This window comes from Maniola jurtina, chromosome 7 (genome assembly GCF_905333055.1).
Source record: "Maniola jurtina chromosome 7, ilManJurt1.1, whole genome shotgun sequence".
Taxonomy (NCBI): Eukaryota; Metazoa; Arthropoda; class Insecta; order Lepidoptera; family Nymphalidae; genus Maniola; species Maniola jurtina.
Window position 1 is genome coordinate 5,862,220 of NC_060035.1, and position 72,089 is coordinate 5,934,308.

Below are 72,089 nucleotides of genomic sequence, written 5' to 3' on the forward strand. Positions count from 1 at the left end.
TAAACTTTGAAATGAAATGAAATGAAACGAAATGAAAATTTATTTATCTTATTTATGTAGGCACATGCGTTTCGTGGAGTCCTTTTGATAGGTTAAAAAAAAACTAGTAAATAATTAAATTATTTGCCACTCAAGGACCCTGAAATACAGTATGATATCAGGGCGTTTGCTGAAAAAAATACGAGGGTGTATTTTTGTACAGTGAAACAGGCACGATTCGAGGCAAAAAGTTGTCTGTCTGTTTGTATGTATTGCTGCTACCATTTTATGACCGTTTTTATTACCACCCGTATCGACGCGCGACAAAAATATAAATCCGCTTAGTTCTCTGTTGCATAAGAATTTCTAAAATACCAGCCTTCTTGTCTATATTATAAAGGTAACCTTTTTGCAATATTTTAGCTTTCTAAATCAAACGTTTGGGGCAGCAGTGACGTTCATAGAGCTCCGTTTGTACGCTTTGGGTACGGATTACGGAACCCTAAAATTAGCCATGCCCCTTCCAAATAGGTTACGACATTTTTAAGTTTATCCTAGAAAAACGAAACATTCAGTAATGCTGGAAAGATAAAAGCACCGTCCGCATCGTCGCCTTGAAATGTTCACGTTTTTGCGAAGGGTCCCTCATAAAACTTTATTAGGCGCATTAAGGTCGTGGTTGAATCCTGTTTATGTAATCGCCCCCGGGGACCTTTAGCAGGAGAAATATTAGGTGAAAAAATAATATACCTCCCATGTCGGTACAAGTGAGGTTACGTGTCTTAACGTTAATATTGGACTAACCTCCTTTCGATACAGTTTATGATAGTGACGTCGGGATTTAGGCTAGTGCGTATAGTTTTTATAATAACAATAAATTATTTATGCGCACGGTTAATATGAATAAAAAGTTAATCAGTCTTCAGTTTGTTCATTATCTACTCAAAATTTATTAGATTAATCTCAACTTTTGCATAGTATAATAAAGTATGGATGCAGAGTGCTGATGCATGTACTGAATATTCGAATAGATAGATATAAAAGATGACTGTAAAAGTTTAGTCGATACGACCTCCTGAGGCGAGTTCAATTATTATGGTTTTGAAAGCATCACGTAGATAATAGATATAAGTAGTATCGGGTTAACTCTACTATTTTTTTTAAACCGCAGAATTTTATTTAGTTACTTATCTAATAGAAATTTTATCTGCCTTTTTTAGTACCGAGGTTGCGGGTCGGTCATACAAATATAGTTTAAAAGCACGTTATCTCTAGTAATCAAAGTAACGTTTACTTATCCTTAGTTTAATTTGCAATACAAATTCCATCTTGCGAACGTTTACGCGTGCTGATGTTTCACTAGAAATTACTGAGTAGGTAGTAAAACAAGCATAAACAACATGTGTAAATGCTATCTAATCATGAATTATACCCACAGCTCCAATTCCTCTAATTTTTAATTACAGGATAATTTCCGTTGTAATGGATAAGAAACAAGATCAAGTTATTCGCCTCTGATATATTTTCCGCGTGATAAAATTCATTAATTTTGCGGAAGACTCGTCTCATTTTACAGCCACGATAAACTCGGCTGCAAAGTTATGGTAGTTATTGCTGGCTCTGTCTGCTCGAGCTCGTGAATAATTCACTCATTGCGCTCCAAAATGTCATTGAAATAATCATAAGTTCGTGACTTCAATACTAGTAGATGCAAATTGGATGTCAACTGTTTGATTTGATAAGGCATGCACAATCTGCTTACGTATAGATACAAGCCAGGTCAGTAGATAAAATAGTCTCAGAAAACTAGCCGTATAATATTATATTGTACGTATCAAATGAAATATCTACGAATACGAAACGAATATAATATCTTAATCAGTGCCGGCCCAAAAAAAAAAACTCAGTCCCTTAGGCGAATTAAAAACTGGAGTCGCGCCTCTTGAAACAAGAATTCGTGACTAAATGAAATCAAATGGCCTATTGACATAATTTACCTTAATGACGAAATACTTTTATTTAGGTGACGTTAGATTTTCTTTTGTCCAGTTTTTTTTTAAATTAAATCATATTTAATTACTCACATAATATAACGTAAAAGTTTTCCAATTTTTATTAATGTTGAATGCGCCCATAAATATTTTCTTATTTTTATGTCAGTATCTCACGTGAAGATGTCTAAAATATCTATTTCCAAACTTTTATTGTATTTCTACGATACTTTGTTTCATTCAAAAAGTATTTCACTCTAGCTAGCTCTAACATTTCAGGAGCAATACACGAACATTTTTCCGATATCATCTACAGAATCGCTTTATTTTCCAGCTGAAAAATTTAAGTAATAAAGTGCCAGGTTCTTATCACAAAGAAAATAAATCCAAGTTGCAAAATCTATTTATTTAGAGAAATAAATGTCTTAAGTTAAAAAATAGTATTGTAAAAATAACTGTAGTTCTTCGTACAAAACATATTGTTATTGATATAATATTTTAATTAGTACCTTGGGAAAGATTTATTTTAGACAATTCAAAGATTTATTTAAGACGTTCGGGCTCGCGCCCGATTTAAGAAGAATCCACGTTTAAGTATATGTTAATTATCCTATAAGAACCGGTTATAAAAGTAAGAAAATTAATATTTCAGCTGAGTAATATTATAAAAGTACTCGTAAAATCATTCTTCAGAGAGTTCAACACTCAAAACATTAATTTTGTCTATAACTTAGACCATTAGCTGTTTTTAAAAATATGTATCTTATGATTACAATTTTTTTTTTGTAAGATAGGCTTCCGCTTGACGACAATCATGCCAAACAAAAACAATGGTGAAATCTAAGCTAGAGCACGCTTGCCTAGAAGATGCCTAATTACTAATTATACTTACTTGGCAGGAAATATGAACGCCGGCAAGCTATACACCTCAGCGGTTCGTATCAGAATTTTTTAAATAATTTTCCATAAAACAAAACGACCGCGTTCTATAGAAGCACTTTGCAACTGTGCATTGACTACATTTCCTTAGGATGCTCCGGTGTCAGAGCGAAATGTAAGTCAAGTGTCTTTTGGGTTTGTGCGATATTGCGTGGTTGTTGTGCGTATTGCTTGCTTTATGGCTGGCTTTTTCTAAAGTTAGAGGCTTAGATAGAGCCTCAATAGCTCAACCGGTAAAGGAGTGGACTGAAAACCGAAAGGTCGACGGTTCAAACCCCGCCCGTTGCACTATTGTCGTACCTACTCCTAGCACAAGCCTGACGCTTAGTTGGAGAGGAAAGGGGAATATTAGTCATTTAACATGGCTAATATTCTTTAAAAAAGAAAAAGTGGTCCATATCGCATGCTGTATATTGCATAATAGCGGATTTTAGCAAATAAGGCTTTTGATTCCTTGTATAAAACTATAACTGCGATCTAATACGTACGAACGTACTCGTACCTGGTTAAAAAACAAAATTTGATCAATATATTACCCACCTTCGTAACGACAACTTAGTTTAAATTGAATATTAATTGGACGGGTTAAGCCGGTAACGGACGGCGACGAGTGAGTTATGTCTGCAATAAGTAATAAACTAAATTTCCGGGGTACGTATTCGTTTTCCGTCGCAATTTATTGGTTCCAGCCCTTGACCGGAATGTTTCAATTATGGGAGCTAGTTCAAATTTCACTGGCAAATATTATTTCCTTTCAAAATTTTCTTTCAAATATTTTCACATTTTTGAAGATCTTCAGGTACAGTGGTTAGCACTGTTTTCTTTTAAGTGCGAGGTGCCGCGTGAGACGGCAGTCCGCAGTGGGGTTTACAAAAGGTAAAAATCTTCGTTTAAAAATATAGAGGTAGGTTTTTTTAAAATTTCAATCAAACAGATTTAGAACAACTGTTATTTTATTCCTAAAAAAAATCTGACAGGTTAATTACCGTGATTTACCTAATCGACCAACTTTGTCCAAACTTAGTGCAATAATATACATAATCTGCTAAATAATTTAGCATGCTTTCAAAACAAAAATATTTTCGTGATGGTGCACAAACAAACAGACCATTTTTAGTTTATCTTAGTAGAGATAAATAAACAGGCTAAGTTTCTCTCATGTGCAACGGTCCATCCCATTTGCAGAACGGACGTCATTATTTCCTGTACCTGCGAAGCCTGCGCCGGCACTCGGCTACGCTTTGCTGACCTCCGAAATTCAGCTGGAACCATTCCACGCTAGTGCTTATAAACTAGGTACTGAAACTATTTTAGAGATTTGCAAAAATTCTACCTCCTTTTTTATTATCTTGTTCAAATGTACCTACAGCTTGTTTATTTTGAGCGCAGTCTGTGAGATGAAAACTTCTACTAATTCTTTTACGGAAGTATGGTGTTGACATGGACTTATAATACTCTGTTGATTTCAGGTGTCGATTAAGGAAACGAAAACTGCATCCAATGGTAAGTAATAATCAAAAAATCTTACACGCATTTCTCATTAAAAAAAGTTATAAGTGATTTTACTAAGGTAATTGATATAAAAGTATAATCGCGGCCGTAAAACATTAATGTTTTAAAGAAATCTTGCATTAAAAAAAAAGATTCCGACGAATTGAGAACCTCCTCCTTTTTTTGAAGTCGGTTAAAAATAATAAGATAGAACAAGGAATATCAAACCTAGCAAGGCAGTCTGAGACCCCTGTTAATATTTTAACATACATTACATTAGTTGCATTTCAACTGGCCAATATTCAGATTTTCATTTTAACTGCAGTTTTATGTTAATAAAATCAATGAATAGACTGAAAAGTAAGTTTTAGATGATACGTCTTAAAAGTATATCACCAAAGTAGTTATAATAATACCGGTAGCTGCGCAGGTATCTTCGTTTTCTAACTTTAATACTAACTTTAGTACCTAGCCGACATGTTTCAATTACAAAGTTAGCTCGCCGGACCTCATTATTTCCTGTTCATTGTGACCTTATTGCAGTGCCCCGTCTTACTTCAAACGTTCCTCCATTTACTAAGTTTGTAAAAACGTTCTCTAAAGTAATGATCTCATTATTTTACTTCCTAAAAACTTTAAAAGAAAATATTCAAATTCTTTTTAAAAGAAAAGCTCCTTTGCTTTTCAGTTTCACATTTTAAGAGTAAGCAGTCGTTACAAAACACTGTTTACTTTAAAACCAAGAAACTGAAGGAGTCTTTTATCTGCACAGTTTTGAAAAATAAAGAAATCAACTGCGTATTTATGCAAACTATAAAAGATAATAAAAGTACACCTTTAAACCCATACTATAAATATTATAAATGCGCGTGTCTATTAATTGTCTGATACTTTTTCACGGCCCACGCATTTAACCGATTTTAATGAAATTTGGTTCAGAGATAGACTCTGGTAGATTCTACTGACTGACTTCAGAGATAGATTTGGTTCAGATTGCATCCTGGAGACGGAAAACGCTACTCTTATCACAGAAAATCAAACATTTCCTACGTAATTTTGAAAAACCCGACTTCCCGCGGACAGTTTCGGGTGTCATTTATTTTTTAATAAATAATACCCTTAAATATTTTTATTAGGTTTATTAGCTACTCTTATTTACATTAAGCATAGTGCCTTTAATTATCTAGTTTTTAAAGCAATTTATACTGGCTAGTATGCCTTTGAATTGCAGGACTTCGTAGCTTTTATGTCATATTATATGTTTTATGTACACTTTAATTAGAAACTTGGCCTAATTCTACGGTTGTGTTTTTGTGCATCTAATCTTAATATATATATATATGTATACGAAATACGAATAATATATATTTTGCTTTGGCCTTTCTAACTACAGAATTTACACAATTATAATTATTATCTCTGTTCTACTAGGTATAATTTTTAGCTTCAAAAGAACTTTAAGTTAGATATAGTTAAGTTAAAGAACTTTAAGATAGTTAATAATATCGATAGGTATTCGTATGTTAAAATCAAAAAGTTGACATATTTTATTTACATTTACTTAAATTAATATTAGTATGTGACTTAAATAGTTCTTGATAGGCAGCGAATTTCCCAGGCACATACCTACCTGTAGAATTAATAAAACGCTTGTATTTTTAAATTTTCTAAATTTTTTATCGATTTAAAAATAAAAAATAATGTAAAGAAAAGGTTTGTATTTGTTTGGTGGTTTTTGCTGACGGAGTCATGTTCGGAAGCGGTTTCGACGCGTCTTCGAAACAACCACTTTGGAGCTACCGGTCATAGCAAGTCTATTGTTTCAGTCAACTTGTGCCATCTACGTGATTATTTTCATAGTATCGATACCGATCCAGCAGATCTAGCATAAATAATTATCCACCCCATGGGAATACCAATTCCCACTGTCATAGTACGATTAATTCACTCTGGTACGGTGATACATAATATTGTGTCCAAATAAGTATGACAGCGCGCGGGAAGTATTGCCACAGGGCGGAGAATTGTAGCCTTGCCGTTGTACTAGAGGTGTAGAAAGAATGATCGGTGAAGCTAGTGAGTAGAGCTTTTATTTTTTTATAAAAAAATATCTACTCTTCTCTCATTTGTTATTAAAAAATCATAGTCATTAAAATGTGGATTTTTTGCAATTTACATCCTTTCAAAATAATTGTCATCACTCATTATCATTAAAACCGAACAATAGATCTATGTAATTGACGAGTGTGGAATATGCAGAGCTTTTACTCATTAGACTTTGTTGCTGTGAAAAATTTATAATGATGCGGCTCCATGAAAAACAATAGACGTACAATATACACTCACATACGTCATTCATTGTTTATGCCTTTTATTAATTCCAATGCTCATTAAAATGCGTATTATTTATATGTAAACTACGAAATGATATGAATTTTGGTATATTTTCTGTTATGAAATACATTGAACAATGTGAAATAGCTGTTTTCATTAATTTTTTGAATATTATTAATGCAAATATTATTAATTTATTATAACAAGACGTGTATTTTATTACCTATTTATAACAATTTTGTAATACTTATGCAAAACTGGAATATGAGTCATTCTGTATTAATTATTGTTTATGAAATAATTTTAAAAAATGCGCATACAACTTTTGACACATGAGGGCATATTATTACCTATCTCTTGTTTAGAAACTAAATTAATATTCAATATTTATTTATAGCCTAAAGTTGCCTTCAAACTACGGAAATATAGTATAATATATAAATATCGCTCACCCTAGTTTTGAATGTCACTGTTCACACTTAGATGCAATATTATATTACAATTTACATCTAGAAGTTAATAATTTAATAGTGTGAACTATTAAATTATTAACTTTGTGCATTTGAATAAATATAAAATTGCATATTACAAATTACAATAATTTAAATTACGTTTTAATGACCAGACTTACAAGTTGCAACAGCGAAAAACATGCAGTACCAAACCCGGCGTGCGCTTTGTTCTTTACAGAGTTCTCGTTAAATATTTAAACTAGAATGAATGACGTTTTTATAAAACTCCACCGTTTCTAAGGATAACTTCCATAAAAATCCTTTTTACAAGAAGCATAAGAATCTGCGGGGAGTAAAAAAAAACAATTTGAAAAAATAAAGGCATCTAAGAGATGTCTGTTTAAGATATAACTTTTGAAATATTATTTATCTTTTGAATAGAATGGAATTATAATTAAAAAAAATCAGGCTGTGAATTCTATTCGATTAATGGAAAGATAAAGATGATTGAGTCGAGATCTGTTTTAAGCCCCTGAAGCACGAAGTCAGTACCTACTCGTACCTACGATTTTAGTGTAGACAGACAGACATATAGACAGACAGACAGACGGACGGACGGACGGACGAACGGACGGACGGACAGACAGAAAGACAGACAGACAACAAAGTGATCCTATAAGGGTTCCGTTTTTCCTTTTGAGGTACGGAACCCCTTAAAAAACTGTAGGTGCCACTGCTAAGTCAGTCACTAAACAAAATTGCAATAGGTCGATGTCCGTAACCGAGTTCTGCAGATTATCTTTTTCGCCTTTGAGGCGTTTCGTTGCTTTAATGAAATCCAGTCAAAGGAAAGAAAGAATTTAATTTAAGACGAATCAGAAAATATTCAGCTGCCGCTCGCTAGTTATAAATCATTTGAATGCTAATAAATTCGACTAACCCCCAAAGGCCCCAGGTGGAAACAGGATTTCTTTCTCCATCTTTATTTTGGAAAGGAAAAATGGAAAAACAGTTCTTTATTATTAAATTCTTTCATAAAGCAAGCCGTGGCTTTGGGGTTTTGGTTTAATATCGTAATGGAATTTTGTTTATCTTATATTTAAATACAATACTAGGTAGTTACGGGCCGTAGTAGACAATTGATAGGATAATGTTTATGTTTGAACTTAGATTACACGAATCTTCTTTAATTGCCCGTTAACGCTTGGTAAGCTTTGTTTTGTGAGAAAATTCCTTTGAAATGGTCTTCCTTCTTGTGTTCTAACACCAATCTTTTAAAATGTCTTACAAATAAAAATAAGTCTGAAATTGTGTAATATTGAGAATTTAGTTAGTTAATCAGACCATAAAAACTAGCATTTGTACTAACTATAGTACTATAGTTAATAAAAATAATACTATTCTATAATATTAACTACATTTGGTATGTAGATAGCTATAATTATAATGTAGGCGTCCGCATCTAACCCCTCAGGGGGTAAAATAGGGGTTTGAAATTAATGCAGTCCACGCAGACGAAATCGCAGGCATAAGATAGTTTTTTTGGATAAAATTGCTATTGACTGTAATCACACCTAATAATAAGTGATGATGCAGCCAAGGTAGAACGGGCCTGTCTAGAAGATGCCTATTGACTCTTCTTTTTAAGGTAAAAAATAACAATATTATAGCCGGCGTGGCGGGGAAAACGAATCCCAGAAAGGCATTCCCCATCCTAGCAGTGCCTTAGATTAGGAACAAGGAAGTGAAAACTGTATAGGCCGTAATTGAGCTAGACTGAACCGAATGAACTAACCAAATGATATTATCATATTATATTTCGTCAGTTTATTCTGTTATATATATGGATCAAAAAGGATTAAAAAGGGTTTTTCGCATTCTGTCGTTGCGCTTTGATTGGCCTTTGCATGGGTCTGCGGTCCGCTCGGCTTAGTCGCCTACGAGGTCTGGCTACGTACGCCTGTGTCGCGTAGCTCGCTACGCCGTGCACCACTGAAATCTACGACGATTGTTGTATACTGTTTGCCGTTATCAGTGATTATTGACTGTTTTACTTGTGTGTTTAGTGAACTGTTTTATGGTATTGTTGAATCATACTTTTGGATGGGATAACTTTTTTTCGGGTGAGTTTAATTAATTAGTAACTATTCACTTTCTATTCTTAATCTACTCAAATTGTATATTTTTGTGTAATTTCCTTTCAAACTTTTTTTTAATTTCATTGTTTTCTAGTAGGTACTTCGAGTAACATAATTTGGTCGGTTACAATACAATTAGGCTTATGATAATGATGATTCTATTGGCGACTTCGGCAACAACGACTGGATCTCTGTTCCTGATTATTATGAATAAGGGTTCCGCTCATACTATGTACCCCAATGTTGCTAATGTACCCTATTTTGGTGCGGGAAGCGCGCATAGTGAGAACATGATAAAGTACCGTCTACTTACTAGAAAGCTTAGCGAGTTGCAGAAGTGACGTGGCAATAAACAGGGAACGTAGTTCGGAATACCAATAGACATTGAGGTCCCATGATACTGGACCAGAAAGTTCAGTGATGGAAGATCTCCCACTAGAAGTACAGCGACATCAAACGAGTCGATGATACGCAAGTAGCCGTTGGATTTAGGAGGCGAAGGATTGTATCATGTGGAAGTCCCCATAAGTGACTTAGACTGATGATAAGTCAAAATGTGGGAGTGGGCCGTTCTTATTCCTTCATCATTACTTTCCATTTGGGTCAACATTGTTTTACCAGCACAATCAACGATTTCTATGTACCTACTACACACAATCTAAGTTTAGCTGACTAATACGCTATCGCAACTGGGTCTACCCTCTAATTAACTTTGAGGTGGGGATATGAAAATAGTTTTGTAATAAGAAATTAATCTAATATGGAATAGTACCTTTGCAATTTGTTCTTTATAAACTTTTGTAATTAAAGATTCAAAAACAGCTGTGATATAGATTGAAGTTGGAGTCCGGAAATCTTACCTAAAGTAAAGAGAGCCTTAGGAAATACTGGGTGTATTTCGCAAGGCTGTCTTATTTAGTTTGAAATTAAATGTTTTGCACGTGGAAATTTCTCATTCAAATGAAAGTTCAAGTAGATATCACGAACGTGAATTACAAAGAAGAAAGTCAAAGTTTTATGTTTTTCTCTTCTTTTATTGTTTGCATTATGCTTGTTCAGGCTTATCATAACGAGATCAACGGTTCCTGGTGGAGACTTTTGAACTTTTAATAAAGTCTTTTGTTATTAATGTTTAACGTCCTTTTCATAAAGTTTCCTTTTACTTTGTTATTTTGTTTTAGTGGCCTCGTCTAGGGAATATAATATCATAATAGTTTTTGAGTTATCGTTCAAAATGTCGGAAAAATCACTTTTTACTAAATATCTAAATTACTTACTTACCTTAGTAAAGAATTTTTAAATATATTAATATGTAGTTTAAACATGGTTCAAATTTTAAATCGTCTGTTTACGCAAGAGGAACACAGGCTAGCATTAGTTACGTGACTCTAGGTTGTAACGTTGCTTGCAAATATTCGCGACGTCAGGAGCACTGCCAAATGCGCTGTCTTCCAAAGCGCTGAGATGTGATATGCCCTGTGCTGGAATTCGGACATATTATGTCGCATAACAATGAAGTAAAGGTGCATTATGTTAAGTTGGAAACTTATAATACGCACAGCCCAAACCATTGCGTCTAGGAAATTGTGATTTTTAATTAAGATCATAACTGTAAGGTTACTTTTAAAAATTGATTTGAATTGTCAACAATAATATAAAATTATTATTTTATCTAATGAAGATAATTTGATAAAATATATAGTTGGATCATTCGATGTCATAATCTGTTGCTAGGAGGCCAACAAGATTGAACTTGCATAAATACGGGTATGTTTTTTGCGTAGCTTTTGGGAGGACATTACAATAATTCGATAAAAATATTTAAATAATAGCTTTTCAGAAGTCAGCTTATACTACCCATATTATTATAAATGCAATAAGTGTGTTTGTTTCTTGATTTGTATCTCAATCACGCAACAATAGGCCACAGTCTCAGAATTGGGCGCGTTTGGATGCCTCGTAGCTATAGTTTTAAGTTTACGTAATTAATTTATCACCACTAAATATCATCTATCAAATCTAACGATTCTCACCATCAAAAGGTATACAATAGTACCTCTTTTTAATAAATGATTTTGAGTTTTTTGAGTTTTTTTTAAATGGAGCAAAGAATGGACGTGATTTTTGCATGGATGTAATGTGTTTATTAAAGACCTTGACCATATTATAGGCTACTTTTTATCCCGAAAAATAAAAGAGTTCTCGCGGGGTTTTTCAAAACATCAATCCACGCGGATGGAGAGCATCAGTTAGTTAGTTAGTTCCTTATTAACGTGGAACCCACTAAGAAATAATTTTTGATTTTTGAAGGGATTCTATGACAAAAAGTTTTGCGTTATTGCGAGAACCTACGTGCAAAATCTCAAGTTTCTAGACAAAGTAGTTTTAACTGTACCTACTAGGGTTATAAAATGTTTTACATATTTTACACGTCATATATGTTTATGTGGATGAAGAGTGTTATAGAACTTTATTTCTAAAAGAATCTTCCACATACTTACATAATATCATAAAGATGGCGATAAAAAATCGGATCTTCCCTTTTCTAATTTTATACTTATGCTGTATAAGTATCTGCACAGTTTCATCTCCATAGCATTATATGAATCCATATTTTAATGGGAAAAGGGAATAACATTAATGTGTTTGTAATTCGAATGACATATTCATGAAATTCAGAGCGAACGAAATTATCGTTGTTTCTTCATTTTATCTCTCGGTTTTGCGTTTATCAGCTCTACTTTATTTTTAATGTAATAACGTTGTTAATTTTAATTGTTAATGCAGATGGATAAACAAAATATTTCGTGAGATATCTACATGAAAATAGTATGAAGATACTAAGTAGCGGGAAACTTCGACAGGAAGTTGGTAGGAGAGCTTAAATCACACTGACTGACTGATAGATAACTGATAAGTCAAGAAGCATGAGCAAGCGGTAATTTTTGATTTATCCTCTAAGAGGGTAAAATACGGGAAATGAATCGGGCATCGGGCATAATATGGCATAAATTGTTATTCAATATTTAAGTATAAGTACTTCACAAAGATATAGGTTTACTAGATGATGCCCACGACTTCATCCGCGTGAATTTAGATCGTTTAAGTATCCCGTGGGAACAATATTTAATTATCCGGGATAAAAGTTGCCTACGTCAATTTCTGGAACGCATGCTACCCCTGTACTGTATAAATCGGTTAAACGTAAGGGCTTTGAAGGATCCCATGGGAACTCTATAATTTTCAGGGATAAAAAGTAGCCTATGTCTGTCCCCGGGATGTAAGCTTACTCTGTACCAAATTTCATAAAGATTGGTCAGTCTGTTGGGCCGTGAAAAGCTAGCAGACAGATAGACAGACACAATTTCGCATTTATAATATTAGTATGGATAAAGGAACATGTTTAACATGAAAGTGGGGATGCAAAAAACTTCTGCCTAAACTTTGTTCTGCAAAACAAGACGTCGAATTTGCTATCGGCAACGTGTCTGGCACGTCGGGAAGTTGTAGTGAAACGTGTCACGAGAGTCACGATGTAGGAAATTTGCATAGACTTGTAATAAAATAAAGTTACCCGTTTCCGGAAGGGAAAAGTGAAAATACTGATAGTCATCTTCGAAGTTAACCTCTAAGAACTTTCTAAACACGTTCAGTTTTTTCTTCCTTGTAAATATAAATGTATAACAACAGGTACATATTGTAAATATGTAAGGATGTACTCGTATTCTTGCAGGTATCTAAACTTTCCTTAAATTTTCATGAGTAGCCTTTTGAACTGAAACATTAATTTATTTATATAAATTAGCTTTGCATTTTCTAACTTGAGGCATTTTAGATTTAGTTTTTAATGTAATTTTTTACTGTTTTGGATTTTTTTCTGTTTTTTTTTTGTGCTGAAGTGAAATAAATCATTATTTATTTAATTTTAAACTTAATAATAATATATCTAACTAGTTTACAGCCCTGAATTAGTTGTTAGCCTACTAATTCCTTCTTTTTGGTTTTTAATATGGTTTTCACCATCATTTGAAAAACTGTATGAGGGAAGATTATTTGATATGCCAAGGATACTGCGACGAGTCAGTAAAATAATTATAATACTGTCGCTCATAATATTATAGCAAAGATACTGCGTGATAGTACCAAGCGTGTGCATTGAGCAGCCCTCTTCTCTCAAGTCTCATTATAGATATCTTGTGTTCTGAACTGAACATATTTTATAATGAGTATCGTTGTTTGTTTGAAATTTCTACTTCTATTTCTATTTTACTGTAGGGTAGATTTATGTTTTACTTACTACGTAGTATACTGACTTTGTAGTTCTCAAACAAAACTTAACCAATTACTTAAAATTAAGCTTTTACTAGCTGATCTGCCCCAACGGCGGGTGGAATTTCAGAAAATCCTTTCTTATTGGAGATCTAGTTCCAAAAAACCTACACGCATTTCAAGTTTGACTACCCAGCTTTTACGTTGATACGAATATGGACACATACAGTTTCTCCTTTTAACATATTAATTATTAACATATTATGCCTACGACTTTGTCCACGTGAACTACACATATTTTAAACCCCTATTTTAACCACTTAGAAGTTAAACTTTCATAAATGCTTTCTTAGCAGATGTCTTCCTCAAAATAGCTATCTGCATGCTCATCCCAAGCCGTCCTGTAGTTTGAACTATGCGTCGTATCATCATCATCATATTATGATGCACATCAGTCAGTCAGTCAACCTTTTCCTTTTATGTATTTAGATAATAATACATTTTTATCTCATTTAGATACTCTCCGATATTTTATCAAATAGGTAATCTATATAATTTACCGGTTCACTTTACTTTATCCTTTTCATTTTGAAGGAAACTTTTCACCGCTCGCCGTAATAGCAGCTCAACTTGGTATAATAATCAACGATTCAGACGTAAAACCTATCAGCTACAACATTGAAACTCCATTTAAGTTTCTTTTTAATACTCCTAACTCAAGTTGTACAAACTTACTTGTAAAAATTTTGTATTAGTTTACTTCCTATTTTCGATAAGATTTTTTTCTAATATAATCCTAATATAATCGTAAGGAAGTTTATGGATGCTCAAACAGGTAGGGAATTATAAAAGTAGGTAATATTTGCTTGGCCACCGATAAAGTTTGCTGACTTATTAATTTTAAACACACATTATGCAGTTAGTAGAAGACGTAAAAAAGAAAAGAAGAAAAACAGGCAAAATGAAAAAATAGATTCGCATTGTAGTAAGTACAAAGCCAACGTAGGTATAGTTAGTAGATATTTTCCGGTCAGCTCAGTACTTAAAGATTGAGCATTTATTATAGGTACCTACTAGAATTTTGAGAACTTGTGAAGCATTTTGTATTATATTTACTCAAAGACTTTTCTCTCTAACTTGTGCGCGTCTTATTATCACGAGTTCTTTTTTGTAAGGAAATGTTAAAATATTTTAGGGACGCAATTTGTATAAGCATAACAAGCTCTTGTTAGGCTTTTGTAAATAAATGGATCAAAATTAGACTCGTTAAAGCAGACGCGAACTTTTTAGAAATGTTTGTTTGTAGGCTTTTTCTTCTCTTTTTTTAAGCGGTGTTAGTAATTATTGTTTTACAAATTGCCAACGATCTAGCTGAGGAAGCGTGATATTATGGTTAAGGAAAGACCTTCTTAGCGCGGTAGTAAGCATTGTGGTACGGAGCTTGATTCTCGGCAGGGACAATTAGGAATATTCATCATCATCATCATCATCATCTGCCAGTGGACGTCCACTGTTGGACATAGGCCTTCTCTAAAGAGCGCCACCACACCCGGTCCTCAGCCTTCCTCATCCAGCCACTTCCCGCCAGCCGCTTTATATCGTCGGTCCATCGTGCTGGAGGGCGATTAGGAATATTATAACTTTTTTATCAATTTTTTATGATAGTGTCTTGGTACGACGGCACAAAGAAACCTATTAGAGGCATTGGATAAAAAAACTGCTATATCCCTTCAATTTCTTTAAAATGTTTTCTACTTTTACTTATTTCTCCTCCGACAAAAAACGTTGTCTCTATTGGGCGAGAATAAGTAGCTCTATTTTTTTGCTTGTCATAGCCTACTTAAAACATAGACTACATCATCAAGTTATTCTTGAGCAACGATTTATTATAATATTGTAGTAAGTAGGTAACCAACTACACATCAGCCGGGTCATTCGGAAACAAAAAATTTTGCCGGCTTTAACTTGTTTTTGCTTATAACTTGTCTCATAAAACTTGTTTAACGTAGCCCCTAGTAATTATTGTATTAATTTATTTCAATGTTCCAGACGTATAAAATTACGTCAGTATCAGAGATTTATGGTTAATTTTACCTTTCTACATAGAAAAGATACATACAAAAACAAAAGTCTATTCGGAGTTCACCTCAAAGTAATAGAGCAAAATTTTACGGTTTCATACACATACACGAAAACAAGTGGCTTAATGAACGTACGTTACAGCGCAACTTTTGAAGTAGAAACATAAAGCAGAATCTTAAACAACTTTCAGGATTATAAAAATGAAGCATTGATGTTTATTAAACCTCAAAGGGTTGCGCATTTTGTTGGATAATATTTTTAAAAGGACGCTATTTACTAGACGACGTTCGAGCCAGTTCGTTGACATTCGAATGGAGTGATAAAGAATGGGGCTTGGGTGTCGCTTTGATGTATCGCTGAACCGGAAGTTGTGGCAGTCAACAACTCGTCTAATATCGATAGCGAAACTATCGATAAACTCGAAGCTTATCGTGCGTCCAGACTATTTTTCCAGAACATTTTTCTGTAGCATTATATTCATTTTTTATCTGTGCCTATATGAGTTTTATTTAATTTTGTATATATTTTTATATTTTATGATTTTAAGTAGGTAACATAGAATCATTATAAAATATGGCTTCGTGATAACATTTTTCTGCATTCTTATATTAATTTTTTAAGATATTTAAGCCTGTACATAGTAAATTTCACATAATTTTGCTAACATTTATTTATATTTTAGGTAGATATATACTTAGTAGAATCCCACTGCTGGTTAAAGACCATCTTCTTCCAATCCTTTTTATTTTGGGCTGTATAGAACCATACATCAAATAGTCATAATATGCATATAATATTGTAAAAGCAAAAATGTGTCTGTCTGTCTGAAATAGAAACACCGAGACTTTTTTATTCAAATAAACTTTTACTCTCGAATTACTTGTTTGTCTTTTAGTGTGTTTGTCCCTTACATATTCACAGCCCATCTGTCTGCAAAACCGATTTTGATGAAAGGTACAGAGATGGTTGAACCTCAAAAACAGATATAGGCTACTTTTAATCCGGAAGATCAAAGAGTTTCTCAAAAGAATTTTTTTTTAAATGGCGTCCGATATATTTCCAATATACGTCAGGAAATTAATTACAAGTTGTCGTCCTCATTGACGGCTTCATTATATTTCCAATATACTTTCATATTTTCATGAAAGAAAAAGTTAATAATGCCACTTTATAAATAAAATACACCTATTAGCTTTTCCTTATTGGACATTACTTTTGATGCATCATTTATCCGAAAATATTCATGTCGCATTCGCATGTCGATTCGTTAACTTTTCCGAGACCTCATTAATATCAAGTGCGATGTTGGCTTGATATACCGACTGTTTGATAAAGGTTGAGGCAGTCGGCTATTTCTTTGGCATCAACCTAATAGTGAAGCCACACGATGCGTTGCGTTGGCGGTGCGGAGCAACCGGAGAAGCATCGTGTTAGCCTTAGATAAAGCAGCCCATAGAAATACGAAGTAGGTACTTCCTAATTTCACTAAGCAGTCATCTTTGGATACGTAATTACGTCCAAAATCCAATAGAAAAAGTGTCACTTCGACTTTATTTTGTTTACAGCAGATATACCTACGCCCAATTATAGTGATAGAGTTAAAGAATGGAACTGATATTTTCGTTGACACTCTTTGATTGTCTAATAATAATTTTTCATCAAACGCACAGACACACTTTAGCATTTATAATAATAAGTATAGATGAAAATAGAGTAAACTGCAGTCCCGTCCTGATTATGACTATTGACTAATGCAACTGAGTCGAAATATTCTCAGATAAAAATCACCAAATTAATCGTTAATTATTACAATATAATAAATACTAAAACGTTACCTCTATCATATTTTGTACCTGTAATAACTCAGTATATTTTTTTGTATCCTGTAAACTGCGTAGCTAAATTAATTCAGCGCGTCAGCCTCACTCCCTATCGCTGCAAAAGTGAATCTAACAACTGTTGTGTAACCGCATACAGTAAGTATATTCTGTAATAAATTCTCTTTAATTATGGTGCTTGCGTACCACAGATTACATTATATTAGGGTTGGGTAAATAAAGAGCAGGATTTCCGTTTGCACCCCGAGAATAACAGTGTCTATTCTGCACAAACTGGGTTAGTACGTAACTTAACTAGACTCTCAATTAAAAAGGATCACGGTTGCAATTTATTGCGAAGAGCGTCATAATTAGCTTGTGTATTTGTATTTTATTCTTTTTTCACAACCCTTGTTTTATTATTTACATTCTTTGTGGGATGTAATTTATTCTTTTGAGCACCGAGGGTTGGTTTGGAAATTATGAAGGCTGATAAAAATTTGCAATTATTGTTATTCTAAAATTGACAAGTACAACGTGTATTAAAAATATACCTTATGGAGTATTTCATAGAAATACCGTATACAAGAGTGTCTATTTGATAATATAATATGTTCGTGCACACATAGCAGCAACAGCCTACTGGTCAAGATGACCTCATAGTCGGGGAGTGCAGAGTTCGATTCCGCGCACGCACCCTTAACTTTTCGGTGTTATGTGCGTTGAAAGCAATTGAATGTCACTTGCCTTAACGGTGAAGGAAAATATGGTGAGGAAACCTGAACGCCTGAGAGTTTCGCATAATGTTTTCAAAGGAGTTTCAGAGGAGTCTGCCAATCCATACCTACTTATCTTACTTGACCAGCGTGGCAGACTATATCCCAATCCCTTTTGAAAGGAGATCTGAGCTCACTAGCCAGCCGAGCGATGGGTTGATGATGAATGATATAGGATGACTTTGACTAGCATAGTACACAAATTTCAAACCCTTGTTTTACCCTTTTAGAGATATAATTTTCAAAAATCCTTTCTTAGTGGGATATCATAATAGCTAACTGCATGCAAAATTTCAGCTCGATCAGTAAAGTAGTTTAAGCTGTGCGTTGATGGATCAAAGAGTCAGTCATTCAGCTACAGTCAACTTTTCTTTCTAATATACAAATCAACCAATCCTATATCTACCCAGCATCTATGTGTTAAAAACCATGTTTAAAACATATATGCTATTACTACAGTAGGTATATACGTACCTATAGTCTAAGGCTTCAACTACGATTAACTTCGTCTAAGACATAATTAATAACACACTCAATAAAACTTAACTCAGTTTAAGTATTAGCAATTTCCACTTTATTTGCAGAACATATGAGGCCGCAAAAGTTTATTGAACTTGTTCTTGTTAAAGAAACTTATTCAATTAGACCATTTTTGAAAACTCCACTTCTAGTACAATCGAGAAATGTTTTAAAGAAAATTCTGTCTAAGTTTCGCATACATTCTTTGAAGGAATATGTTGCCAGTACCTACATAAAGGCTGAAATAAACACGACGCACGACCGCAGCGCATGTATACCTAGGTAGTTACCTATATTCATGTGCCTATAGTCCGCGTCAGGTTGAGATGGCAATCGAGGTATGAGGCGGGAGGACACCCCACACACCCGCACGTCATCCGCGCTCGCCCGCATCACCGGGTTAGCGCGGGGGCGGTCCGGGTACCCGGGGCGTTCCCTCTCCGATTGCCATTTCAATGTGTACCTACATTACTAGTGTATGATTTACAAGTTACAACAATAAATACATCGCTCAAGTGGCCACATACTGACTACTAAGATTCTATATCGATAACGGTATGACAAAGTTCATAAAGCTGAATTAAGTCAAATTACTAGCTTTCAAAAAAAACGTCTCCTTCCAAATGTCCGCTTGCGCTGGTCATATTATTAGCCACTGAACTAAAATTCGGTAACATTACGGAACGGCACGGGATATTGCGCGATATGTTTCGCATTTCCTTGCAGAGTTCTTACATTCAGCATAGATACAGCTTCTAGAAGTCGCGTTGCACACGATACAGTCGCAACGCGCTACCTACGCGTTGTATGTGATTCAAGCTTTAACTTGGGCGTGGGTGTGCTCTAGTTTTCCAAAGTTTTGTTATTGCCGTTTCGAAGCGGTCTCATGAAACAATTGCGAGCGCTTTTAGAATTTTAACCAACCATTTTGCGGTTCAGAGCATTAAGTGCCCATATGGCGGTTCAACCCGCCTGGAGGTGTTAGCGCGCGCTTATAACATATTATAAAATATTGCGATCCCAGTGCTGATTCATATGCACACTGATAGAAAAATAATGTATCGCTACTATGCAACACTTTTCCGTGGGAGCTCTTTGATTTTCTGGGTAAAAGTAGCCTATGCCACTCTCCATGTCTTTAATGGTCTATATCCACGCAAGAAATCACGTCGAATCGTTGCTCTGTTGCAGTGTGATTGAAGGAGAAACCAAGAAACAAACTTTCTTATTTATAGTATGAGTACTGAGTAGTGATGGGTAGTGGTGGGTAGTTATAAAAATACATCTACAATTCACGCATAAATATCTCGATACATTTCGGCATAATAATAGAAATTGATCAGTTGAACAATTTGTCCAGCAGAATTGGATGTTGAGATAAAGCCATCCCATTTTACAAAACCCTACATCGGTCTGTGTTTCAGAGAATCGAGCTGTCTTCGTAACTGTATGCAATTAGAGACAAGTATGATAAGACTTACATGCAATCCTCAGGTGTGTCGTGTCTCATTGTTTTTCGTTAACATTCACGAGTCACGTACCTATGAGATGTTAGAAAATAATATAAAATTAACAAGCACGCTTTTGAGACCTATTTCATACATTTTTTATTGTTCCTTTGTTAAAAAGTTCTTACATTACATATTATATTTTGTTGAAAAATTATATAAAGTTTTTTTTTGTTTTAAACTCTTTATTGCATAAATATAAAATGCAATGCATGTACATAGGCGAACTTATTACTTAGAAGTATTCTCTTCCACTTAACATTTATTTAGGCTAGCTTTAAGTTATATTGTAACATTTTTAATAAAAATAAAAAAGTCAAATAAAATTTTGTGAAAATATAAAAAAACATATTTTTTTAAATTCAAATACAAGTTAGCCTTTGCCTGCAAGTGACACAACATTCATACATTACACGCTTATAACTTTTGAAAAAATTCAATATGCGAGCTGTAAATATGGCGGCATTTTCATATGTGAAATTATTTTTCTAGTTCATTTTTCGGCAAGGTAGTCGTATTTTTTTTAAATTAGGACTGTAACACTACAACGTCACCAGTTGGCGCTAATTATAGGTTGGGGAAATATAGATCGCATCACTCCCTGTACCTTGCCAAGTTGGAACTAGATGGCGCTGACTATAGGTTGGCAAAAAGTAAATGACGCTAGAGAGATTGTCCAACCCTACCATAACACCCAGCCATAGCCAATGTTATTCAATCGAAAATCGAAAATCGATTCAATCAATGGATTCACTAGTATGGATCACTCGACACACGAGGTCACCTTGTAGTCGCGCTTCCGACTTTCGCTTCCACTGCGTGGGACGAATTGTATGGGGCACGATTCTCTTATCCCCGTGTAAAAGTCGCGCTTCCGACGTTCGCTTCCACTTCGTGGGACGTTCGTAAGGGACACGACTCTCGTCGCCTAGTGGTGCTTCCGACCTTTGCTTCCACTGCGTGGGACCTAGGTTAGGGACTCTACTCCGTAAAACCTAGAATAAATTCATTGTCTTCACGCAACGTTGCTGTTTGAATTGCTTCGGCTGAATCCCGACCCGTCGACAACGTGGAACTTTTCCCCCGCTTCTTACAACTGGCGCCCAACGTGGGGCAGCTGTCTTACAACTGGCGCCCAACGTGGGGCAGCGCTTCTTACAGGACTTGTTTATATTATTACCTAGACGAGATTCTACATGAATATTAGGTATTAAAGTATTAATAAGCTTTCATTAGCTGTAATAATCCTATTTCGCTTTATCAACGACAAAGTTAACAATACCTGACGTAACACAATAGCAACAATAGCCTTTTGTCACCTTTCTTACGTACATTTCCTTTAGCCGGACTGTTTCAATTAAGATACATCTAATAAAGAAAAGTTATCCAATAAAATAGTTTGCAACGGCCTTTTACGTGCTTTTATTACGATAAAGTCAAAGCAACGCTATAAAGAGGTCAGGAAAATCAAAAAGTTGATAATAAAAATAGGTAAGTAACTAGAATAATTCGTACTTAAGCAATCTAAATATATAAAAGGCAAACTTATAACTGTAACGTATAACTAACTTATACTTATAACTAACTGACTGACTGATCCCTCAACGCACAACTCAAACTAGTGGGTGAAATAAGGGGGTAAAATAGGGCTTGTTTGTGTTGTAAACGCGGACGAAGTCGCGGGCACTTTTGCTAATTTGTAATAATTTGATTAATAGGAATTACTTAATTATAATTTGTAATTAATTAATTGGCCAGTGTGTCCATTCTAATAAAATTAATCCATCCTAATAGGTATACGTATATATAAATGCGTAAGTATCTGTTTCTTTCTACCTGTCTGTCCGTCAGCAACTTTTTCAGAGCCTATTATTCGCCTAACTAGCCTGCATCCCACTCCCAGGGACGGACATAGGCTACTTTTTGTCCCGGAAAATGAACATGTTTCTACGAGATTTAAAGAAAACTTAAATCGCGGGCATCAAATATTAATAAATAACTAAAAATTTCGTCTCTAAAAAACTATGAACTTATACAAAGTGCTCTCAAAAGCATAAATATACGCGTAATTACTTCCTCTTAGCCTAACACAACTGAACATTATAGAACCCATCTTCCGGATAAATTTTATCTACACCTCTCACGGCTCTTTACATAAATCTGTGAACCTATTTCATGCGAAATCTACTTTACCTGAAACTCGACTCTTACTTTATTGAATTTCTATGTAAATTTAAGGATCCAGTTACACATTTACATCGAAGAATCGTAAGTGAAAGTATGTTGTTAAAGGTGATATTTTTGTAGAAAATTAAAACCTTACTCTAATATTTGTTGTTTTTTGATTTTTCCTTTTCTTCCATTTATTTAGTTGCGCCTGTGTTTATAATATTTTGTACAACATATTTTTAAGCTGCATCATCACTTCCCATAGTGAATGCGAAAGTGTATTTGTTTTTGATTTATTGGTTTGTCTTTCAATCACGTCGCACAGACATAATTTTTTGCATGGGTGTAGTTAAATACCAGGACAGTGACATAAGCTACTTTATATCTTTGAAAATCAAAGGGTTCCTACGGGATTTCTAAAAACCTAAATCTACGCAGACGAAGTCGCGGGCATCAACTAGTAGTCTACATATTTTTTTTAATGTATCTAAATTATGTTTAATGCCTGCCTCGGTTCCAAACTTTGTGAATGTACCACTGGATATCGTCATTCATAACCAATTATTGTCTATAATACATTAATCACAGTACCAATATTCATTCTGGAACCTCCAAATCAATATCAATCAAGAGAGATCTCTTAATAAAACCTTAGGAGGGGAAGAGAAAAAGCGTTGTAATCTCAGAACAGATGAAATAGGGCCAAGCTTATTTCTAACAGAAATCTTTAAATTGAAAAAAACGGGAACAGATAAATTAGCTCTGTAGCAGCGAGGCGGTGCTAATTTATTGAAAGTGGGGCCCCGCCTGTAGTCTTTATTGTCTTGTATAAATGTCGTAGAACATAATTATTGAGGAGCTGGCGAACGGTGTGAAATATGCACGAAATAATATTTTACAGGAGAAGCGAAAACTGAATGAAAGCTTTAAAACTTTACTGTAAGTAATAATATCGTTGTGTCCGAAATCACAACTGTCCAAAGTTTGTATTTCGGTCAAAACGTTATTATTATTCTTTTGCGCCAAGGCTGTGGTAATTGCCTTTCGACCATCAATAGCACTGTAGTAGTAGTATTTATTACCTAAGTTGCCCAACCTAATAGATTACAATAAGAAATGGAGAAAAGAATAGACGACCTTAGTCCAACAAAAACCTTAGATCGGAAAAAACGAGAACAGTTAGATTAGCTTCTGTAGGCGAGGGGAGAGACCATTTATTGAAAGTCGGAATACGCGTCAAGCCATTAGTCGTCCCGCTCCGTGGAAAAAGTGTCGCTTTCTGAAACATTGCGCTGGGGTGAGATATTCTATTTGGATTGCGTTTTGTTCGATCCAATCGATCTCTATACAATACAACGCTCGTAGTGAATGGAGCGTCTCGAGGGGCTATAAATAACCACTTCGCAATGTACTTATATGAAATCAATTTATGTTGCATCATTAAGTATACATAATGGAATTTGATTAGGTTTCTAATGAGGTTTTCTGCTAAGTAAGTGTTGGGTTATTTAATCACGACTATAATTTTATCTGAACATACATATGCATTACAATGCATGACTACGTCTGCATGGATGTAGATTTCAAAAAATCCCGTAGGAATCTTCTTTTGTTTTCCGGGATAAAAAGCAGCCTATCTATGGCACTTTTCAGGTCTTCAACGATATCCATCTGAAAATCACGTCGATTCGTTGCTCCGTTGCGGTTATTGAAGGACAAACTAACAAACAAACACACTTTCGCATTTATAATATGGATAGTAAATCAGCTTCTGCAATTGTATATAGGTACCCGAATATATTTTAGTAATTAATACGGAAAAATTATCTTAATCTTCAAACGGATAAATGAAAACGAGTCAGAACTTTATCTAACCAAAACCTTAGATCGGAAAAACGAGCGCTGATAGATTAGCTTCGTAGTGTGAAACGGGAAACCGCATTTACAGAAAGTCGGTCTACTTTGCCACGCGTGAAGCTATTAGTCGTGCCACCTTGTGGAAAAAGTGTCGCTTTCGCTGAAACATTACACGGGAGCGAGATATTCTATAAGGCTTGCTCTACGTGAAGCCGAAGTCACATCGACGCCGGACCGAAAGTTTGTGTAAATAATAACTTAAAATTTAAAAACCCCCGACACAAAAACCTCTAATAATATTCAAACGGCTGAACAGATTTTCTTGGATTATAGCTAAGAACTCTCTCTATCAAGTCACCTCTCAAACAAAAAAACTAAATCAAAATCGGTTCATTCGTTTAGGCGCTACGGTGCCACAGACATATACACAGGTACACAGATACACAGACACACAGATACACACGTTAAACTTATAACACCCCTCTTTTTGGGTCGGGGGTTAACAAATAAAAATCGCACGAGCCTTACCGGTGCGCCCAGCACTGCGCCGGTGCAGACATTTTAGAACGTGGAAATAATAAGCACCGATCGCATTATAGCACTGTCAAATTTCAATGGCGGTGTAGGGCCGTATATACTTTAGTTGTCTTTTGTTTGCTTCAAAGCTAAACAAACTGGATAAATCTTGATATTGTCGACCTCCCTGGCACAGTGGTAAGAACTGTGGTCTTATTATTGGGAGGTCCCGGCTTCGATACCCGGCAGGGGTTTGAAATTTCATAAATTTAAATCTCTAGTCTGGTCTGGTGGAAGGCTTTGGCCATGGCTAGTTACCACTCTACCGGCAAAGCCGTACCGCTAAGCGATTTAGGGTTCCGCTACAATGCCGTGTAGGAACCAAAGGTGATATGAGTTTAACAATAAACCCCGGCCAATTGCGAGTCAGACTCGCGCACTGAGGTTCCGTACTCGGGTATTTTATCCGACATTTTGCACGATATATCGAAAACTATTATGCTTAAAAATAAGTAAAAATCTGTTTTAACATGTACAAGTAAAGCCCTTTCATATGATACCCCACTTGGCATAGTTATTTTAATTTGAAAATTGAAACACAATTTAATTATTTTTTCCGTGACGTAACCACAAATTCACGGTTCTCGGATTTATTCCTTTACTTGTGCTATAAGACCTACTATAGAATAATTTCATGATTCTAGGTCAACGGGAAGTACCCTATAGGTTTTCTTGACAGACACGACGAACGGACGGACAGACAGACAGATAGACAACAAAGTGATCCTATATATTCCTAGTATCTGAATAATTAAAAAAAAAAACACACGGTCTGGCTTCATGTGTAGGAAACCTTAGAAATGTATTTTGTTCAGTACGATCGATCTCTAGACAAAAGACGTTGCGTATGTGGCGTGCCTCTGGGACCGATAAATAACAGTTCCGCAATGCTCCATAACTTCCCATACTAACTTTTTAGATTAAGGTTTTTTTTCACTTTATTGACCAACTTACAAATAACTAAAAACAAGCTTTATGCTAAGATCATGAGAAACCGCTTGAGTAACTCTCGATTTTCAAGAAATCTAAACCTACATGGATGAAGTCACGGGCATCACCTATTTGGTGCAGAAATAGCATACTTCTTAGGGGTGAAAATATTATGGTGCTTTTATCCCAGAATGACAAAGAGTTCGGACAGAGTTTTTAAAAACCTAAAATGAAGCCACGGATATCATCTAGTAATATCCTACTAATATTATAAACGAGATAGTTTGTATGTATGTATGGATGGATGTTTGTTAATCTTAGACGCAAAAACAACTTGACGGATTTGGCTGAAATTTGGATTAACACATAGGCTAATTTATATTCCGAAAAATCAATGAGTTTCCACGGGATTTTTAAAACCTATATCCAAGGGAACGAAGTCGCAGGCATCAGCTAGTATTACAATATTATTTGCGAATAAGTCACATTCTTATTCGATCCTTTCTTTGTTACAGACATCCATAGTAACTTGTTGAAGGATAAAGATGCGTTGTCACGGACGACACGTACAGCTCTAACTCATTTCACGAAAGGAGAAAATCCAATATCTGAGAGGTATTTACAATGAAGGGGGTCATGAGAAAAGCGCGGAGCCGTCAAGAGGTGCTTGCGACTTGACGTGTGGGCGTCAGGCAGAGAACCAGCATGGCTTCGCAACTTGCCACTATATTACTGTGGCTTGGCGGAAGTAAGTATATCTGTCCCGGTATTCAACTAAGGTCATTTATCTATATCAAAGATATTATTATAAAACTCCACATAAGCAAAGCTCACACATTTACTTACTTTAAACAGTGAAGAAAAATTTGTACGCTTGTGTGTATGACATGCATATAATGAGTAGCTGGTAGCGGCACAGAATATATAGATAACGCGGGTTTATGCACCTTCAGGTAAAATGACACCTACGAGAGTGCTTCAATAAACGGTGGTCGTTTCCAATAGAATCGTTGATCTGTATACTTACATTATAAAACAATAAACTGGCTGACTTATTGACATAGTAATGAATAGTTCAAACAACTGGGTTTGGAAATTTGAGATTTCGCATTTAGGTTCTCTGTGTGACTTATCGATCTAAGATGTTTTTGTGGCGCATGCATAATCAAATACACAGACAACCCGCATTTTTTTAAAGAAAAGATAATCCTTTTGACCGTGCCCTAATTCTAGTCAAATCAAAAAGGAAATCCTAATTGATACAGGTACCTACTAGGTATATTAGTGCAATCAATTAATTAGATGTGATTGATTGCTGGCGGGGATATTAATAATATTAATTGATTTTCTCATCAGCAAATGGTCTGATATCAATTGATTTGTTTGTTATTATTTTTATTTAAGTACGTACCTTGTTCTATTCCTCCACATATTTAAAGGTTACATTACTCTTTCACTTATCTGCGCTTATGGAATGTATGTTTTACATATCATTTTACTAAAATCGAAATCGAGCCCCGTGTCTATGTAAAGGCGATGAATTATTAAAATCACTCCGATACAATCTCGTTCCGAACCCAATCCCTTAAGTAAAGCTGATTATTGAATCTCTCGAAACTTTTAGATATCTTGGATTTCTGCCTTCCCATTTTTTTTTGTAAATTCTTATCACTCATGTCACCCAATAGGAATTAATAATATTTATTTGGCAGAGTTAAAAAAGATAGTTTAAATATTATGTTGTTAAGCGATTTGAATTTTATGTGTAGGTGCTTAATACCAAAATGTTTTTTTTTTTTTTAATTTGAGTTACATAAGTTTCAAGTAAGTATTTAACAAAAATCTACTATCTCACGACAAAAATATGGTTAAACTGGGATTTGGTGCAGCATACGGACTATGAACTCGAATAGGTTTTCGTATTAAATCAGAATGGTTAATAACTTTATAAAAAAAAACAGTGGGTAGTAGTTACCTAGTGATTTATTGATCTTTTATTTGTAACGCGATATGATCTATTTGCTATCAGACAATCGTTACTAACAAGAAGTAATAGCATATCTATACTAATAAATAAAATTGGAGTGTCTGTCTGTAATTTCGAAATAACTACCTCATATTAAGCTCATATGGTTATTTGAACGATACCAACACTGAATCACACGTTTTTAAAATTTTTGTCTGTCTGTCTGTCTGTCTGTCTGTCTGTCTGTCTGTCTGTCTGTTTGAAAAGGCTAATCTTTGGAACGGCTGGACCGATTTTGACGGGGTTTTCACAGACAAGTAGAGAATTGACCAGGGAGTAACATAGGCTACTTTTTTAACCGACTTTCAAAAAGGGAGTTGTGTTTTTCTACCTATGTACACCGAAATCTCCGAGATTTCTGAACCGATTTGCGTCATTTCTTTTTTAATCGATAGAGGAACTTCGCGACACTGTTTCATAAAAAATTTGGAGTCCAACTCCTCAATCCTGATGCTGCAGGGGATCTGACCAATCTACGCGGGCGAAGCTGCGGGCATCAGCTAGTAATAGAATAAAAATTATTACTCCTGAATATTTTCTTGTCACCCAATATGCAGTTGTTTTGTCCACTATTATTATTTTTCCATTGCCAAAAAACATGATAAATGTTATGTATTTAATACATACTTGTATGGTGTAGAGTATAAGCTCCACCAACGATAAATATGAAGCATAATCTTCGGATACTTTACAAGGGTAAAATAAGAAGGGTATTTATGAAGCTATGACCTCATAAATAATGAGCTAATTAGGGATTTTAACCATCTGCGCGTATGAATTACAATTTGGTAACAACCCTATTACACATAATACATATATTCATGTTAGAACATTATTCTGTACGACATGATTTGAAAAACGTGATTAAATTGTAAGTTGAAAGTGCGCGAGATGAAATATTATGTGGCCCAAATCGTAAATTGAATTTGGTTACATTATAATGAGTTCTTGTCAGGAATTGTGTATCGGGTTGATCCTAAATTCGATCACGTACCCTTCGCTTGATTTATGTATTCCGACCACCTTCAGTATTGCTGAAGGCAAAGATTTGATTACGTAATAGGTACTTATGTTGGGTCGGAGATCTATTTAGCAAACCGATAAAGCCTATAATATGCTGCTGCCAAAAAGCACTACAATACCTGACTTCTTGGAAAATTGATTTAACTTAGTGCACTAACAGCTAGTTGATAGAATAACAAATTTTGCGTTAGGTTCATAATAGGTAGGTAGTTAGAGTATAAATCGATCAGTATATTTTTGCTTTTGTTGTTGTTGTAACCACAAATATGAAATGAGAAAATATAACGTTTATTCATGTCATGAGACTCAAGCATTATTTCACAAAGAAAATAAAGCAGATAATATTTTTATAATCCCTTGGGTTTAGTATAATAATATGTAAAAATCATGCGAAAGGATTTCTTTCATGTCGAGGTTTGCTTTGATTTTTATTGTGATATTTTTTATCAGTAGATACCTATTGTTACAACTGGTCGAGATGGTAATGGGGATATGAGTCGTGCAGGTGGTGACGCCCGGCACCCCTGCGCTGTCATAGTTAGTGTTGCACGAGTCCGTATCTACCGCGTTTATCGATTTCGTCGTGTATCGAGTTCGTTGTTCGACATGCGTAAAAATAAAATAACTAATAATCCATTCTCACGTGAACTAGTCTGGAAAGTATTAGAATATTGTGTCATTGAAACGTAAAATAATTGTTATAAATACACTGGATAGGGCTGTGTTTTACTCTGGCACACCGAAAAGAAGTCTATGCTCAGAATAAAATCCGATTCAAAATCAGTTGGATCATAATATGGACTATTAAAATCACGATAAAAAAATGAACAAACGCACAAAAATTTACTACAGCAATAACACAAATGCTTAATACACAAAAACCGATATCCGTGTAATTTTATAAATCTTTTAACACTCTATTTCTTATTTCATGAAAGTGGTTCTAATTAAATTTAATGAGGGTCTGTCAGCAATAGCAAGTGTATTGCGGCAAATATTTTATAATTAAAAGGGTCACGGGGAAAATCCTTTGATAATTGACCACGAAAGCCATTGAACGTGAAAATCTACACAATTTTCTCTTCGGCGACTTTTTTGCCACTGTATTTTCTGATATCTTATATTATTATCTCCATGTATGAAAAGACTGACATTATTATCAACGTATCAACTACAGCTCAAACCGCTGCGACTAGAATTTTGAGATTTTGCATTGAGGATATCTATGTTTTATGTACCTATAAATCCAATGGAATGAAATATTAAATGGAAAGAAATATTATACATAATATATTTGTTGCTACTGTAATTATAAGATTAAAAATTCGAATTATGTAAACTTACCTAAAAAGCATGTATAACTTACATAATATTTTATTTTAAGATGTAAATTTTATTTTCAGTAATAAAAGGCTTATATATTATTATAAATCCAATAATTTTCAGAAATTTTACATCTAAGAAAAAAAAGAGACATAAATAAGTTTGTATGAAAATTCGTCAGTTTTGAAGTAGATTCCATAAAGTTATAGCAATTGACTTTTTGAATACCTGGTAAGTATCGAGGCATAGTAGCAAAATCCATGCAGATAAAATCTTGGTTGAAATCACATATAGATGGCGCTGTTGTCATTACCTTGCAGTGCTGCACATAAAAATGTTGAAATATCTTGTAGGATGGTACGGAACTCTTTATATAAGAGCCCAACTCGCTCTTGGTTTTAAAAATAGGACGTATACGTCATATTTCTAAAAACGTCATATTTCAGTTTTGTAATATACCTACTAATGTTTTCCTGTCGTAGGCGTGTTTGGTCTACGAGACATCCAGCTAAGTGTCCCGGAAGCAGTGGGTGTGGGCGCCAGTGCGTCCCTTGGCTGTCGCTGGGCGCTGGACACGGGTGAAGCGCTCTACACCGTCAAATGGTACCATGGCGCCCAGGAGTTCTTCCGCTTCGTGCCCAAGGAACTTCCCAATACGAGAGTATTCTCGCAAACTGGCATTAGTGTTGACGTAAGTATACGACAAAATTCATACTAATATAAATGAGAAGGTGTATCTGTCTGTCTGTTAGCTTTTCACAGCCTACACGTTTAACCGATATTGACTAAAGATACAGAAATAGCTTGCACCCCGTTTTAGGACGTAACCTATGTCCTCCCACGGATTTTTTGTCCCAGAAAATTAAACTATGATATTTTCAAAACGCTTAATCTTACGCGGACGAAATCGCGATTTGTAGAATAATACTAGGTATCTGTATGTATGTATCTATGTTATCTGTATGTCTCTACATTTAACTCCAAAATGTGTTAGAACTGTTAGAAGTAGTTGACAATAGTTTAACGAGTAGGGTTTAAACCTTGTGAATTTCAAAGCACCTCATAGATTTAGAGACATTCCAAATGAATATGTAAAAAACCTAATTATACACGCGACCAAAATGCCCAAGTGAATATTTGAAAAACCTTAATCCATGTGAGCTAAATCGTAGGATAAATACTCCTTAGTTGCTCAAAAAAAGCTTTATCGCTATCGAAAATACTTGGCCCATAATAGTAAACAACACCATAGGGTGGCGTATAAAAGGGTCAACGATTTTGCGACGTCTTGCTAGGGCATTAAACTCCCTTCAGAGAATACGTTACAAAAACAAAACAGTAAAACAACTGGCCTAGAAGTTCGGGTGGAGGCATATTAAACCTTAACATTTGGCAAAACGCCATGAATAAGCCATAAAAGTGTGCCAAAATAATACATTAAAACCCTTTTTAGAGAATAACATATTATACGATCTCAACATGAGGTACCTGCTTTAACTAGTCTTTAATATACATAGCTAATAAACATAGTTAAAAAAAAATATAGATCTCTAACATTTTAATCCGGGTATCTTTATACCAAGAGTAAATATTATCTTCCGGCAAAAAAGGCCAGATCATCCGATCCCATCTGGTATGATAGTTGTCAAGCATGTGCCTATTATAAGTGAATAAAAAAGAATCCTATTGTTTTGTTATTTAATCTTGTCCTGAGCAAACTGTGTACTTCTATTTAAAAAACATAAATACGGTGCACTTTTTCAAAGAAAACAATTTTTTTGCTTACCATTCGATACGCTTCCTTTTACGTTTTATATCTTTACAAAAAGCAGGATAGTATCAGGTCACAATAATTAACATCGTTCACCTACTTTACTTTTTTTTTTTTTATTAAACGTAGACAAGTAATATTCCCAGTTTATTCTACGAAGCACAGTAAAATGCTTTTCTTTCAATACATTGCAGGGGCGGGAGCTTTTGATAACTGATATGTTCAGTTGTTCTTAATCGCCCCAAAGGGAAAATTTCTGACCGGGGAAATATTATTGTGTCTGAAGAACCGGATTGTTATATTGTTATTTTATCGAATATTGTTCCAACTTTCATACACAATCAAACTTGAGCACTTCGTTATTATTAACCCATGCATCGAGTTTAATAGTAGGTATCTACCTACAATTATAGGAATAAACCTAGCATAGGTAAATAGGGCATCGAAAAATTAACCAAACTAACAAAATATATTTTCAAATAAACAGAAAGATCAATATAGTGTTATATCAATGTTTTTTACTTTGTTTTGACTGCCGAGCAGTTAGGTCCAATACTAATTGCCTATTATTAAATAACAAAAAGTATGAAACTGATTTATCTGTACCCCAGATTGGTTGAGGCCATTTTACTGACGAAGTATATTAACTCACCAACGCCAAAGCTTAGAAATGTAATTAAATTAATCACACATTAGGCACTACAAAGTACAAATGAGCTGCAAAAGTACAACTTCTTGTTAAAAGAATTAAGATCAACAAGAACAAGAACTTGTGAAGTTGAGAATGGCGACTTTTTAATTATCTGAAAATGCGAATGACGTTAGTAGCACGAATGTGATATTGCGTGGTGCGCTTCTTGCAGCTCTTATAACTCTAGCGGATTTTGCTAACCGATTTCTTGTAATCTACAATCAACTCAAGTCATAATCGTACGTAGCGTAGAATAGCTATGCCGCTATGAGGAACGTTTATCAGCTTTGCTTACGGTTATCAAGGGAGTGACAGCCCCAAGCGCAGTGCCTTCTAAAATAGATACCACGATAATATAATAGACCCGGCTGACATCTTAAAAATTGGAGTATAGAATGAAGCTACCGATATTATCAGAGGCAAAAAAAAAAAATACAATAAAAATATTAAGAATGAATTAATATGATATATCTTGTGTATAATTTGTGTCTCTATGTGCTCCTGTCTGTATTTATGTCTGTCGATTTATTTGACTATTTGCTAGTTTTTCAAAGCTCATGCATTTAACCGATTATGACAACAGGCATCTTTCATCCTGGGGATAAGACAGTTTTTATCCCGGAAAGTCAAAGAGCTCCCGCGGGATTTTTAAAACCAAAACCTATGCAGACGTAGCCGCGGGCATCATCTAGTTATTGTCTGTCTGTTACCTTTTCACCGATCAACTGCTGAGCCAATCTTATGAGATAGATTTACATCCTGGAAACGAAAATAATATGATAGTTATATCTCGGAAAATCATAGAGTTTTCTGTAAGGGATTTTAAAAACCTAAATCCATGCGGACGCGAGCATCAGCTTTCAGTAAAGTACACAATATAATATTTTGAGCTTGAGTTTAAATAGTGAGGTAGATACTTTAAAATCTGCGACAGATTGCGTCTGGAAAAACGATTGCAGTTTTATTTTTAAAAATTTAGGTCAGTCGCTTTAGCGAAGATGGATCTGAATCAGATTTTGTGATTATCCATGTTCCAAGTGGCCCACTTTAGCGCAAGATGGATGAAAGCTTTTAGCACAATAGTTTGACTCCAGCTGTGTGACGCTAAAGTGGACGATTGTGACGTTGTAATAGAAGTTATAAAACTCTTCTACGGGCATTACTAAAGTATCCATATTAATAAATACCAATGGCAAAGCTGTCTGACACTAAAAGAATATTATGAAGAAAATTCGCTTGGCTGTAATGTGAGCTGCATTAATCTCATTTGTACTAATATTAAAGCGGAATTTACATAACGAAATTAGTGACATGAAATTAGTTTGACGGCAATAATTTCATCATGAATTGCTCGTGTAAACGTCTAATTTACTCTTAATGGCATGGCTATTTTTCACTCGGTTTTCACCTTGTTGCCATATCAGACTCAGAGCAAGAAGCACTGGTGTTGTTGATAGCGTTGTCCTTGTCCCGCTTGATTAGCTTCGCTAAGACCTCTGCCCCACTGTTAACCACTCATACATAAATCAAGTGCGGATAGGCCGGTGTTCCGGTAGTAGTAGTTTGCTTGTGTTCAGTGTCAGGGGTGAAAATGTTACATAATCTAAAGAGGGTTACGGGAAGAAGCTGGACGAGGAAGGCTTATGGCAGGGTGTGTTGACACTCACAAGGAAAAAGCCTATTTTTATCAGTGGACATAATATGATATTATGATGATTGATGATGATATGATAAGATAACCTAACCGATGAATTTTCGCAGATCTTCTATACAAAAACAAAACGGGAAAATAGATTCCACTAAGAAGAGCCGGCTGAACTCAGCAGTTGTAGTATCAGACAAAACGTTTCAATAGATTGTAGCTAGTGTTAATTGCATACATACTCCCTTATATGTATTTCAGTGAAGTGTATTTTTACAGGTGTCACGCTCAGGGGCTCAGCAGGTTGTGTTGCGGGGAGCGACAAGGAGTCTCAGCGGGCGATACCGATGCGAAGTTTCGGCCGATGCGCCGTTCTTCCACACCGTCTACAAAAGTGCTTATATGCGCGTAGTAGGCAAGTAAACATAATTATTAGTTTTTAGGGTTCCGTATCTCAAAAGGAAAACCGGAACTCTTATAATATGATCACTTTTTTGTTTGTCTATCTGTCTGTGGAGTATCATATGTAAATGCTTTACCTGTACATTCTAAAACAAATTTTTATTTATTGTTACGCATAAAAGTTTTTGATATCGTGCAAAATGTCGAAAAACACCCGAGTACGGAACCCTAGGTGCGCGAGTCTGACTCGCACGTGGCCGGTTTTTATTGTACTAAAATCTAGATGATACCTCAGACGTCATTCTGAATTTAGGTATTTGAAACGTTGGTATTTTTAAAACCCTTTTATAACCGGGTCCGGGCTACGTCATAAATAATCCATACTAATATTATAAATGCGAAAGTGTGTCTGTCTGTCTGTCTGTCTGCTACCTTTTCACGGCCCAACAGTGTAACCAATTGTGACGAAATTCGGTACAGGGTTAGCTTATATTCCGGGGATGGACATAGGCTACTTTTTATAACGGAAAATCAAAGAGTTCCCACGGGATTTCTAAAAACCCGTCCACTTAGCCGATTTGTATGAAAGGTAGCGAAGTAGCTTGCGTCCCTGTAATCGAAATAGGCAAATTTTTTTCCCGGAAAATCAAACAGTTCCCACGGGATCTATAAAAATCTAAATTCACGCGGACTAAGTCGCGGGCATTCTCTAGTATAATATAAAAAATAATAACTCACAGCTAATATAATCACAGCACAAATTAAATTTTATAACGCCTGTATAGTGCGGTTAAATGAATGAACAAAATAAACTTTCCTGAATCAGTGTATAAACTAGTAAACAATGAGAAATGTTGATTGCTCGCTCCAGAGATTGCTTGTTTATGACTTGGTAAACGTAATTTAAAGTTTGAAATGTAGCAGATTAACTGTATACCTAAGTTAGTTAGTCAATCAGAACTGCTTTGTATTTGACTCTTGGAAATTCAATTTCCATCGATCAAACATGTGTCTACCTAAATTATCCATATTTGATATAATTATAAATACGAAAGTGTGTCTGTCAATCTACTCCGTTTTGCCAGCCGATTAGTATAACCAATTTTGATGACATTTGTTACTTTTGGCTAGGAAAATCAAAGTAATCTCGTGCGATTTTTAAAATTAAAATCCACGTGGACAAAGTCGAAGACATCATTCTGTTTGGTACAGAGTACAGAGATAGCTTGCATCCTGGAGACAGGCTACTATTTATCCCGGAAAATAAGAGTAGACTCTTATTTAAGTTATTGTTAGGCGTTCTTACGACTAGGGTATAAAATAATGGTTCATGTTTTTTACCCGACTGCGGCCAAGCCCAAAGGAGGGTTAGGTTAGGTTAGGTTTTGTTGTTTTTCATAGACCTGTAAGTTCTTCTCACGTAAGTAGCTTATGTAATTAATTGACAACAAAATAAAACTAAATGACACAAGAATATTTACATTAGTAAATTTGTCGTAAGTTAATTATGTAAGCTACTTACGTTAATAAAACTTACAGCTGGTGTGATTGCGGCCTAAAAACATACAAAAACATACTTACAAATATTCATACATTGCCTGTCGAGCTATGTAAGCTATAAATAATATGACAAAAGCGCGTATCTATCTCTAAAACCTCTCTAAAATCTAAAATCGTAATTCCATTCAAAATGTAAACTATGAGTGTAACATCAATGTGTATCAATCTGTTATATATGGATTAAATAGGTAAGTAGTAACTAGATGTATTAATATATTAATTGAGGTTTAATATAAACGCCGAAGCATTGTTACGGAATTCTATCATAATTAATTTTAACTAAATATACAGAATGTTAGATGTTTAATCAAGGTTTATTTGTTTAATTTACGACTGTTGTTGATTTTATACTTGTAACTGGGTTGTTCAGTCGCTGCATGGTATGTTTAGTATAGGAACACAAAGGACGTACCCAGTATTTAGACATTCGTAACGAAGTCTGAAATGTACTATTAGCGATTACTATATTACCTTATTCTCAAAGGCCGATTTTTAGGGTTTCGTACCTCAAAAGGAAAACGGAACTATATAAATGTATACAATAACAATAATAATAAAGCAAGCGACAGAAAAACAATTTTACTCTAATATTTCAGCGTTTATTAAGACGATCGCAGTCGGGTTTTAGTTTTCAACTATATCTTTTATATACATATGTATGTATAAAGATTATTTAATTGAATAGGTACATGTGATTGTTTCTTAGTTTAAGACTCAGCGATATAAATTATGCACGTCCATACGTGGCACATTACAAGCATATTGTTATGAGTATAACAATGTTTACTCGAAGTGCTCGAGGACAAACTTCAATAACTAGGTTTAGTGCAAAGTTTGAGCAACTTTACACTAATCTGTAAGAGAAGTCTTTAATGTGTTCTATATATTCACATCGCTCAAAGTCAAAGCATAATCCTAATATCTTTGAACTAGACTTACGTTTAAATTGGGTCAGGTAAAGACTTTGCTGAGTTCTAATAATTGTGGTAATGGGTTAGATATACCTACCTAATTTAATCTTAGATCTATACATTTAAAAAGTCACTTGAGTGAAGCCAGGGGGCAGCAGGGTCAGCTAGTAGGTACTTTACAATCAGAAAGCAAATCACCACTATCACACTTCCCTCTGTTTTGATTGGTTATAGGCCTACGCCAATCAAAACATTTCGCCACAAAAAAGTTTTTGGTGAAGCTTCACTCTACGAATACGCTCTATCCTACAACGTTTCACTAAAAGAGAGATAGTTTTGGCTCCATAGTAAAAAAGGATACTGTCCAAACAAAGCCCGGAATGGAATTCGGCCTGCCCAGCGTTTTAACAATTTCTACTGAATTCTCCGCTAAAGTAGAATGAGCCCGTATGAAAGATGAATATGCAACGTCGGAGTTCCCACGGGTTCCATTAAAACGCATGTGCTCTTGTCCGATATGATTTATTGAGATCGGAATTTTCCCTATCCGCTATTGCTCTTATATAACTTTTTATATCGCGGGGTAATGGAGTAATTTAGATTCAATAAACGGGCTCTAAACAATTAATCTTGCCTTTAAAAATATAACGATCACTTTCGTTAATGGCTTCGTGACCAGGAAATGCTTTTGGGAAATTTCCATTCATCAATCTTATTGTTTGAGACATATCCGAAAATAGGTTCAGAAGGCAATTATCGCAGAACTTTGCGCGTTAGTATAATACCATGACGTTTTTTTAATACTTCTTATTTAATGACTATGCCTTATTACTAATTCCTTTGATACCTAGTTTAAGCTTTTCTCGGTTTTTGAAATTTTCTTATAGGTATGTTTATTCGTGACGAGCTATAATTAAACCGATTTAGTTAGTTGCACATTCTGTAGGTATATTCGAACTCAAAGAGCAAGTACTTAGGAAGCAAAATTCTTTTCAAGAACGTGAGGCTTTATAAAATTTGAAAGTTTACTGCTAGGAAACTTTTACGAGTAGTCTGGTTACTAACGCAAAAGTATTTTGTTCTCAGAATTGCCGGAGTCGGGACCGAAAGTGCTTGCACAGAAGAGCTGGTATACGGTAGGCGATATGCTGCGAGCTAATTGCACTTCCCCGCCTTCTGATCCGGCGGCGAATCTCACGTGGTTACTTAACGGTTATGAGGTGAAAACTAAATGAGAACTTTCTTTGAAAAACATTTCTCTCACGTAGCGCAGTGGCGAAACGATTAACGCCTTTATGCCTATGGAGTAAAGGGTTCCACGTACTCCATAGCCGCATGCGAATGCATTGGTGTGCCAAAAGCGTCAAAGCGTGGTTTTCTATGAAAGTAGCTAAGCTAGTTTTGGAGCTCTCTTTTCTGTTCCAAAGGACAATATTTTTAATTAGGTTTTAATTTCACCTAAATTAGGACTAATTTATTTTATTTTGGCAGATATTGTATAAACATTCACTTTTATCTCTAAAAAAAATAATAGGAGCTCATATTAAATCAGTCAGCCAGTGATCAGTCACTTTATGTAATTTTTTTTTTCGAATCCAAATTACGTAGTTTTTATTGATTCACAGGTTAAAGGTCTCGACATCCCGTTACAAGACACGTTTTACCCACCAAGACAACCTGTGATAAGCGACGCATCCCTAGAAGATGCGAATAGAATAATATTCAGTCCGTGGGACGCTATCTCTGGGTACGAGGACCCTGCGACTGATATTATAGACATTCCGGGCGACGCGGACATCGCTTCAAACTCTCACAAGAACAACTTTGAAAGCACAACGTTACTCGCACCGAGACCTGAGCAAATTGCTAGCAAAAATATTAGCGTTGAAGGAGAAAAATCTAATAAGTCTTCCTCCTTCAGTCAGCTCGTTATTCGAGTGCAAACTTCACATTTTTATAAGGTATGGCAGCATCGAAATGACTTCCAATTTAAATCATAGAAATAGTTATTTTCCTACAAGCCCGTTCTATTTATATACTGAACTTTTCATATCTTGGTAACTATTTTTCTCAACAGCTCGGTAAATTTTCTTTTTTAAACGTTTTTACTGCTAGCTGCCAAAATCGTACCAAAAGTATATACAGTCGTAATTGTTTTTTTACCAGGACGTGGCCTTACCACGTGGTTTTTTTTTATAAATTTTCTGTATTTCAATGGCGCTAAAATATTTTAAAGATAACGAGAAGCCTATGCCCGCCTCTGAGATATAACATATCTTAGTGTCTCATCAAGATCATTTTTAAGAAGAGAGAAAGATACAAGAAATTTAGTTTTATTATTTTAAGGAAAGTGGCATGGTGAGAGTTGTGCTTGTCATGCTTAAAGATGTGACAAGTCTGCCAATCCATTGGGCAAGCGTGGTGAAGTAAGGCTTTTCAGTCTAAGACTGAGATCTATACTTAGAGCGCACTGTCACTTTGCTCAGATTGTTAAAACGAGACAGCGCTATACCACTGGCATAAATCTATCCCGTTTTAACTGAAACTTAAGTCTAAGCAAAGTTAAAACTTCTAAAGATTTCAACCTGAGAACAGACCCATTCTCAGTAGTGTGCTATTGGTTGAGATGAAGATTAGTTATTTATTTAACTTTCCAAAGGGTCGTCTTAACGTCACATGCGTGGCTCGAATACTCTCCGTGTGGTCATCCAGTGGCTTCCTCCTGCTGGACGAAGAGAGGCCCCAAATTGCACCTGTCATGGGCAGTCGAGACTCTAACTCAGGTAAATCGGGGGTTTAATCCACCAATTTTCCACCTTATTTTCTTTTTGATAGAAAAACCCAATAACTTTTTGATCCAACTCAGGTGCAGAACACGGGATCTTATGATTTGGGCCTAATATGCTAGCCAGCGACAAGCGAGGCAAAGGCAACTTATCATGTTAACAAAAGTTTGGTCTAAAGTATTTGTGTTGTTTCAGGTCTCCGCTGCTCCACATCTCACGTCGCGGCGCTTTTAAACTATTTACTCCTGAATCTGCTCTGGTGAGAACTGTTTCTCTTCCGTGTTTCATGCATAACTTATGTGCTGTGTAGAGTTTACCGAAAAGCACCGCTTTCGGCTCCAAAACTGGAGGAATGTGGGATATGTACATTCGAGTAATCCCTGCTTGGGTACTATACTCTATATATAGTAGTAGACATACTGTACACAGTTCACTATCAGCACAGCTTAATACTTATTCTAAACTAGCTGATGCCCGGGGCTTTGTCCATGTGGATTTACTTAGGTTTCTAAAAACCGTGGAAATTCTTTGACTTTACTAGATAAAACGTAGTCTATGTGTTACATAGAAATAAACGTTCCATTCGATGCATTTCCACACTTTGATATTTGAATCTTTTACAGCTAAACAGTAATATTATGTACACAGAATAGCTGTGTGCGAATCTGGGACAATCAGTTAGGTAGTTAAACAAGATATTCTTTACGGACTAAGAAATTCAAATCATGTTTCTTTTCAGGGTTTTCCGATGATCGCCGGTGTAAAAGGGTGGCTACACATTCTCTCCGATCAAATCAGTGTTACACTATTGAAGGTTACACCCACATCTATAGTCGAGTATTTCTTTTATATTAAACAGTAAAAATATACGTTATACACTACAAATAACGTTATATACTGTATGTAAATATATTCAAATATATATACCTGAATATATAGATGTTTTTTTTCTCTATAGACGGGATATTTCTTACTAAAAATTCTGATATACTTAATATTACATATTTCAAACTATGAGAAATTGTAGGAATATAATATTGTATGTTACTTTCCAATGTAGAAGAATATAATACTCTACTATATATTTGGGTATTAGTGATTATACAAACTGACAGGTGAAACGATTTTATCAGTGAAGTGATTTAATAGTAGTGACTTTTATACTTGTATATAAATAGTTTTTAAATAATTATAGATGTAAGAATATAGTGATGTTTTGCTTCACAACTTCTATGTATGTAACTGTTACTATAATGGATGGTAAATAAAAGATCTCCGTTTTTAATTTGTTTTTATTAATTATATTTTTATATTAAGTGCCTTTAGTTTAGTGAAGTTACATAAATGTATAATATAAGCATCCCTAGTACACTAAAATGTACTAGGTATACATAATAAAGACAGGTATAGTAGATTAGTTTTAAGTGAATAGTAATGATGCTACTTGCAGATGAAACTGTAAATACTAGTGCCTCATAGGAAGTAAATAAGAGGTAGGTAAATATGTTCACGTAAATGTCAGCAAACCACGAAAAACTATAGCTAGTAATCTATTTCGCAACCGAATGAGCATCAAAGTAACGAGTTTCATAAAGGTTCTAATACAGGTTGGGTATGAAGAAAATTTTCCAAGCAAGTGATCCCTAATGGAGCAGACGATGTCTACACTAGTGCGCTTACACCAATATCGTGATAGCGGTAGGTACGGTGCGCTTTTATTTTGTAAGGGCATTGGAGTTTGAACTAATTTTTTGTACTTACAGTAAAATAAAGAACTTTGTTTTATCATAAAACTAGTTGACTCCCGCGACTTCATCTGCGTGAAATTAGGCTTTTAAAAATTCCGTAGGAACTCTGATTATCCGGGTGAAAAGTAGCATAGGTCACTTCAGGTCTTTAAAGCATTCTATTCACGACACTGCGGCAGGGCCGATTTAGGGTGAAAAAGTGGGGAGGATCCTAGATGGCCTCCTAAATATGTCGTGTGTCCTCCTAAATATGTCGTGTGTCCTCCTAAACATATCATCCTAAGTCGGATCTTAGATCGCCTTCTAGATCGGTGGGCAGAAACAAATATGATACTGAGCGACAGACCCAAGGGTAGGGAGTAGGGACCATCCTAGATTGCTCCAATCTAGCTGTCTCTATCAGCCCTGCCGCAGTGTCGTGAGTAGGATACTTTACTATACAAGTTGTTAATTCTTGTTGCATATGTCAGCCAATCAGAGATTACGATTGTATTGCAGTCAAACCTTGGTGGTAGGTGGTTGTATAACCGAGCTTTTACTCAGCGATAGACTCTCGATGCAAACAAATATTTTGCAATAGAATTAGCACGGCCCAGCGGCATGTCCAAGCGACAGTAACGCTTTTTCTGCCAGGCGGACGACTAATGGTTTCACGCGTAAACCGATTTCCAATAAATGGTAGCCCGCTTCACCCTAACAATGCTAATCTATCGTGTTTTTCAATGGAAGGTTTTGTATACATCTATAAATCGGATAGGTACGAGTATTTCAAAGTACGATAACAAGAGTCTATGCAGCCTATAGTAATTCGTTGCCACCATCCATGCATAGTTGCGACGCGAAATGAATATGTAACCTGCCATCGAGGACCGAGATTTTTTTATTAGGTATTTTAATTAAGAGGTACTCGCAGGTAAACCAGTATCGGCTACATCAATGGCTAATAAGCTAACAGAACCAGAACCAGACCAGCCGGGCGATTCAGAACACCCGATTCGGTAAGTTATCGTTCGATAACGTTCGTTTTTCATTGAAAAATACATCTTATCGAACGATAACTTACTGAATCGAATGTTGTGAATCGCCTTGCAGAACGTCAATCCATGAAAATGAAGTCGCGGGCATCAGCAAGTAACTAAAACGTTTCCTCAGGCACAAACATATGAATCATTCTAGATTAAAATATATGCGCTTTTGCCATCACACTAAAACCGTTCAAGAGTACGTTTTGCTGTCCATACAAGTAAATAGGTAGGTACTTACTTGAGGTAATTGGTAATTTTGACTATTTGCACTTAAGATACACGGTTTTCGTAAGTGAAAGTCCTTATCTAGTAGAATTACTATAGTTAGTGAACGTAACGGCGATGTGTGTTCAGTACTTGAAGGTAAACTTACTAACGAGGTTTAGTGGGAAGTTTAGGCACAACTTTGCATAAGCATATCCATAAGCTAAAGCTCGAAGATCGAAGTACCACATATTATAAGGACGCCTATCTATATGTATTTAATTATACCTACCAATAGATTCTATGACATCGGATGAGTGGATTATCGATTTTATTAAACTACCATCAATAGATAAATTAATAATTTTATATCATTTCTAACAAATCAAAATCAATTTTCAATAATACCCTAACAGTATGCTTCCTATAAAAAAATATCCTGTATCTAAAGATGATTTATCAACATAATCATATGCCACAAAATGAGACAAGTTCGAATTAAATCAATGCTGAAAATGCGTCTGACGTGAGCAGTAAGAAAATAAAAGAAATGCTGCTGATAATGCGAGCGTCAGCACAGGTCGATGCTAACCACTGACGTGCCTTCAGCTTACGCCTTATTATGGCACGCCCGATGCTGTTGACGTCATTTGCATTTTCAATACGTTAAATATTACAACGTACGTCTGTCTATCTGAAGCTTTTCACGGCTCATCCGTTCAACCGTTTTTGACATTTGGTATAACAGAGATAACATGCATCCCGGCGATAAACATAGGTTACTTTTTGTCCCAGAAATTCAAAGAGTTGAATGAACAAAAATCTGCTGGCACACAAATCACGCGCTGTGTGTTTCAGTTTTTATTTGTAGATGATTTAAAACATTGTGTACAAATTATTTCAGCCTATTTTTACGATATATTTTCGCGGTTTCATAAACAACAATGTTTTATGATTGGGCAAAAGTGAAATTTATTGTTCTTTTGCTCTACACACAACATTAATTAATGTTTTTGAAGTAAATTGCCTATTGTAACGTACGTTTATGAAAAACAATTCGTATTTCAATTGATATGGATGGCTAAAAACTTATTTTTTTTTACAAAAAATAGAACTTGAATTTAGATTACGTGCTTCTGTACTACACTCAAATTATTTACTCTTCGAAAGAACATGCGCGAAATGCGGATTTGTTAAAAACATCGGAAAAAGCCTTGCCTTAATTAATGTACTTATTACTTATATTTTTTTAATGATTACGACATTTAAAAAAAATATAAGTAATAAGTAAGTACAATAATTTTCAATTTGCTTATCGATCATAGAGTGTTCTGCAATGGACTGTGTACCTACTGGTCAGCGAATGCGGGACAATGTTGAGGTGAAGGTGAGTGCATGAGAAAGGCGAAAGACCGCGAAATCTGAACAGTGAACGCAAACTGGGGACTAACATTATTGATGTAGTGATGCAAAAAATTGAAATTTTTTTAAATGGCTAAAATTATGGATTCTATCTGCAACATTCTGGGCATTAATAGTAAAGTCAGTAATTAAGTAGTGATTGCAATCATCACTTTGTTGCTGTCTTTTGGTGCTAGTCCCACAGTCTGAGGATCGACCAGAAAAAATAGACATAAGAGTAAGTGGGCAAAGCCCTTTAAGTTCTCAAAACCATGCTACCTACAGTTTTCATACTAAGTTATAAATATAGTTTTCGGAACATACTCGTAGGTATCCAATTTCTAAGCAAAAGCATAAACGGTAAATAGTTTCACGGCGTGTATTGCGGAGCACCGGAGTCCGGAGATTATATTAGGATTATAACAGAGGTAAATAGGAATATGAGAACGCAAGAGAAATCTAGTTTAAATCACTTACATACCTACTTCATTAAAACTAGATTTAGGAATTGTTTTAAGTCCACTCTACACTCACACGCAAATTGCGGCTGAGAGTTTCCCCGTGATTCAAAATTCAAAATATTTTTATTCAATTAGACTTTTACAAGTACTTTTGAATCATCAAGAGCATCTATCACTGGTTCGGAATGCCTGATTTGCGCGTAAACCCTGCACGATGACTTTGTTCCTCTATACTTGCAACTTTTCTCTAATATCTCTGTCACGACAACAAAACCGGAATCCTCGAAATCCGTAGACAAAGCGATTTTTTTAATGTAATACGTCTGTTTAGTTTATGAATTTACCATTTTTGGGGTTTCGTACTTCAAAAGGAAAAAGGAACCCTGGATGGATTACTTCGTTGTCTGTCTGTCTGTCGTGTCTACCAAGACCCGTTAAGGGAATCAAAACTTATAGGGTAGGTACTTCCCGTTGACCTAGAATCATGAAAAGTAGGTCCTTAGCCAATATCTCATTGCACAACACAAGTAAGTACCTAAAGGGAAAAATCTGAAAACCGTGAATTTGGGAAACCGTGAACAAAAAAATTAAAAAGCGTCGTTTTTTGTATGATGAGACGGTTTATTTTATATAAGTTAATGTCTGCGTCTTTGTCCGCGTGAACTTAAAAATCATTCTATCATATCAATCATTTAGTTATCAACCAGTTTGATTCTATGCTAGTGTCTACACTAGAATGTACCTACTTAGTTATACCAAGAACCTAACGTTCTTGCAAAAACATGAAATGTTGTGCCTGTAAAAGCAGTTTTAAAACGATTATATTGTAATGTTATCTAAAATCGCAAACTGACTAGAACTCTCTAATGGATTATAGAAATTAATTAATCTACCGGAGTAATCTTATGTGCAACCTTTAGCGTGATCGCTTACAAAGCGAAATAAAACTCTTTAATAAATTACATGGAAATTCAATTCACTTGGTGCGATTTTCTGTATTATACTCGTATCTATTTGTATTTTACAAAAAGTTTTTTCTGAGAGATTGTGCAAAGTAGCGAAATTCATTTAATACTCAGCCGGTAATTGCTTTATTTCCGGCCTGGGCTGTAATTACTAAAGTGACTAGTACTTCATTAATTATTTCAGCACAATACGGTACTTGAGTACTTTAATCCGGCAATTTCATACTTGCACACCTATCTAGTCTAGAACTTCGATAAAGAGTTAGTACATTCTATAAGATGGGTCTAGAAACTTGAAACTATTTTGTAGATTTTCTCTATAAAGTTGACCTCCACTAAGAACGGAATTCCAGAAATTTCGTTTAGGCGAAGCACGGATAGGGCTGCTAGTTGATTCACATACGAAATACTTGTGAATATTTGCAAGGTCATGCAACAAAAGAATTGGGATTACAATAAATCATATTGGACAATACCTAAACTTGTTACAATGGGGCGCGTTCATTGTAGCGTTAACGTTGCATATTCATCTTTCATGTGCGAGCACTTTATTTAGTTGTAAATTTACATACACACCCCTTTGCATAAAAAAACGGAGAGTTTTGGCAATTTAATTGGTTGTTTTGATTTTATCAAATTTTTTAAATGAAAATTTCTTAAAGCACTTTGGGCGATTTTAGAATGGGTAAAAAGCTTCAACGTCTCGTTGCCGACATGTTAATGTTGATAGATGTATTTTAATTAAATTATGTAATTTCAAGTTTTTTTAAGTAATTTGAAAATATAAAAAAACAGTTATTTCATAGTTTTCACTTCTGTTGGCATTCCCTACTGACCGCCAATTTTTTTTTTTTACTACCATACTCGTACCATATTTTAGTTGAAGCGCTAATGAGTAAAGTTAAGTTAACTGCAGCAGCGAGGCGCGAAGTTAATTAGTCTGTTTTCAAAAGCTCGTCGTGTGTAATTCAAACTTATGTTTATTTTCATGTAATTTGTTTAACAAAAGTAACAGGTTTATTACCTATTATTATTATTCAGGGGCTGATTTTGTTTTAATCTTTCTTCTTCTTTGTCAGCCCTTATTTATCCACTCATGTGCACCCTATTCCTCTCGGTGTTGGCGGCGAGCCTCCTGGAAGTTTCCCCGCAAACTTGGTGATGTCGTCTAATCAACGGAATGGTCTTCCAACATTTCTCCTTCACATACGTGGTCTCCATTCCATTAGCAAACGGGTCCATCGGTCATATTTATTTATTTATTTTAAAATCGGTCATATTTTTTTTTCTATAGCCTCGATAGCTCAACGGTTGAGGAGCGGACTGAATTCCGAAAGGTCGGCGGTTCAAACCCCACCCGTTGCACTATTGTCGTACCCACTCCTGGCACAAGCTTTACGCTTAATTGGAAGGGAAAGGAGAGTATTAGTCATGATTGAAAAAAAAAAACAATATGTGGCCCTCTAGACATGTTCTGCCCATCTTATTTGTTTTTTAATTTAATAGTTTATATTTTTTAACATGTAGGTAAACCTTTTTAGCATTAATACGTTAATTAACCACAGTTGTTCGGTAATTTACGAAATCGTAAACGTGTTTAATTATTCCAATGAATAATTTTAACCGCAACCTTTGTACTAAATTGAACACGTTTTATGGAAATTAATTATAAAATGAAAATCATTTCCTAGAATAGATACCCAAAGCTAGACAGACACGCCCTAGTACTACTATCTACCTATTTGAAGATAACTTTAACTTGAAGAAATATTTTCACATAATACAGAGAAGAGCCAATTACTTCATTTTTAAATTAAAAAAAAAAGCTATTCTTCTTATAACTTTTTCTTAGCCTTTCAACTTGCCAGCATGAATGCTATAAGTACACGATAACTTTGTCGAGTTAGGCTGAGTTTCTGTACTCTTATCCAAGTTTCCTATACTTACTTTGTTGGTAAACAACTCTTGTCGTCTTTGTGGCATGCACTTGAGAGCTTGACTTTAAAATTTAAGAACGTTGAGGTACCAGAAGAGTACAAGCTTAGTACCGAACTAAAAAGCGATAAAGAAATTTATTAAAAAACCTTTAAAGGCGAGATTTTATGTGGGATTGAACAGTTGCACCTGTTTAAACCGCACCTAAAGTTTTTGATAATAAGAGCCTTTATTTATATTTATACTGGGTAACTATTACAAAGAGTAAAAATTCGTTTGGGAGCTTGAATGTAATATCTGAGTGTAGTGGTAACCTCTGGAACTAATGATCCGATTCTAAAAATTCTTTCACTGATAGATAGACTCTACATTATTCTCGGGTGCTAAAAAAGGCTATAAATTATATCACACGGACGAAGTCACGTGCAAATCTAGTTCCTTACATAAGACAAAAACTGTGTAACTAGAAACCTGTAAGAAATTGTAAGTGTGGTTCTATAGTCACGCTTACCGCCGGCGGTAAGCGCGCGGGACACGATCCTGATAGTTTTTAGGGTTCCGTTTCTTAAAAGTAAAAACGGAATCCTTATAGGATCACTTTGTTGTCTGTGTCTGTCTGTCTGTCATAGTGAAATTGACCTGCGCTGACGGCCCGCGCTGATAGTAAATCGCACGCGATTCGTCCATCACGAATGTCCAAGCCGGCAAATCGCGCGATACTAAACACGTTTCATAGTTTTGCGCGGGTCATCAGCGCGATTACGAGCCGCGCTTGCCACCCACGCTGGCGGTAAGCGTGACTATGCAACCACCCCTAAAATAAAATTGTTCATGACCTCAAAGTCTGTCCTCTTTACAGCGACATTCGACTGTAAAAGCTCCCTGATGCTTTTAGCGTATTGCTTCACAGTTTTTCGGGCATTCAAGTATTAAAAAGCTATAAAATTTGAGATCAACATAGCAACGACCAGCGTTTGTGACCCGCGTCACAAAACAGGGTCAGATTTTATGACAAGATATCTGGGACACTGGAAATAACGTCTGAAAGTGGCACACAGGACTAAGTCTGTTTATCTTTTGACCAAAATTTTATTTACTTTACGTAAAATACTTAGGTACATAAGGTAACTCAATTCAGGCTTTTAGCTTAATAACAAAAATAATGAACGAATATTACCAAAAAAAAATCGAATCTCGGAAATTAAATCTCGGAATGAAATGTAACTATAAAAATTAACTAGGTATGGCATTTTATGACCAAGCAAAAAAATTTGTGCCAAATAGATCGATATTCAAAAAAAAAATTAGTTAGGAATATTCCTGATCCTGATTCTTATATTCAAAGAAACTTTTACAAGTGCTTTGGAATCGTCAAAATAATCTACCACTCTAACTTAATATTACACATGTTCATATTATCATAACCATGTTTATAATTTATATTCAGTGCTAAAAACTTTATAGATAGGTTACTGATACTTACTAACCGAATTCCTGGAGCCATTTTCTTTTCCCGACCTGTTTCATACAATCATAGCAACTAATCATAAATCCACCGAGCCTGAAACTAAGTATTTGTACACGGTTTGTGATCATTTGTGAGGCAATTAGTTCCAGACATGACACTCTGAGATCTCTTTTAAGGACCCTCGGATGCGGAAAATCCGTAATAATTGGAGAATAATTTATTTACCTAGTAATTACAAAATCTGGTCGAGAATCAATAGTTATCAATCAGTTCTATTTGCCTTTTTTTCTTACTGAAAACAACATATTCGTTGTAATTGTTATTTAATACAATTAACAATTACAACGGCTAGACGAAATACTTATACTCACTTATAAAAATGTTTTAATTTTTATTTTCTTAGTAGGTCTTCTTATTCTTCTTCTTGAAGTGCCATCTCCCTACCAGAGGTTGGCAACCATGAGGGCTAACTGCACCTTGGACACTACTGCGCGAAAAAGAGATCGGGTACTCTGCCCGTGGGAGCTTGAAAAATTGTTTTTATCTGAATATAAATATATATCTATATAGGGTTTAAGGTGCTTATTCATATGATTTTATAAATAATTAGAAAATAAGGACAATAATTATCCTTATTTATGTTATGGGTAAGTCATTCGACAATTTTATAGTTCGCATTAGCAACACTTGTCGTCCGCTTTTGCAATAGTATTCTTGTATTTCAGACAAATAGCACTAAAGTAATTAAGATAAACACACAGTTCTGTATTGTAGCGAGTGTGTGTTTGGTTCAAAAAGAGGGACCAGTCTTTCTAGGTCCTTTGTACTGCGACCCTCGTTAGAGACACCCCTTCAAAGGTACCTACGCACAAAAGATCTCTCGCTAGTCAACTACAGAATCTTTTATTGTTGCCTCAATACTTTAAGTACCAATATGGTGACTTAACTTGCGTGATCGCGCTTTTGTAATTAATATACAAAAAGTTCTGCAAGCGGTCCTCAGTCGGTTAGAAAAAGTATATTCCTTGGTCGGCACATAGCATACTGACAGAAAATTGATATGTGGCTTAGACGCAACCGATAGAAAGTACAATAAATTAAAATTACTCAACAATATATTTGAATAGGATATGTGAATGATATTTATACAATTAATTTATTATTTATATATTCATAGTATCGAAAAAATATATCAGTGATGAAACGTAAAAAAATAATTATTGAAAACTTTAATCAGATTTCGATGGTTAACATAGAGCTATTTTGGTGCACTTTCATATTAGGTTTCATGATGGGTGGCGCTTCCAAAATCATTGGATTATATCCAATATTTGAACTGGATGGAACATGGATCAACTGTCATGTCAAAAGTATGGTTCAGCTTTAAATAAGGACATTATTTGACACATAAAGTTAAAGTGGCGAGTGAGAAGTCATTTTTAGGGTTCCGTACCTCAAAAGGAAAAACGGAACCCTTATAGGATCATTTTATTACGTACAATATGTACGTGATTTTTTTTATGCCCTAATGTCCGTTGAAAGTTTTCACAATATTTTCAATTGGATCTATTCTAAGTACCTACTACGTAGGTTTGACAACATCTTGCAAGTTGCACGAACAGCTATTAAAAAATAACTACTCGTGTAAACTGATCTCATTAGCTGCTAAAGGCGGGCGCGAAGTAATTTTGGCAGAGCTCCGAAATCAGGCCCGCTTTCAGTGAGGGTTGATTTCAGAGAGCAAACAGCACAAGCGGGTTAGCTTATCGTGATTCTGCGTGTCTTCTGTTTCTTTACATTGCATTAGCATATTTGCTGCTGTACCAAACATTAAGAGACAGTTAGTTCGTTAACGAGTATGACAAGCTGTCATGATTTAGAATTGATTAAATTAATTTTGTGTTTATGGCAGAGTGTGGTTATGGTTTTTGAAGTTAGCTTTTATTCATTACTAATGACCGCCCACGGCTTTACTCTCGTGGGAATTCCGGAAGGTCCGGCCTTGTTCATCAGTGGTAGATAGGTACAGTTACACGTCTACATCTTAAACTGCATTATCACTTTCCATCAGATGAGATCACAGTCAAGGGTTAACTTTGTAGTAGTAAAAGTTTACTTGAATAAAAATCTTTCTATTAACTAACCGCAACGCTCCAGAAACGCATCGTAATAAGAAAAAAAATGGAATAAAAGAAATGTATCGTGTGATCTCAGTCTTGCACATGAGATGTATGAGAAACATCGGTCAAGTGCGAGTCGGACTCGCACACGAAGGGTTCCACACTATAGTACAAGATTTTTTTTTTAAATTTTAATTTAAAAAAGTGTTACTTATTTAGTTAATAAAAAAAAAATTGTTGTTATAGCGGCAATAGAAACACATATTCTGTGAAAATTTCAACTCTTTACGTATAACGGTTCACGAGATACAGCCCGCTGACAGACAGACGAACGGATGGATGGACGGATGCATAGTGGAGGTTTAGTAATAGGGTCCTACGTTGGTACGTGGTAGTAATAGGGTTGGTACGTGAACCCTAAAAACCATGGTATAAAATTGTCAGCCAGTTCAAAATAACTTTTTAATTTGCAACGCGCCCTTGTCTCGTATTATTACATTGCAGCGCAGTACAATTTGCAATTACATTCCGCCTGTTTTACGGATATGTATTTTGTCAACAGGGGTCGGTCGATTGAACACAGCGGCTATAGCGGTCAGCGGCGGTGCGTTTGTTAGCTTTAAACCTAATGAAATATACGATACGAATATAGGTACCTACATTACGTTGTTTGTATGCTGTGTTTAACAGTTCACGTTCATTTACACATCTGATAACGTACTGCATATTATGTTGTAAGTATGTAGATATCAACATTTAGTAAATACTAGATGGTGCCCGCGTCTTCTTCTGCGTGGATTTTAGGTTTAGATTAAGTATAGGATTTTAAAAATTACATGGGAGCTTTTTGATTTTCTAGGATTAAAAGTAGCCCATATAGTATATACATACCTACATACCTTTACGTGATACAAAAAATCTCTGTACTAAATAGATGATGTCCGCGAATACGATCAAGTGGATATAGGTTTTTTTAAACCCCTGATTCTGTAACTTCTGGGACAAAAACTTATTTATAAAGTTAATTAAAAATGTAAACTAAATATGTACCAAATTTCAACACACACACCCACTCTCGCATTTTATAATATAAAGTATGGATTAATATTCCTTTATAGGTTTACATAACATGGCAGTAGCACCTTTTCGTAATGGGTGTCGCTGTACCTACGCGGTTAGCAGATCAATGCGAGGCTTAGCTGACAGCCTCCCTTCAAGAAGTGCCAGTATTTGAGAGTAAGATTGGATGATAAGATTGACAGCTTCGGCGAGCAGGGTACCTGCTTCATCCATAACCTAACTGTGAGGATGAAGGATAACAGCTATAATATCTAAAATAAATACCCTTATTGAAATTCTTTATAATCATATAATTGCTGACATATATATATTTATATAAATAAAATAAGTGATATAAAAGTAAATGAAGAAAAATAAATAAAATTCTTGTTTATCTATCTCATAATATAAGTAACGACGACAGCAAAAGTTGTTCCTCTTTAATAAACTGGAGCAATTTATTAAAGGTACCTACTTGGTCTTTGATACAAGCATATAGGGTGAAATGACTTTCCTGCAACTTTCCAGGAAATGGGGATACTTGATGTAAGTGTTTGCAAACAGCACTGAATACACAATCGACTTAAGAATTATATACGCGAACAATGAAGTTGATTTAAAAATGCATATAAATGATATACTCGTTTAAAGAGTATGAATGAAATTCTATGTAACAAAAATTGCTCTAACTTGTTTTTAACATACAGTAATTATATCTTTATCACAGACTGTGACTTATAAATAATAGAATATCTAAAAAAAATTTTTTATCGTTCAGATATTATGTATATCTACCTGATTCTATTGATTTTGTATTTGGTTTGGGTTTTTAATTTTATCTGCAAATTAAGAACAAATTAGTCACAATCTCGGCATTTACTCTTTTCAAAAAGTAACTTTATAATTTAAAGTTTTTTTTTTCTTTATTTATTTAAGGGCTTTGATACCTTTTAAATGTACATGTCATAATTTAAAGATGTAATCATTTACTTCATTTTGATTGTAAATTCATTGTTCTGTAACACACCTAAGTAACAAGTAGTATTGAATAAGGTTAGTGTTATTTCGTAAAAGGAAAGTTTATTACACGTAAAACTTTTACTCTAAGCTTTTCAATTTAATACCTGTCGTGCAGGTGTACCTATTAGGATACCTGTCCACTAGAAATGTGCGATGTAGCTAAGCGGTGAGTAAGGTCAAAAGCTAAACCCGAAACTGAGTAGGCTTGTATCTATTTTTACCAGAACTAAGTGGTTTAGCGGAGCATATAAGATGTGCTATGAAGATGTGCTTTGCGCGATGTACCAGTGCGAGGAAGATGCACAACGTCAGCTAAAATATGTTAAGTTAATTGCTGGAATCCATATTTACCTACCATAGCTATACCACTCGCGCATTTCCAACTCCCATTCTTAGCGTGCTTCCTTCGATTCAACTAGTAGGTATCTAAGAAACATAGTTTCGTTGAATCCCTTTCTATCAGTTAGCTAAGCTATGCTATGAAAAATCAAGCCATACTATAGCTTATCAACTTAAGACATCTCTGGTGGAAAGGCAGCCTAATACTTTTAAAGTAAGATAACGTTTGCTAGTTTTCTGACAGAAGCTGCATAAACTTGAAGAAACCTACGTAATGAAGTTGTTTGGTAAATTATCATCTCGACAATTTCTCCCAAATTGCCTATTCACATGATAAACGGTTTAGGGAGAGGAAATAGCACGAGCGGGGGATAGAACAATTGCTTTGTAACTAGTCCCGAACATTGTATGCATTAAACATCCACCCAATAGTGGATTTCAGGGAGCAACGCTCTACATATTGAAAGGCTTTGAAGTAAAGCGACGCAAATTACGGACGAGAAATGCGTTTGCATATTAAATATGAGATTAATATTTAATGCAACATCATGCGGTGATAGCCTAGTAGTTAAGCTGAAATCGCCTGTTGGTTGCTTTTTTAGCGGGAAGGGGGGTGGAAGGGGTGGGAGGGTGAGAGTTCGATTCCGGTCACGCAACTCTAATTTTCCGGAGTTGTGTGTGTTCTAAGCAATTAAATATTACTTGCTTTAACGGTGAAGGAAAAAATCGTGGGAAACCTGCATGCTTGAGAGTGCGTGCGTGAATAAGGATAGGTATGTGTGTAAACGGGGTGGAAAATGTATTGACGTATGACAGAAGTGAGTCGAAGAAAAATACATGTTGTGCCGACCCTACATAGCTTGAGATAAAGGACAAGAAGAAGAAGACATCAAGCGGTGATAGCCTAGCTGAGCTGAAATCGCCTGTTGAGAAAAAAAAAAACGTGGGAAACCTGCATGCTTGAGAGTTCTCCGTAATGTTCTCAAAGGTGTGTGAAATCTGCCAATCCGCAATTAGCCAGCGTGGTGGACTTTGACAACGACAAGTAGGTAGGTACACTGGCATAATAAAGTGACGCAAACACTTGTTTGCAATTATGCAAGGTGGCAAATATGTTTCTGCAACTAGCTTGCACGCAAATGTGATGTTGTACCAGCACGCACGAACTTGCAGAATGGAAATGTGGCTTTATACATACCTGTTTCCGTACTTACATCATATATTTTAACATTGTTTACGATAGGTATTCTATATAATACATTTTTCAATGGACTTTTCCTTGGGACAAGAGAGTCGATTCGGCTCAAACGAGCTCGGGGATGTAACAATCGGAACGCTCGTTTTGTGCGAGCACTACCAACTCTCGAGCAGTGCATTATAAAAACTGTCAGTAGACAATATTTTAGAGGGAATATCGTGAATATATTTTTGAGAAAAATGTAAAGTGAACAGCACTTTGTCGTTCCTAGTGTTCGCGATTTTGTACGTTGGTTTTGATTCCAAAGCAAAGAAATATTTTGTTGCATTACAAATGCAGACGTTTCACATTATAAAAGTCCTGGTATATTATACTTAAGTAAAAATATAAAATATATGAAATTTCTCATCAAACCAACCTAAAACCAAATACTTAAATGATGCCTATGACTTCTAAAGTATTTAGATTATTAAAAATCCTGTGGGAACTCTTTAATGTCACTTTCGAAGTCTAACTGTATCCAAATATCCATGCCAAAAACGGAGACGCTGTACCGTTGTAGCATGATTGAAGGACAAACCAATAAACACACACAATCATATGTATATCACTACCCAATAATTGCAAATTCGAATACAGGTCACTCAGTCAACGTGCCTCAGCATTTTTTTTTAAAGAATATTAGCCACTTTAATAATGATAATATTCACATTTCCCCTTTACCTAAGCGTTAAAGCTGGAGTAGGTACGACATAGTGCAAAGGGCGGGGTTTGAATCGCCAACCTTTCAGAATTCAGTTCGATCCTGTAACCGTTGAGCTATTGACGCTATACATTATCATAAGTGTTATCATGAGTTGCGTGAATTGTCATAAAGATAACGACAGTATTGACCAATAAATACCATAGAGTAATATTTTTCAGATCACAGCACGTTTTAATCTAGTCTTATCTCTATCTGTATGTATGAAATCCAATGAATTCTATCCACCTTTCATTTTCTCGCTACGTAATTGTTGCAGCAATATAGCCATAGCCAAAGCCTACCTGTATGTGCACTCTGCTTATTAGCGAACGAGGCTCATTCAATACCCGATCGCTTTATCTTGATTGCGGGGAAGCAATTAGGGATTTATTTGCCTCTATAGCCATGAATGACACTATCCTCTCCTTTGGGCGATAAGCTGAATTTATCCGTAGAATATATATTCCGTAGGTATATTTTAGTGGTTCCAATTAGAAACGATGAAGCAAATCGTTTCTTACGCGTCTGTGGAATTTGGACTACGTACGGTATTGTGGTACGATAGTATTTGACATGCTCATAAACATCTGACAACATCGAACACTGCACGTCAATCGGTGTTCCAACGGTGCTTGAGCCATAATAATCTATCAACCAAAAGCTGGTCTCAAAAATCCTCAAGTTTAAAACCCTGTGAAACCATTTCAGATAAAAGATAGATACCACCACGGACAGTTACTAACATTTATAAACTTCACCCCACCGCCTCGGGGCTCAATTTATTACCCGTAACACAAAATTGAACGCGAGCTGATGTTGAACAAAAATGAACTTTCCTGGTAACGTAGCTTTTTTGCTTTTTTCTGTTACCTATGCAACTTTTCTTGTGTGAAACAATGTATTATTTAATTGAGTACATCCATATCGCGCAGCTATTGATCAAATAACAAAATAAATAAATAACAAGTGTAAATTAAAAATTTATAACACCCCCGACGATCCAAAGTATTTGAGTTTTCCAAAACATCATTTTCAAATAAATAATTATGTATTTAGGCAACGTCCATCTTGACAGCTTGACATTAATTGTCAATTGACATAATATTAAGAACCTAACGGTTATCTAACCTTCTTTTCTACAAGAAAACTAGAAAAGAGCTGATAACTCTTAAACGGCTGAACCAATTTTTTTGGATTATAGCTAAGAACACTCTCGTTCAAGCCACCTTTCAAACAAAAAAAAACTAAATTAAAATCAGTTCATTCGTTTAGGCGCTACGATGCCACAGACAGATACACAGATACACAGATACACAGATACACAGACACACAGATACACAGATACACACGTCAAACTTATAACACCCCTCTTTTTGGGTCGGGGGTTAAAAAATAAAAAAAGGGATATTTTAATTTAAATTTTAAAATTCCTCAAAATCGAATGAGTATACCTAGTTTGACATAAAGCAAATGATGAACTAATAAGCATACATAGTTACATACATTCCGTGGTCGGAAAAAATTGCCACATTTGGACACTCACCTAAGAAGTCTTTAAAAATAAGAACAGCTTTTTACTGAAATCATAAATCTAATCTCTGTAGTCTATGTGAATGCAATGAATTATTAAAACCACTTCGATACAATCGTGTTTTGAATCCAACCCCTTAAATAAAGCTGATTATTGGAATCCATTGAGGCTTTCGCTTCTAAAATGTCTGCGAAGTGCCAATGTTGTTCGTATCTCTAGGCTTTGGTTGAAGGATGATAGAATTATTGGTTCAGAAGCTTACCTACCCTATATTTTACTATAGGTATTCTAGGTATTACTATAATGTCACACTGGTACATTTAAAGCGGTGATATCCTAATGGTTAAGACGTAGGCCTAGTCAGGGGCTCCAGGGTTCGATCCCGGGTACGCAACCCCAGAGTTACGTGTGTTTTCTTGGGATTTTCATAAATTGGTCCAAGTTTTTGTGGGATAATAATGGGGCTGGAATCCATATCCTGCCACATAAATGACTCAAAATTACAAGATTTTGACAACTTTGCTAACATCAAGAGAAAAAGTATTATTTCAAAATCACGAAACATACTTATATCACAATTCACAACTCATAACTTAAAATTAAGAAATTCCGAATAAAATATTTTCACTACCCCATATTGTGTGATTGTTTCTTGGTTTGTTCTTCAATCACAGCGCTACGGAGCAACGGATTCACGTGATTTTTGTATGGATACAGTTGACCTGGAGAGAGATAGATATAGGCTACTTTTATCCCGGAAAATCAAAGAGTTCTCATGGAATTTTTAAAAAGCCACGGCAATTAAGTCGTCGGCATCAACCAGTATTAGAATAATGGAACTGAATTTTTTCAATAAAAGTCTGTATGAACTATGAACAAACCTTTTCAAAAATAACCATTCAAAAATAAAAAAGCTCAAAAAATATTGAAATTACATTATCTTCAGTAGTCACGTTTTACCGTTAGCGCTAACAACTTTAATAGCTACGAACGGGTTGGAATGGAAATAGAATTTCACTGGTGTTTTTGGATGAAACAAACTAACTACAACTACAAATCTACAAATGTTATAAGTACTTTATACATTTTTAAAGTCACATAGTCACAAGTAAATTAGGCAAAAATAAATAAATAAATGTATTATGCTCGTTTGCTTAAATAGCATAAGAGAAGGTAGGTGTTTCAAATGATGCGCACAGATATTAAAAAAGTATCTATATAATATTTTCGTCACTGGGGTTGGACTTATTCAAATAGTGTAGTGTATAATGTACTGGAAGTTGAAAAAAATATTTTGAAGTGAAAACTTCTTTAAATGTATAGGGCGGTTTGGAGAAAATTTCACGGTCGCGTCATCGATCTGTTCATTTTTTGCTTATTTTATTAGCTTTTAAAATTTGTTACGCGACCTATGGAAATGTCAGGTATGTTTTAATTTTCACTTGTGTCGGTAGGTAGACTGCACAGACTGCAATTTAAAAAAAACAAGTACCTAAACTTTAACAATTTTTTTTGAATAGTTGAATAAATGAACATCGGAATGTCCTTGCTACAAGCAACACCAGCAAGAAACGTTATGCTAACTAAACAGCTTAATTCGACCCTATCTCAAAATGCAGTATAAACCAAGCAGCTCCCAAGAGCTCCCAAAATTGTTTCTACGTCGTAGAATACTCGTGATTCAAAATGAAATTAAATTAAGGAAAGACCATTGAAACATCGAAAACAGAGATGAAGTGGCGTTGCTCTAAACTGAATCAACATTAGTAATTTGAATTAAATGAATGCTCAAAGCTTCAAGTATTTTATAAACATTCGACGGGACTAAAATAAACGAGGTATCTGGCTGTCTAGGAGTTATATAATTATATTAAGGTCAATTATCATATATACGAGATATTTATATGACTTTCGTTATGGCATTATTATTTTTAATGATGTTGCTTCTTGTTTTTTGATAAAACATTCATATTCCTTCTGGCATTTACCAGAATAAACCTGTCGACTCTTTGTTAATTCTTAATGAGGTGCTATCTCACATGCTAAATGACAATGTAGTCTAAGATAAGAGCGAAACAATTTTAACTACATCTCATGTTTTGGAGGTCATTAACACCGTATCATTATAATATGTAATATGACAACGATTAGCGTTACTACACTGAAGTAAGAAGTTAATGAACTTATCGTAAAGTTCCAAATAGGTGCTTTATTCAGAGCAGGTTCTGCGACTCTTCGCCTTAAGTGGACTTAGATGAAAAGCGTTAGAACAGAATAATCTTTTCGGATTGAATTGCGCTTTTTCTCATAGGGAACAGAACGCTATTGGAAAACATGGCAAGATATGTTTTCGAAATCATTAAATTACAAAAATCTTTACAAAAAATTAAGAAAATTAACATTATTTACGTTAGAAAATCTACAGGAGGTAGAGATTGCTTACCTAATATTTAACTGTTACAGCAGTTCTTTGTTAGTATCTAAGTGCGCCAGTATTAATATTATAAGCATGAAAATATGCGTGCTAAGAAATAAATATACATGTTATGGATCGAAAACTTCTCCTTTCTAATCTCGGTTAAAAAAATATAATACAATTGTGTAGCCTGTCAGACTGCTTATAAAATAAGCAGACTCTAGCGAAATATTCGGTTTACGAGATACTTTCTTAGATATGAAGGAGTTTTTTGTAATACAATTTTTTATTTTATTTTTTAAAATTAAATATTCTGAACTGGTATGTTGCCAACAATGTATTCCCGAAGTGGAGTAAAATATTCGCTTTGAAAGCGGAACAACACCACAATTGTTTCGCAGGTAAACTCTTCGATGCTCAAACAGTGAAACTTTGGAAATCTAGATCCCACAAAGATAAGAATATTCCGACTGGGAATGCACGAGATTCTTCGAGAAGTTCTTTCAACTAACTATTATTTTGCATTGCCGACATTTCAAAGGAGGATATTATAACTGAATAATATTTTTGTTTGTAATTTTAAAAATACGTGCTCCACTATTCACCTTTGAAACGTAAAATAAGGTTCAAGAATTTCACTCAAGAAAAGTTGTATTATATCTGTATATTTAACTTTTCTTGAGTGATTGAGTGAATCTTAGCTCGATGACTGAATGACGTCAAAGTGCTATAAATTCTGTTCAAACACCAACCCTGCAAAGAAAAGTTACAGTTTAGATAAAATGTGTGGAAATCCCTAAAAGAGACCGGTATATACAATACTCGTCGTCCATCGATTGAGACAACAATGTGACAATTATAGCTTTGGCTCAGTCTAGATAGTATATTATGAAATCCCAATCGTGAGGCGTACGTGTGGAAGTAAATAATTATCATAACATGTACAACAAGTATGTCATCAAAAGTGGTGATAGCCTAGTGGGTGAGATGTCGGTCTCTTAGTCCGGGGTTCGATCTTGGGTACGCGTTGCTAACTTTTCGGAGATATGCGCGCTTTAAGCAATTAAGTTTCACTTGCTTTAACGACGAAGGAAAATATCATAAGGGAACCTGTATGCCTGAGAGTTCTCCATAATATACTCAAAGGTCTCTGAAACCTCCCAACCGCACTGGGCCAGCGTGGTAAACTATGTCCTAAACCCTCCTGATTCTGAGAGGAGACCCGTGCTCAGTAGTGAAACAGTGATGGGTTGATGTTGACGCCATCAAAAGGACTTTTAATAAATTAACAGAAATATTATTTTATTGTTGGGAACAACATAAAACCTATTATTTATACTAGGTACGTTGGTACTATTCGCATGTGATCTCACGTCTACTCAAAAGTTTAGTTTCTCAAGTTCGCAAGATAGCAGCTGCACCGAATTCAAATTCAACTTAAAACTTGCTCTTCTGGAAGTTGTCAAACGATCACATCTACTCTACACATTTAGCTATTAGACGAACATAGAAGTATTGGTATCTTTATGATAGAGACACTCTATAGTTGAAATGACTTGAAGATGATAGAGAGATATAAATAGGTACTTGCTGATCCACCCCAGCTTCTTTCGGGCGAAATCTCTTAAAATCGTGCGAATGAGGCCTTAGGAAGTAATAATTCTTTCTATGTCAGTTTAAACCGTAAATGAATGAATATAAAACTGACTGACCGATAAATCACTGTTGTTTAAACCGGTGGATCTAGAAACTTGGTTTTGCAATCTCTCTATAACGTAAACCGTCACTAAAACTGGATTTTGAGATTTCAACCGGATTTTTAAAAACCTATTTCCACGCGGATGAAATAACAGAATCAGCTGGCTATTATAAATTTAAATACTTTTATATTTACCGACAGACTTTAATAACTGTGTGATTCGCAGAGCCATAAATGATCTGTTATAATTAATTAAATTCCGAAGATTAACCGCGGCTTTTGTACTAAATTGCCGTATGAGTAGGTACGAAATTCCTGTTTAAAGGAAAACTCATTTTGATCTTTTATAAAAATAGTACTTACTTAAAATTTTATTGCTTGATGTACGAGTAGGTATTTTAAGATTTATAGCTATCCGCATCCGTCACTTACTTGGCAAAAGAGAATTGCTGTATAAAATTTTATGAGATATGAACTTGTAAAGCTCTTCGAGATGTGAACTTTTCTCCATCGGTTGCAATTTTATACTTGTTTATGTAAGTATTAATAAGTGCTGCATCTGACAGATTCTGTATTAAAAGTCTAATGAATAATTAAAGTAAATCATGAGAGAACCTAAATACTTCACTAAAATAAAACAAAAAGAAACACCAATCAAAAAAGTCTTCATCTAGTAGTCATAATATAGGTAGGTACAATTAGATAGCATAGTATAGATTAAATATACTATATTTATTGGTACAATTTCATGTAGTTAATGAGGATAAAATTTCCAAAGAAAAAGTAGGTTAAATACGTATAAAATTTTCTAGCTTACGCTTTCTGAATTAGAAACTTGTGATGAAGGCTTAGCCATTAATCCGACGTTTTATCTAATTAAGAAATACCTAACTTGAAAGTTGTAAAAGCTTGTAATATAGAGATATTTTATTTGGAAATTGCTATAAAATTACTAATTAATGAATAAAGCGACCATTTTACTAAAGTAAGAGAAGAATCCGTAAGTAGGTCAAGTATTGCATGCAAGCTCGTAGCACAGGGATATCATTACTCCTGTGCTCGTAGCGAATCTACGCATCTACGCCGTAGTGCGTCTACGTAGAGCAAGGTCGTTGCAACTTATTCCATCCTACGCCACGTAAAGCAAGCCTATCTGTGTGCTAAATATGAGATTTAACATCTCACCCAACGTTTAAAGTACCGAGATCGAAACAAAGTATCATCACTATGATGATTTACAATCAAAAATTCAGTAACACCGATTTTAATTTCTCAACGATTACTCTTGGAGCGCTGGCTGTAGATGTCTGGATGAACTTCAGCTTCAAAACTAGGCGCTTAGGTACCATTTAACTGTAAGACAAGTGTTTCAGCTCGTAATTCCTATGAACGTTTATGTGATGTACTAAGCCCATATAACCCACTGTTTACCTATTAGCGAATAGAAATAATTGCAGGTTGCATCTCTTGTCGTATCTTTCTTGCAAGTTGCCAACTACGTCGGAAAAGATAGAGATTATTTGGAAATTGAAGCTTTGGTATAAAATTACTATTTTTATTAATAAAACAACAATTTTAATGAAGTTTACGCCTAAAAGGTGAATCCGTAAGTCCATCACCATCAAGTATTGTATACTATCTCGTAGCAAATCTACATATTGTTACGTCATGCAGTAAATATTCCACCGTGTACTTACCACCGTAGATATTTGCTGTAAGTCTGCGGTCGAGTTGGCTATGAAGCCGAACCAACGTGCAGCCGGTGTCATGTAGTACGACCAAGAACGCCGATCAAACTAAAACTCAACGTGCTTTGTTTGCCAAAAGCATCCCCTATTGCAGGAGCGACGAAAACTGCAGAGTAAAGTTTTAAGTGTTTACACTGCTGTGCTGACACTTTTTACCAATTCCACTTAATAGAACTCTAGAAAGTTTTCCGGTACCGAATTCGATTTTGCTTCGCTGTTTATTTATTGTATTTATCTATTTATTTTGTGGAAATGTTCTGAATTAAAGTGATACCTGCATCCACTTTTATGTATCAAAAATCGTACAAAATAATACCCATCTGACTGAATTTCAGCCATGGCGGTAATGTCCATAGAGATTAACCGAATACGCGGGAGATGTTATAGTGCACAAGTGCGTAAACACAGGTGCACTCTCTATTCCCTCACTATAGCTCGATGGGATGGAAAATCCGACATGACCGGAGATAAATCAGGTGCAGGACCAACGGCTTTGCGCGCTATCCGAGGCACGGGGATGAAACACCACCACTAAATCCGAACCTCCTGGGATTTTCTTAACAAAAAAAGCACCTAATTATTTTTGGTCTGACCTGGGAATCGAACCCACAAGCTCTTCATATGGAATCGAACATACTAGACCAAAAAGCGTACAAGTTTTGTATGGGCTGCTAGATTCCTCCAGCTCCAGGAACCTAGGAGAGGAAGTGAATACATGGGGAAGGTAAAAGATCGTTTGGTGGCGCGTTCTCAAAAAGGTAAGTAGGTATACGTCGAGCAGTGAACAAACAGTTAACGGCAGGCTGTCGGATGAAAAAAATTAAGAAAAATATTTTGCTTTTTATTACTCTTCCGATCTTCGATTCGTTTGATTTAGGTGAGTGTACACTGTAAATCTTGAAGTCCTTAACTAAAGATTAATCTAAAGCTATGCATAAACTTCTGCTTACCCTTGTTAGACAGTTTGTGTTTAGGTACCGAGTACACATTGCTATTGTAATACGTTAACTTATTTAATTAATGAAATAGGTGAATAGTGGTAGAAATCCTAACCATAATAAAATGGTCACTTATGACGATAGATTAAGTATCTAACAAGCCTCAGCACAGCAAATAATATAAGAGCCTTAGGTCAGTCTAAACTAAGACATGTGTAAATTGAAAATTTATAACACTTTCGACAAGTGAAGGTTACAGTAATAACTAGAAAAGAGCTGATAACTTTCAAACTGCTGAACCGATTTTCTTGGATTATAGCTAAGAACAATCTCAATCAAGCCACCTTTCAAGCAAAAAGAAACTAAATTAAAATCGGTTCATTAGTTTAGGAGCTACGATGCCACAGACCGATAGACAGATACACAGATACACACGTTAAACTTATAACACCCCCCTTTTTGGGTCGAGGGTTACTAAATGAATACCATTGAAGTGGATTCTAAAACAATTGGTATCAACTACTGCAACCAAAAATCCGATAGAACTTGATGACTTCATTAGGTTACAGGATTAGGTAACACTTATTGCATAGTAATATAAATGTCTAAAACTAAATCATTGGGTATAACAATTAGCACGCGTACAAAAACAAGAATTATTGGCAGTAAAAAAGCTGTTTAATTTTATTTATTTGTATAGATGCTATAATCTAAACCATGTCAAAAATCTATTGATTACCTGAAAGGTAATCAACTTAACAGAGCTCTCTCCGTCACTTACTCCATACAATCGTAGTTCCCATTTCATTTGAATATTAAGCAACCAAAGTCCATGAAATTTTGCAGACATAGTCTAGAAACTAATATCTGTGTCTGTGGTGTTTTAGATTTTTCTAAAAATATGTAGTTTTAAAATTACAGGGGCTCAAAGATTTGTATTTTTCTTTAAAAAAAGGCCCAACTTTGTGCTCGTTTTTCTAGACAACGAAGCAATTTAATGAAATTTGGAAAAACCACAGACCTAGAAAATTTAATGAATATTATGTAGTAAAAAAATTATCGTTATATATTTTATATTGTTATAATTATGTGGGAACTACGAAAACCAGAAATTACACCCAGAAATCTTGAAAATTTCGTGCTGTCTCGATTTGTGCAAGCGGGGTGGTGAAGTGCGGGGGACGACACGTGAAACTGACAGAAACGGACAGTCTAAACACACGGGCCACATTTAGACTGCACCCGACTCCAAACTTGTCGATAGGTCTAACTAAACATATTTCAACTTGCGTTAGACGTATGCGTTACCTACTCAGACGTTGCCTGTAGATAAAAATATGTCTCATGTTTGCTGGCAATAGCGTATGCATCAAACCCTGCAAGTTGCAACTCTCTTGCAACCTATTCCTCACGCAATACGCACAGCTTTAATATTATAATTTTTGACAATGTATATTATATGTAATGCCATATCACAGGTCACTCTCTGATTTATTGCTAACAATTTACTTCCAAATGCAAAGAAATCTAAGTGTGTTGAATTCACACTGCCCAATACCAGGACCTTAAATGACATAAATTCATTGATAAATAATCATATGTTGAAAATAAAGGAGAACCCCGTGTTTCTCGGTATAATGTTCTAGATGCAAAGCTTCTATGGAACACCCACATATCAACACTTGATGGTAAACTCAGCTCTGCTGCTTACACTGTTAGAAAAATTCGACAGGTACTGACGTGGAAACTGCAAAAATTGTATATTTTGCCTATTTTCACTGTATTATGTCTTACGGACTCTTGCTATGAGATAAAGCGGTAGATATTGAGAAAAAAATGTATTACAGAAAAGGACAGGACGTGCAATTTATAATTTAAAACCGCGCGCTGCCATACAATAAAAATATAAGGAAATAAGTACCTTATCTATTATCTTATAGTAGCTTCTAAATATATTTACAACTAGCTAATGCCCGCAGCTTCGCTCGCGTGGATTTAGGTTTTTAAAAATCCCGATCCTTTCATTTCCCAGAACAAAAGTTGCCTCTCCGTAATAGCCCGTCCCCGGGATGCAACTTGTTTCTGTATCACGTAAGAATATTTAAACGGATTATCCTTTTCAAATCCCGAGGGATCACCAGGATTTAGGAATGCAATTTCTTACAGCATCAGGGTTGAGGTCAACGACAAAGTGTTTACTTGGTATAGATACCTTCAATATCAATTAATAATCGACACTTTTTAAATCCCATTAGCTTTAGTAGTCAGGTCCCCTGCAACATCAGGATTGAGGAGTTGGAATCCAAATTTTTTATTGAACAATGTCGCAAACTTTCTTTATCGATTAAAAAAACTACCCAAAATTACGCAGTTAGGTTACCTGCCAAATTTCATGGTTTTGAGTCAACGGGAAGTACCCTAGAGGTTTTCTTGACACACACGACAGACAGAGAGATAGACAACAAAGTGATCCTATAAGAGTTCCGTTTTTCATTTTGAGGTACGAAACCCTAGAAAACGTAGGAACGGCATTCCGAACCAGTGGTAAATTTTTCTGACCATCCAAAAACACTTTGAAGTTTACCTAAAAGTTTACAGGAATAAAAATTTATCATTGTATTCCATTCCATTTCATTCTATTCCATTCTGTTCAAAGATAAATAGATAATAAAAATATTTGTCACCGAAACAATAATTTACGATACATCGACCAATATCAATTTTACTGATGACAATCTGACTATTACCAAAGTGAACGACTACTATAATATCTATTATATACGACTAACATAATATGTATTATAAATTGTGTGCCGTTTGCATTCTCACTAGGTTCTCATTAAGTTTGTTTTATTTGGTTAAACTTTCTGGCATTTATATTGTTATGACGTTTAATTGGCAAACAGTCTGTTTATTGGCTGAAACTCAAAAATTCAGCCAATCACAACAAAGAAAATATTGTAATAATGATTGATGCAGCTTTCTGTAATTGAAAACAAAATATTTGACATTAACTTGAATGTGACAGTGTTTTCCGAATAGGGTTGCCAGAGGCCCCGTATTTTACTGGTTACCCCGTATGTCAGGATAGAGAAACCGGTAATTATGAAAATAAAATACGGGGCAAATAAAACTAAATATTTTTAGGGTTCCGTAACTCAAAAGCAAAAAGAACTCTTATAGGATCACTTCGTTGTCTATCAGTCTGTCTGTCTTTCCGTCTGTCCGTCTGTCCATCTGTCCTTCTATCCGTCTGTCATGTGTTCATGAACAAATATTAGTATTTTCAATTTTCAAAGTAAGATAACTACATATATCAAGTGGGTTATCATATGAAAAGGCTTTACCTGTTCATTCTAAAACAGATTTTTATTTATTTTTATGCATATTTTTTTTAATGCATAACAGTTTTTGATTTCTCGTGTAAAATGTCGAAAAAAATACCCGAATCGGAACCCTCGGTGCGTGAGTCTGACTCGCACTTGGCTGGCGAAACCGAACACTGACGTTATGTCCAGTAGAAAGAATATTTTCCTTTTGCGGCAATGCGTAGCCGAAACCCACTCGATATTGATCATGGTCGTAGCCAAGGCGGCGGGGCTTGGTTTGAGGATGTTAGCCTTTTTTTATACAAGTTAGCCCGTGACTTTAATCTTTTCTAGTGGTAAGTGATGATGCAGTCTAATTTCTTGGCCGTTAGGGCCATACTAACCATATAACTAGCCATGACCGAAGCCTCCCACCAGACCAGAAATTTAGAAATGGCGACTGCGCCTGGGAAGCCGTCAAAAACCTAAGCCTAAAATAATACTTACACTATTTCTTGCATTTGCTTACCAATTTTTTTTTGGAAATATATCAAACATTTCGCGCTCACTTCACTCGCGCTTTGAATTTGTATTACTTGGTGTAAGCCCCGCAATTTCGTTTGCATGAATTTAGAGTTTTAAAAATTCCGTGGGGGATTTTCCGGGCTAAAAAGTTTATGTCTGGGATGCAAGTTACCTCTGAATAGTAAGTACCAAAATTTTGGTAAAGAAGATGGGCCGTGAAAGGGTAACAAATAGATAGGCAAATAGATATACTGTCGTATTTGTAATATCAGTATGGATAGGGAGCTTTAAAAATAAAATCTTGCTATGGCTAAACTCGTTTCCCTTTCACTTTAATTCTTTCTGTAATTGAACCAAAAACACTTACGCTCACTGCGCTCGCGCTTTTTTATTGTTGTATTTTATCTCACTGTCAAATTGAAAGGCGAAATTCCACTAACCAGGTAATTAGCCCATAAAGTTGAGCGAATGTTATTTTCCTCATGACAGGATTCAGTTCCGGCCCTGATAAAACCTCTCCCGAAATCGATTCCTGGCTACGGCCATAGTATTGATACTGTGAAGGTGGAATTACAAGTTAAATGTAAATTTAAGTTAAAATGCAAAGATTGTATGCATGAAATGTATAACATTTTGCTTTACAAAACTAGAGTTTTTAAAAGCTATTTAAATAAATAAATCTTTTATTTAAAATCACATTGCAAACACAGTTCACCAATCAAGACACGGCAACATACAGAGAAAAAATACAAAACTTACAAATAAACTGAAATATCTAAATAGGCTTTCCATGCATTTCAGAGAGAACCACCGCCTATTTCTTCAAATACTTCAAATTTTTAAATTTCTTCAAATCTAAACCCCGTATTTTTGATGGTGGTAGCCTGTAAATCAAAAAGAGGCAGGTGGCAACCCTACTTGCCACATGACATTACAGAATGAAAAATTGTTTTCATTACTCGGTAAGCCTACTGCCATAGTTTCACAGAAAGTGTGACGGTAGTTGTGACCTCTGATTGGTCGACTCTCTTTCACTATTTGCTAAAATTGATGATTGCAACAACAATTTTTTCTTTTTTGTAATCAAAAACAGAACACGGACGTCATACAGGTTGACTAATTGCAATCATTTCTGACCGGCTAACATTGTTCCGCTAGTGGCTCAAACTCACTGTCGCAGCAAGAACATGGTAAATTCAGCCAATCACAGCAATTAGAATTGGTTATCACAAATGCACCGATCTAGGAACCGAGAATACACGAACCAGGGCAGATAGAGATGAGAACAATAATATCATACGTAGGAAATCGACGGGGGATCGTTGACAATGATCCTCTTAATATTTTAGTGAAATTCTATACGTATTAACAGGGCTCTCTCCGTCACTCGTTTCCACTCGTTTCATACAATCGTAGTTCCAATTTCATTTGAATAATAAGCAACCAAAGTCCATGAAATTTTGCAGACATATTCTAGAAACTAATATCTGTGTCTGTGGTGTTTTAGATTTTTCTAAAAATATGAAGTTTTAAAATTACAGGGGCTCAAAGATTTGTATGAAAATTTTAAGACCGCGTAACTTTGAAACCTTGTATTTTAACAGAAATCTGGAAAACCACAGACATAGATATTAGTTTCTAGAATATGTCTGCAAAGTTTCATGGACTTTGGTTGCTTAATATTCAAATGAAATTGGAACTACGATTGTATGAAACGAGTGGAAACGAGTGACGGAGAGAGCCCTCTTAACTATGCATGATTTACTACATTAACTATGCACTTGCACTCCACCGTAGAACACCTGTGCATTTAGTTACCAAAAGTTCACCGTATGCAAAATATTTACGAAAGCACATTTTACCGAATTACTCAACAATAACCATAAATTAAACAAGATAAACCTTAATCAAGCATCCCTCCCTGTTCTCCGCACTTATTGCCAAACAGTAGTAGATTTACGATTTAGAAATTGTGAAACAACGCTTTGGATTTTACTATTGATAGGTACCAGAAAGACCAGAAAAATCTATATTCTGAAAACGATGAGGCTCTACACCCTCTTTTTGCTGATTCTAATCTTTCTCTAGTTAATCTAGTTACTATGTATTACATTTAATTTTAAGAATTTTAAACGAGAAAGTTAAACATAATATCAAACAGAAAACCCTTAACATTTAGTTATACACTAGCTGTGCCCGCGACTTCGTTCGCGTGGAATAGTGACTTTTCGCGCTTTATATAGCCACGGACGCTCAGGCGCGAGGCGCCGTGATTCTTTAAATTGACATAACTTTTTTATTTATTAACCGATTGACATGAAATAAACACTAAATCCTAAGTGAAGCTTACTACAATATATTAGTGAAAACCGTATCTAAATCGAATAAGCCGTTTCTGAGATTAGCGTGCACAAACACACAGATAAACAGACAAACAGACAAACAGACAAAAAAAAATTAATTACAATTTCGGGTTCGGCATCGATATAATAACAACCCCTGCTACTTTTTTTTTATATATTTCCATTGTACAGACACCACTTTTCTACAATTTTATTATATGTATAGATGTACTTAGGCAAGAGTTTGCTTACAATTAATATCTATTTGTAAGCAATCTATTGCTTTATTGTATACTCACGACTTATATGACCTTCTTGTTAATACCAAGAAACCGTATTTGTTGCTTATAACAAACACTAGACGTTTAACCTTGCCTTCAACAGTATTTAATATCATTTCTGTGGACATACAAGCAGGTACGTCAGCACACCTTGTATATATTGCATAACTCTACAATAACCGTAAATTAAACAAGGCACCTTAATCAAACATTGTTGTGTTCTCCGCTTTTATTGTCGAACAATAGTTCTGATTTACGATTCAGAATTCGACAACGGTGCTTTGGGATTATTGCTATTATTCATACCTACGAAATTACACGAGTTTAAATCTCAGTTTAATTTAATACCTGATTTTGAAGGTACCTTTAGGTTTTTACCTTTTTCGCATGATTTTTTTAGTTTGACTGTCTTCACAAAAATTAATACTATGAACTTAACAGGGCTCTCTCCGTCACTCGTTTCATACAATCGTAGTTCCAATTTCATTTGAATATTAAGCAACCAAAGTCCATGAAATTTTGCAGACATATTCTAGAAACTAATATCTGTGTCTGTGGTGTTTTAGATTTTTCTAAAAATATGTAGTTTTAAAATTACAGGGGCTCAAAGATTTGTATGAAAATTTTTAAGACCGCGTAACTTTGAAACCGAATATTTTAACAGAAATCTGGAAAACCACAGACATAGATATTAGTTTCTAGAATATGTCTGCAAAATTTCATAGACTTTGGTTGCTTAATATTCAAATGAAATTGGAACTACGATTGTATGAAACGAGTGACGGAGAGAGCCCTCTTAATAAATCAACAAACGATGCGGTGATAGCCTAGCGGTTAAGGCGTCGGCCATCTATTTAGGAGGTCGGCGGTTCGTTCTCGGGCGGGCATGCACCTTTAACTTTTACTACTTCTCGTAACTGCCTGAAAATCAGCGCTGCAGTAGTCAAATACTGCAGCATCTTGCTGAGGCAGAGCCCTTTTAGCTCACAGACACAGCAATAGGATAATGGTGTTTTCTAGTTTTGAGTTTGATTTATATTCGAGTTTGATTTTATCTTTGTTGTTATTCTTGTTCTTTTTTTTGTTTTTGTGTGTGATTCTGTATATGAGAGCTGAATAAACCTTTATTTATTTATTTATTATTAACTCCCACGTGAAACTATACTACCTTCCTTTAAGTGCTAAAAAACTAGACTGATCATTTGCGCAAAAAATGAACCAGCCTTTTTGTAACCTAAATTAGGTATTTACTCGTTTAAACTACATAGTTACAGGAGTCATGGATAAAAAAACCTAGCCTGTCCATTTTTTAAAATAATAAGTATATCTCAGTTATTTTTGGAAACTCCCAATAGTTGTTATTATTTATTGATAACAAACTATAATGGTAACCGATATACTCGTAGTGCTGAAGGACCAACTAATCAATTATTTCGAAAAATACCGAAACATATTCAAGCTTATACCTCGATGGAGATTTTATTTACGGAGCACATTTTATTTTATCAATCTGCTCATCCAATGTGCCTGTGAAAGATAGAATCAACATTGAGATTGGTAACGTGATTGGACTAATTAAATTTTGGTTCCATCGTAAACGTAAATGCCGTCGCCATTGCCTGTTGTGGAATTTTAAATAAAGGTTATTTAT

The 72,089-nt window shown here is 35.1% G+C and overlaps 1 protein-coding gene across 2 annotated transcripts; it reads left to right on the forward strand.

The window, feature by feature from the left end:
- The first annotated feature begins 4,187 nt into the window (after positions 1-4,187).
- LOC123866813 lies at positions 4,188-41,217 on the forward strand. 2 transcript variants are annotated; one of them, XM_045908518.1, is made up of 10 exons: positions 4,188-4,205; positions 4,379-4,412; positions 26,343-26,575; positions 30,682-30,890; positions 34,583-34,718; positions 38,263-38,396; positions 38,802-39,137; positions 39,836-39,959; positions 40,158-40,221; positions 40,702-41,217. In XM_045908518.1, the coding sequence occupies exons 3-10, from the start codon at positions 26,533-26,535 to the stop codon at positions 40,712-40,714; spliced, it is 1,059 nt and encodes a 352-aa protein (XP_045764474.1). In that variant the 5' UTR covers positions 4,188-4,205; positions 4,379-4,412; positions 26,343-26,532; the 3' UTR covers positions 40,715-41,217. The 2 variants fall into 2 exon arrangements, with proteins under 2 accessions (XP_045764474.1, XP_045764473.1); XM_045908517.1 differs by lacking the exons at positions 4,188-4,205; positions 4,379-4,412 and adding an exon at positions 9,131-9,309.
- Positions 41,218-72,089: the final 30,872 nt, after the last annotated feature.

Excerpts from the sequence above, each read along its gene's own strand:
- LOC123866813 (XM_045908518.1), top strand. The coding sequence starts at position 26,533 with ATGGCTTCGCAACTTGCCACTATATTACTGTGGCTTGGCGGAA. Across the intron at positions 26,576-30,681 it reads ATTACTGTGGCTTGGCGGAA|GCGTGTTTGGTCTACGAGAC; the intron begins GTAAGTATATCT and ends TTCCTGTCGTAG. Across the intron at positions 39,960-40,157 it reads CAGTCGAGACTCTAACTCAG|GTCTCCGCTGCTCCACATCT; the intron begins GTAAATCGGGGG and ends GTGTTGTTTCAG.